The 72,089-nt window shown below is 44.1% G+C and overlaps 1 protein-coding gene across 1 annotated transcript; it reads right to left on the bottom strand.

Moving 5' to 3' along the window:
* Window positions 1-39,123: 39,123 nt before the first annotated feature.
* LOC144599352 (NACHT, LRR and PYD domains-containing protein 12-like) lies at window positions 39,124-70,842 on the bottom strand. Its single transcript, XM_078410144.1, has 10 exons — window positions 70,833-70,842; window positions 66,566-68,327; window positions 64,328-64,414; window positions 62,708-62,878; window positions 60,166-60,336; window positions 56,069-56,185; window positions 52,046-52,216; window positions 48,874-49,044; window positions 42,166-42,333; window positions 39,124-39,229 (listed from the first exon to the last, which is right to left on the bottom strand). Exons 1-10 carry the CDS (start codon window positions 70,840-70,842, stop codon window positions 39,124-39,126), a joined length of 2,934 nt encoding a protein of 977 aa, XP_078266270.1.
* Between the last annotated feature and the right edge of the window lie 1,247 nt (window positions 70,843-72,089).

The raw sequence follows: 72,089 nt of genomic DNA, 5'->3' as shown, positions 1-72,089 counted from the left end.
ACAGTTGAGTGTGTGTTGGGACAAATGGTGGGAACCGGATGAGGGGATTTATATGTGTATGTGAGGTTCGAGGTATCGCTGCCCCACGGGCAACAGCATATTTTTTCAGAGACAGTGGCAGGATGACGGTAAGGGGATGAGGTGGGATGTTAGCTCACGGGCTTGTGGGGTCCCCCTTTCCCCGATCCCGGTAAACGCCACTGAACTCATCACACGGCCACGCATGACACCTCCCACAGTTCCGCTGGCAGTAGCACAGGAGGGTGAGTGCCCAAAAACCACTAAGGGGCCCGGGAATGGCCTGGTACTGATACTGACTGACCAGGTATTGTACCAGGGGGTGCACTACGCGGTAGCCTCAGTGATTTTAAACCTCACCGAGGTGCGGTTGCCGGAGTGGTGCCCCAGGGAAACTGAAAGACTAACCGGGTATATCAGGGAGAATGGAGAGACCGTTACGTGCGGGTGGGCGAGCAGGACCCAGCCGCAAGCTGCTAGGAGGACGGGCCCCCTCCGCACCGAGTGAACTGTGTTTTGTATTATCTTCGAATTTGTATCAAGAGTGATTGTGAAGGAATGTACAAAATGTATCGTTTTGCTGTTGTGTTGTTTTCATGTCCTACATTAAAGCGGACACCAGTAGGAGGATGGCGGAGGCATCGGCCTGGGACAAGGTGTAGGTGTATATGTCTGACATGAAAATGTACATACTTGTAATATAGTTTTGCCCAGGACACGGGCAGTAAAGGTCAGCCTAAGATGGGGACTGTACGTTCGCAATGAAACACTAGTTTAGTTAAAACCTCAGGGGTCTGGATATGGAGAATCGGGAAAACATTGCTCAACCACATTATTTAATTGATTCGATAAGCTGGGGTTATGCAAATCAACAGGAGGGACTGTAAGATTTGAGAAGTTTTCCCTCATTTGGAAAGCAACACCAAACCAAAGAGCTGCAGTTTGGACATTTTAAACGAGAGACTGGGGCTGATAGCGGAGAAAGGCTGCGGTCAGATTAACAAAGGATGTCACAATCTGTGGGTCCTAAAATGGCCGCAGGACCTCGTGACTAGCCACAAAAAGTAAAAACCTTACAACCCAGTCTCTAGGTTTTCTGCAAAGCCACGGCCAGAACAAAGGATGGGTATTGGCCATGCAGAAACCTACGAAACCAGGTCGGAGTCCAGACACTGGGGCGCTGACATCAGCATACTCACAATGCCCCAAGCCGACCTAAACAGTTCATCTCGGTGAGGGGGCACAATAGCCCATAGAAAACTACCTGGTAGGTGATGGGAAACCAGTTAACACCCATCACCTCACAACGAAATACCAATTAACACCGTCTGGCCATCCCCGGTATCCCCGAACATAAGGCAAATCAGAAGAAAACTCATACATATCTTTTTGAACAAAGAGATTCCAAGATCTGGCGGGAGATAGGACGGGTCAGAAATAGTATAACTGGCCACTACTTTTGGGTGAAAAAGTTAAGTCAACTGAAGTCAAGAAGAGAGGCAGAAGGAAGTCAAACGAATGCAGGAGGAAGAAACGACAGGCAAGAAGAACGGATGCAAGAGAGAGGAACAGGCATGCAACTCGAGAAGAAATACTGCAAAACAAACAGCCAGTAACCCCAGTAATAGCCCCATGGTGAGCATGTACTCCAAATCCCACATATCCTGGACATAGTTTAGTGTAGAGGGGAGGGTGGTTGTGAATAAACGTTGGGTGTGTATTAAAATATGTGTTGGTCAATGTTGCGATGCGTCGTACGTTCCCCATCTTACAGTCGTGTATATGTCTTGTAGAACTGTGTTTAAGAATTCATAAGTAAAAGGTATTCGTGTATATGTCTTGTGGAACTGTGTGTTTTAAGAATTCAGCGAAAAGGGTATTCGGGTATATGTCCTGTGGAACTGTGTGTGTTTAATGATTCATAGTTATAAGTATTCGTGTGATTCGGTACGTGTTTAATAGGTATGTCATATAGCAATGTATAAATATTCATGGACAATAGTCCCAAGCGCTGAATAAAAGCCTTTCTGATTTAAACCCTGGTTTTCAAATCTGGTCTGGTGGAATTTTTCTGCACTATAAGAGCTCCTGCATCTAAGTCCAGTGTCTAGAACCGTAAGGGGTGAGTGGGTCGAACCACTCACGGGGAACCAGTGTACACGGCCTGGTCAAGGGATCAGAGCAAGGCACGGGGACCTTAGGTCGGGCGAAAGCTCGGCGCAGAAACCCCTTACACAGGCAAATGGGGTTAGCAGAGGTAGGTATTATGTTCAGTGTGGACAAGGTGTGCCAAAGGGTGTGTTTCTGTGCTGTACAACTATGAATCTACAATGCAGAGATTTGTGTAATGTTTGCTGCAGACATTCTGGTGATTGTTGTCATTGATGATACAGCTATACAGTTGCTTGTGGAGGGTCCATAGGTGCTTCTTGTAGAAGTTGTCTCTGCTGTGCTGTTGTTGAAGTAGATGTAAAACATTAATTGTATGTGTGTAGGCAGTGCAATCACCGTGAGTAATTGAAGTCAATGTGATTACCTGATGTAAAACCTGTAAGTACTGATGCTGACAAGACATGTCACTTTAGCAGTTTGTTCTGCTTATATATATATAATGGGCTTCTTGAATATTCTTTTAATTCTGGCATAATTTACACACTTGGCTGGTCACAGGTAAAAACCTTGTTGGCAAACCTGTTGAACACTCACCAGATGCTGTGGAATTGACAGTCATTGTTGTAGATGTTGTAGTTGTGGTCGTTCCAGGACCTGTTGTTGAAGCTGCAAAAATGACGGGAATATTCAGTCTTAAAATGTTTCCTGACAAATAATCTCCTTATTCATTTTAACAAAAGCAAAACGGGAATAGGACGTAAAGATAGACCGTACACAAGAGGTCTGAAAGGTCCTGGAAGGGATTTTGAGGAATAGGTTTTTTTGTATTTGGAAAGGCAAGGACCAATTTGGGATTATCAGCTTCCCTTTGTTTCTGGGAATCGATAATATTGTGGTAATTGAAGAGATCACCAAGAGGATTGATGAAAGCAGAACTGTGGGCATGGTCCACATGGACCTTAGCATAGTCTTTGACATCTCCCATAAGGTAGGCTGGACCAGACGCTTGGAATATATGGGATCCATGGTGAAAGAGAAAATTTTACAATCACCGTGAGTAATTAAAGTCAATGTGATTACCTAACGTTAAACCTGTAAGTACTGATGCTGCCAAGTGATGTCACTTTAGCAGAGTTTATTGTGCTAATATATATAATGAGCTTCTTGAATATGTTTTAAATTCTGGCGTAATTTACATACTTATCAGGTAAAAATGCTGTTGGTAAAACTGCCCAATACTCACCAGATTCTGATGCTGTGGAATTGACAGCCATTGTGGTAGATGTTGTGGATTCACCTGTCAATGGTTGAGTGGGGATGTCAGTAGGTGGTGGTGTAACAGTGCTTGTGGTTCCTGAAGTGTTTGTGAAGATTGATGATGTAGTTGGCAATAATGCGTCTGTTGTTGATGTCTCAGTGTTAGGATTCGTTCCAGGACCTGTTGTTGTAGCTGCAAAAATGACAGGGATATTCAGTCTTATAATGTGTCCTGACAAATAATCTACTTATTCACTTTAAAACAATTGACAGGCAGGAATATGAAGCATACATGGACCGTACATAAGTGGTCTCAATGTTACTGGAAGGGATTCTGAGGAATAGGATTACTTTGTATTTGCAATGGCAATGAACAACTTGTGATTGTCAGCTTGTCTTTGTTGATGGGAATTGAGATTATTGTGGCAACTGAAGAGATCACCAAGAGGATCGATGAAGGCAGGACTGTGGACATGGTCCACATGGACCTTCGCATAGTCTTTGACATTTCCCATACGTCGGCTGGACCAGAAGCTTGGAATATATGGGATCCAGGGTGAAAGAGCAAATTAGATACAAAATTTAGCTCAGAGCCAAGTAACGTGAAGCATTTAGGGAAGATAAACCAGGACAGGTTGTACACGGTGAATGGAGGAGCCTGGGGAGTAATTTTAAACATCAGGACATTAGGGGACATCTATAGTTCCCTGTGAGAGGCAACGCAGGTAGCAAGAGTTGTGAAGAAAGCACGCGGTGTGCTGGCCTTCATCAGGCAAGCCATTTAGTGTAGTAATTGAGACACCATGACACAATGGTACAACTTGTTGGTTCGGCTACACTTGGACTATTCTGTACAATTCTGGTCACAAACTATTGGAAGGTGTGATTACGCTGAGGAGGATGCAGAAAAGATTCAAAGGAATATTGCCTTCTCGGTAGGGTTTATGTGATGAGTTATTGGATAGGCTGGGCCCTTCTCACCCTGGTCCAATCTTGCTGAGGATTGACTTTATTGAGATGTGTCACGTCATGTGAAGCAGCAGTATCCTCGTGTACTGGGGTCTCCAACTAGAAGGCAAAGGTTTATAGTGAGAGGGAATGATTTAAAGAGGATCTGAAGGGTTGGGTTTTCACACAGAGCATGATGGGTTTATGGAATGGGTTGCTAAAGGAGGTGGTGGAGGTGGATGTCAGTACAAAGATTAAAACATATTTGAACAGTTACATGGATCGGCAAGTTTCAGAGGGATATGAGGCATTGGCAGGCAAATGGGGTTAGCAGAGGTAGGTATTATGTTCAGTGTGGACAAGGTGTGGCATACGGCCTGTTTCTGTGCTGTACAACTATGAATCTGCAATGCACAGATTTGTGTAATGTTTGCTGCAGACATTCTGGTGATTGTTAATATCTTTATTAATTTTATATCCTGATACTTTCCCATATTTCTTCCAATCTGAAATATAATTTTCTTAAGGATTCCAATGGTCTAGTAAGACAAATTAAGACATCATCTGCAAATAAAGTAATTTTGTGATCTTCCTGATTAACTTTAAATCCTTTAATGTCTAAATCTGATCTTATTAGCTCTGCTACAGTCATTGTCGTAGATGTTGTAGTTGTGGTCGTTCCAGGACCTATTGTTGAAGCTGCAAAAATGACGGGAATATTCAGTCTTAAAATGTGTCCTGACAAATAATCTCCTTATTCATTTTAACAAAATCCAAACAGGAATAGGACGTAAAGATAGACCGTACACAAGAGGTCTGAAAGGTACTGGAAGGGATTTTGAGGAATAGTTTTTTTGTATTTGGAAAGGCAAGGACCAATTTGGGATTGTCAGCTTGCCTTTGTTTCTGGGAATTATAATATTGTGGTAATTGAAGAGATCACCAAGAGGATTGATGAAAGCAGAACTGTGGGCATGGTCCACATGGCCCTTAGCATAGTCTTTGACATTTCCCATAAGGTAGGCTGGACCAGACGCTTGGAATATATGGGATCCAGGGTGAAAGAGCAAACTTTGCAAACACCGTGAGTAATTAAAGTCAAGGCGTTTACCTGATGTAAAACCTGTAAACACTGATGCTGACAAGACATGTCTCTTTAGCAGAATTTATTGGGTTGATATATATAATGAGCTTCTTGAATATTCTTGAATATTTTTTTTAATTCTGGCATAATTTACATACTTGGCAGGTAACAGGTAAAAATGCTGTTGGCAAAACTGTCCAATACTCACCAGATTCTGATGCTGTGGAATTGACAGCCATTGCCGTAGACGTTGTAGATGGTCCAGATATTTGGAATGCAGGTTGAGACAGTGAATTAAATATAGAATTTAACTCAAATGCATGTAACGGGATACCTTTTGGAAAGTTAAACCAGGCCACAATGTACATGATGAATGTTTGTACCTTGGGGAGCTTTACTGAGCATCAGGGCATTTGGGTTTGTCCATAGTTCCCTCGGATTGGCAACAGAGGTAGAAAGAGTTGTGAAGAAGACTTGTGGTGTGCTGGACTTCATCGGGCAAGTGATTGAGTGTAGTAGTTGAGACACCATGGTACAATCATACAAAATGTTTGTTAAGCTACATTTGGCGTATCTGTGCAATTCTGGTCACCAAACTAGTGGAAGGCTGTGATTAAGCTGGAGAGGATGCATAAAAGATTCATAAGAATATTGCCTTCTCTGCAGGGTTTATGTGATGACATATTATTGGTTAGGTTGGGCCCTTCTTTCCCTGGTCCAGTCAGGCTGTGGATTGACATTATAGAGGTTTATCATGTCATGAGAGGCATCGATAAAGTGCATGGCCATGGTCTTTACCCTCATGTACTGGAGTCTCGAACTAGAAGGCCATGGTTTAAAATGACTGGGAATGATTTAAAGGGGATATGAGGGACCTGTTCTTCACAGGTCGTGTAGGTAGGCATTGCAGTTAGGTAGAGCAGGTAGGTAGTGCAGTTAGGTAGAGCAGGTTGGTAGAGCAGGTAGATAAAGCAGGTAGGTAGTGCAGGTAGGTAGAGCAGGTAGGAAGAGCAGGTCGGTAGTGCAGGTAGGTAGAGCAGGCCGGTAGTGCAGGTAGGTAGTGCAGGTAGGTAGTGCAGGTAGGTAGTGCAGGTAGGTAGTGCAGGTAGGTAGTGCAGGTAGGTAGAGCAGGCCGGTAGTGCAGGTAGATAAAGCAGTTAGGTAGTGCAGGTAGGTAGAGCAGGTAGGTAGAGCAGGTAGGTAGAGCAGGTAGGTAGAACAGGTAGGTAGAGCAGGTAGGTAGTGCAGGCAGGTAGAGCAGGTAGGTAGTGCAGGCAGGTAGAGCAGGTAGGCAGAGCTGGTAGGCAGTGCAGGTGGGTAGTGCAGTTGGGTAGTGCAGGTTGGTAGTCCAGGTAGGTAGAGCAGGTAGGTATTGCTGGTAGTTAGTGCAGGTAGGTATTACAGGTAGGTAGAGCAGGTGGGTAGAGCAGGTGGGTAGAGCAAGTGGGTGGAGCAGGTAGGTAGAGCAGGTGGGTGGAGCAGGTGGATAGAGCAGGTGGGTAGAGCAGGTGGGTAGAGCAGGTGGGTAGAGCAGGTGGGTAGAGCAGGAGTCCTCTGTAACCTTACTCCTCTCGGGCTGATTTGCCAGCTTGGACGCAGTGACTCTTCAACAATTTGCCCAGCCTCATTTCTCAATAGGAGGTCGTATTGCTCCTCTCTATTACGGACATCTCCATATTGTTTGAGAAAACTTATCTGGACACATTTTACTCATAATTTTTTATTTGCCCTTTTTATTTCAATAAGTGTTTACGTTGTTGAACAGGCCTAGTTAGTATTAGACTGATAAAACCATATCTGATCTTTGAGATCAAGCTCTTAAGGACATAACTCGGGAGAATGGGAAGCAGAGAAAGAGTTAACATATAAATTGAATCGTAACAAGGAAGCAAATCTGGAGTATCGGTTTCAATGTGCTGACAAACTGATTGCATCGTATTTCATGTAAATCACATGGAGGTTGCACAAGAGAATTCAGCAAGTAATGGCAGAGAATTGTCAGAACATCTCCCAGGAGGAGTTGAACAATTGATGACACAATGGCATCAGTTTACAGAATTCAGCCTTTTTCACTGTTAAAAGTTTCCACTCTGCTTTGTAAAGTATTCTCCATCATATCTCTCCTCAGACCAACTTGTTTACGCATGCACCCATTTTATTTTTCCTTTTCACTTCCTTCCAGCTATCATTGCCGCCACTCCACATTGCTGACGGAGTTTCATCACCTGAAGCATCAGATTCAACAGATAACCTCATAACATACATTCAATACTGGTTTATTGTTCCTCTCTGCAGTAGTCAGACCTCCCCTGACTTGTTTGTGTGCTGTGTAGAGCTCTTTGCTGAATCCATCAGGAAGGAAGTGAGCAGAAGAGGATTGACATTGTCAGGCAATGGGGGCACTTAAATCAAAGCTTCCTTATACAATGACGATGTCGGCTTCTGCTCTGATCCATGGTCCATCCGCAGATTAGTTTAGTTTAGAGATACAGCACGGAAACAGGCCCTTTGGCCCACCGTGTCCGCACCGACCAGCGATCCGTGTACATTAACACTATCCTACACACACTAGGGACAATTTACACATACACCAAGCCAATTAACCTACATACCTGCACGTCTTTGGAGTGTGGGAGGAAACCGAAGATATCGGAGAAAACCTACACGGTCATGGGGAAAACGTACAAACTCCGTACAGACAGCGCCCATAGTTAGGGTCGAACACGGGTCTCCGGCGCTGCAAGTGCTGTAAGGCAGCAACTCTACCGCTGCACCACCGTGGCCACCCACCAACATCAAGCTGATTGATCAGCATCTGCGACCAGTTTGATTGTCATCAGGAGCCACAAGCGAGGCCATACTCTTCGGCAACTCGCCCAACCGATCTTCCATCCCCTTCACTCTCAGGTCAGGCTACCTGAAGGTGTTGGGGATCTGGTTCAGAGTGGCTGAGGCATGCCATCAAAAATGTTCAGAATTTGTCATGTCATAGGAGCAGAATTGGGCCATTCGGCCCATCAAGTCTACTCCGCCAATCAATCATGGTTGATCTATCTTTCCCTCTCAACCCCATTCTCCTGCCTTCTCCCCATAACTTTTGATACTATTACTAATCAAGAACCTGTCAAGCTCTGCCTTAAACATACCCAAATACTTGGCGTCCATAGCTGTCTGTGGCAATGAATTCCACAGATTTGCCACTCTCTGATGAAATAAATTCCTCTTCATCTCCTTTCTAACGGTATGTCCTTTTATTCTGAGGCCGAGGCCTCTGGTCCTAGATTTTCCCAGAGAGCAAACATCCTCTCCACATCCACTCTATCCAGGCCTTTCATAATTCGGTAAGTTTCAATGAGGTTCCCCCCTCACCCTTCGATACCTCAGGGAGTACAGACCCATCAAACGCTCATCATTCGTTAACCCAATCATCCCCAGGATCATACTCATAAACCTCCTCTGGGCCCTTTCCAACGCCTGCACATCCTTCCTCAGGTACGAAGCCCAGAACTGCTCACAATACTCCAAAAGCACTCGAATACTTCAAATGCTTTACAAAGCCTCAACAATACAACCCTGTTTTTGTATTCTAGTCCTCTCAAAATGAATGCTAGCATTGCATTTGCTCTCCTTATTACCGATTCAACTTGCAAATTAACATTTTGGGAATCCTGCACCAGCACTCCCAGATTCCTTTGCAACTCCAATTTCTGAATTCTCTCCCCATTTAGACAAGTCTACACCTTTATTCCTATTGCCAAAATGCATGACTCCACACATTGCTACGCTGTATTCCATCTGTTCCTTTTTTGCCCACTATCCCAACCTGTCTAAGTCCTTCTGCAGACTCCCGGCTTTCTCTACACTACCTGGCCCCTCCACCTATCTTCCGCAAACTTGAATTAATATACAAGTTTGTATATTAATTCAAGTTTGAATTAATACCAAAGAGAGATGATGGAAATCAAGTGGAATCAAGGGATATGGGGAGAAGTTGGGCATAGGTTACTGATTGTGGAGGATCAGCCATGATCACAATGAATGGTGGTGCTGGCTCGAAGGGCTAAATGGCCTACTCATGCATCTATTTTCTATGTTTCTATGATTCTTTGTTAAAAACAAATACATTTGGAGGAAGAAGAGGGCAGAGAGATGGATACTATCAAATCTATGCCAAGTTGATGAATGTTACCAGGATGTAAAGGAAGGAAGGATGAACAAAACAAAGCATTTATGTTCAGTGTCCTTGGACGTGTTTAGAAATCATAGAAACATAGAAAATAGGTGCAGGAGTAGGCCATTCGGCCATTCGGCCCTTCAAGCCAGCACCGCCATTCAACATGATCATGGCTGATCATCCAAAACCAGTACCCCGTTCCTGCTTTCTCCCCATATCCCTTGATTACGTTAGCCCTAAGAGCTATATTCAACTCTCCCTTAAATACATCTAGTGAATTGGCCTCCACTGCCTTCTGTGGCAGAGAATTCCACAGATTCACAACTCTCTGGTGAAATTTTTTTCCTCATCTCAGTCCTAAATGACCTACCCCTTATTCTTAACCTGTGACCCCTGGCTCTGGACTCCCCCAACATCGGGAGCATTTTTCCTGCATCTAACCTATGCAATCCCTTAAGAATTGTATATGTTTCTATAAGATCCCCTCTTATCCTTCTAAATTCCAGTGAATATAAGCCCAGTCGATCCATCCTTTCATCATATGTTAGTCCCACCATCCAGGGAATTAACCTGGTGAACCTACGCTGCACTCCCTCAATAGCAAGAATAATTTATTACACTCAGATCCTGCCTGGAATCTGACATGAGGCAGTCAATGTAAAGTGATTCATAAAACCTCCAAGATAGCATCGCATAGCTACTCAGCAAAAAAAATGTGAACAAACCTTTCCCAACAACAATGAACTCCAAGTGTTTAATGTAGTGGTTGTCTGAGTTTGCTTCAGCCACAGAGAGGCAATATGTTCTTATCTGTGCTGGGAGGACATTACGAGATGCCCACAGCGCGTAGGCTTGGAATTACATGATAAACGTGCAGAACAAGTTTAAGATTATAATGCTGAATAGTACACGATAATTGCTGACAGAATGTCAACATATTTAAACAAAACAAAATCACCTGTGAACAACTTAGAAGTGGCAGGAAGTGAAACACAACCTGACAAATCCCTTAAAAGAAATAAGAAGGCTCTCCTTTGATTTATTTAAAAATATCTGACACAAAAGGATCAAAACAAGATTGAAAAGAAGGATAATATTGCTAAGCATATTAAGCACACTAGTTTGAAAGGATTATTTCCACAAGTGGCAGATACTTCATGACATTTAAGAAGCACTCAGGCAAGTACTTGAATCTCCAAAACACACAAGGCTTTGGACCCAAATGAAGGGTGAAAAGGATTAGTGTAGATGGGTGTAAGGGATAGCAAGGACAGGTTGGGTTGAAGGGCCTATTTCAGTGTTGCATTTCAGTATGACTTTAAGTGAGTCCACAGAACGTTGGTGAGAGCTACAAAATATATTGAATTGAATTGAATTGCTTTATTTGTCATTCAAAAACAGGTTTGAACAAAATTTAGTTACCATGCAGCCACAAGTATGGTAACTAAAAACACACAACTCCATAATTCAACACAAACATCCATCACAGTGACTCTCCTCCAGGCACCTCCTCACTATGATGGAAGGTAAGAAGAAAGTCTTATCTCTTTCTTGCTTCTTCACCCGTGGTCAGGCAGTCAAAACGGCTGCGTCGAGACGATCAAGGCTCCTGACTCCGAAGTCCCCGCCAGGCGATGGAAGATCCTGCGGCCGATTTTAAGCCGCGCCGCACGATGAAAGGTCCTGCTATATATCAATATATAACAGAGCTCAAAGCAAAGAGTGAGCACAAAGGCAAAAATAGTCTACTGAGAGTCATACAGCGTGGAAACAGGCCCTTCGGCCCAACTTGCCCACACCGGCCAACATGTCCCAGCCACACTCGTCCCACTGCATTTGGCCCATATCCCTCCAAACCTGTCCTATCCATGTACTTGTCTAGCTGTGTCTTAAACATAGAAACATAGAAACATAGAAAATAGGTGCAGCAGTAGGCCATTCGGCCCTTCGAGCCTGCACCGCCATTCAATATGATCATGGCTGATCATCCAACTCAGTATCCCGTACCTGCCTTCTCTCCATACCCCCTGATCCCTTTAGCCACAAGGGCCATATCTAACTCCCTCTTAAATATAGCCAATGAACTGGCCTCAACTACCTTCTGTGGCAGAGAATTCCACAGATTCACCACTCTCTGTGTGAAAAAAAACTTTCTCATCTCAGCCCTAAAAGACTTCCCCCTTATCCTTAAACTGTGACCCCTTGTTCTGGACTTCCCCAACATCGGGAACAATCTTCCTGCATCCAGCCTGTCCAACCCCTTAAGAATTTTGTAAATTTCTATAAGATCCCCCCTCAATCTTCTAAATTCCAAACGTTGGGATAGTCCCAGCCTCTGGCAGCTTGTTCCATACACCCACCACCTTTTGTGTAGAAAAACTGAAACCAAATAAATGCAAAGGGTTCAATGGCTATCATCTGTGTGCAGTTTGCAAATTCTTCCTGAGATCTTTGGCAGGTTCCTCCCACATTTGAAATGATGCTGGCAGATAAATTGTCAGGGAATTAACAAATAAACAGGAGGAATGGGACTGATGGGGTCATTCTTAGAGCTCGTGTAGATTTCATGGACCAAATGGCCTCTTTCTGTGTTACAAAACATGAATGTGAAGCACAGAGTATTGGAACGCTAGGGAGGAGATTTGGAAATTTCAAACAATTATTATTCGGGAGTGCTGCATCAGGATGATATGTAATTCCCTTTGTCTCAGTCTGATGTGTCACACTGTAATTAGGCTGTATCCTCCCAATGTTCCAGTAAAACCATTGAGCTATCATCCTGATTTCCAGATAAATGCCCACAGACTTTTTTAAAACTTTTTTTTCTGTGCATTTCCTGCCAAAGGTACAATGACCTGGAAACAATGGGCTGTGTGAGGCCTCCGTTTTTTAGGATACAGCAGGGAAACAGGCCCTTCAGCCCACAGTCCGTGCCGACCAACATTCATACCGGACTCGAGCCCACATACTGTAGGGACAAATCTTCTTACAACTTACCAAAGCCAATTAAGCTACAAACCTGTATATCTTTGGAGTGTGGGAGCACCTGGAGCACCTGGAGAAAACCCACGCGGTCACAGGGAGAACGTACAAACCCCCGTACAGACAGCACCCGTAGTCAGAATCGAACCAGGGTCTCTGGCGCTGTAAGGCAGCAACTCTACCTCTACATGACAATAAACTATACTAACTATTGTTAACTAAGAGCAATAAACACCAAAGTGCAATTTGCCTTCCTCACTTGTTACTGTATCAACCCAGGATCACAAATAAGACCAGGAGAACATTGGACCTATGTTTCCATTATCTGCAGTGAATTTACAAACTTCTGGATCAAAGACAAAAGGCTTTCCTAATTTTATAACAGAATCCCCAGTGCTGCTGCATATTATTTGGCCGCGGTGGATCCTAACTGTAAATTACACAGAATTTATGATGACTGCAAGGGCCAAGATGGAAAGCATCTGTTTAAATTGATCCAACATTAATCCCATTTTATTATCCCTACATTACCGGCAACTCTCCCAAATTCCACCACTCAACGATATATGAGAGACGATTTACAGTGGCCAATTAATCTACCAACCTGCAAATCTCTGAGCCATGGGATGAAACTACAGGGGGAAAATGGGGGAGCTCTGGGGAAAACTGACATTGTCATGCCATGGGTCAAGATCAAAAGCGGTTGATGGAGCAGTGAGGCAACAGCTCTCCATGCTGGGCTACCGTGTGGCTTCATTTGCAGCGTTGGGATTTGCAGTGCAGAGCTTTCAGCCTTGCTAGCTAACCGAGCACGTTCACTTCAGTTTAGTTTATTGTCACGTGTACCGAGGTACAGTGAAAAGCTTTTGTCGCGTGCTAACTAGTCAGCAGAAAGACAATACATGATTACATTCTAGCCATTTACAGCGTTATAGATACATGATAAGGGAATAACGTTTAGTGCAAGGTAAAGCCAGCAAAGTCCAATTAAGGATAGCCCAAGGGTCACCAATGAGGTAGATAGTCGTTCAGCACGGCTCTCTGGTTGTGGTCGGGTGATTCAGTTGCTGGGAAGAAACTGTCCCTGAATCTGCAGGTGTATGTTTTCACACTTCAATACCTTTTGCCTGAAGGGAGAGGGGAGAAGAAGGAATGGCCAGGCTGCGACTCGTCCTTGATTATGCTGCTGGCCTTGCCGAGGCAGCGCGAGTGTAAATGGTCAATGGTCGCGTTCCTCTCCAGTTGGTTTTTCCAGCTCACCCACTTACACACATTCAGTACGTTTTTGGGTTACCTTGTGCTTCCATTCGCTGAAGTTCCTTACGCTTATCATTGTATGGGAACCTTTGTTCTTGGCTCCTTTCCTGGCTTTTTGCTGTCAGTCTCCATGCCTGCCCTGACAGAAGCAAGCATCACCTGACATGGTGCACCACCTCTCCCTGCCTGCTCTCCTGGTGCAAGTATCTGCATGCTTGATGGTACAATTAGCAGGTGACATGATCTGTCTCAGGGTCGTTGCAAAGAATGTTGACAGCCATCTGATCATGATGAAGCCGTACATCATTTTGGAAGGCAGCCAGTTCCAGGGAGCAGCTCACAAAGTGAGAGAGGCAGAGAACCAGGCAATGGCTCAATAAGTTCCACTGGACAACTTGTCCCCTTTCTTAAAGTCAGGAGCAATATTTACATTTCTCAAGTCCGTTGAAATGTCCTCAATATCAGATTGAAAGAGTGGGTGGCTTTTCTGTTCCAGTCCTTTACCTGGTCGGGTAGATGTTTGCTGGTGTGCTGTCTCTCTGCACGGTGTGGTTCATTATGTGCATTTAATCCACCTACTTCCTCTGGGATGGTGTGAGGTACTGATCACAGAAATCCCTGAAATATCTTTGAAAGCTCTTTGAAAGAGAGAAAGCCTCGAGGGATTGTTCAACAAAAGCAAGCTCTCGCAGTTCAGGAGGATCTGATGTATTGAGTGCACCTGGTGTTGATGGCTTTGCTCTCTGTAAGAAGTGCCAACATGTCCTTGTGCTGTGGAAGCTATGAAAAGGGTCCTGTCATGTTGGTCAGCACAAAGCTTGATCTTGGTAGAAGCAAGGTTTCAAGGTCAGTTCATCACAAAATGCTGGAGTAACTCAGCAGGTCAGGCAGCATCAAGGAGAGAGGGAATGGGTGACGTTTCGGTCGAGACCCTGCTTCAGACTGAAGGTCAGTTTATTGTCACTTGTACCAATTAAGGCACAGTGAAATTTGAGTTACGATACAGCCATACGAAGTGAAAAGCACCAAGACACACAGCCACATAAAATAAAAGTTAACATAAACATCCACCACAGCGGCTCCCCACATTCCTCACTGTGATGGAAGGTGATAAAGTCCAATCTTCTCCCTCTTTATACTTACACGGTCGGGGCTGTTGAACCATCCGCAGTCGGGGCGATCAAAGTTCCCGCAGCTGGCGATCCGAAGCTCTTGCGTCAGGGCGATCGAAACTCCCGCGTCAGGACGTTTGAAACTCTCCACGGCTTGGAGTTCCCGAATCGGTCTCTAACCAGGGACTGCGGGCTCCACGGTGTTAAAGTCCACAGGTTCGCGGTTGGAGTTCTCCACAGTCAATCCCCGGCAAAAGGATCGCAAGCTCCACGATGGTAAGTCCGCGCCGCGCCCGCGGTTGAAGTGCCGGGTCGGTCTCCAGGAATGGCCGCGCCACTCCACGATGTTGGGCCGCAGTGGGGACGGAGATACGACACGGAAAAACATTGCATCTCCGTCGAGGTAAGAGATTGAAAAGAGTTTCCCCCAGCCCTCCCCCCCCCTCCCCCCCCACACATAAAACAAACCAAGGAACACTAAAACATACTCTTTAACACATACTTAAAATAACCAAAACAGAAGGAAGGGCAGACAGACTGTTGGTGAGGCAGCCACTAGCTGGCGCCACCCAGTCTAACAAAGAACTGCAGATGTTAGTTTATACCAAAGATAGACACAAAGTGCTGGAGTAACTCAGCGGGTCCGGCGGCATCTCTGAAATAAAAGCATGGATGACGTTCCCATTCGGGACACTTCATCAGTTTGATTATCTTGGCCTTTTCTCGCCAACATAATGGTACAAATCTTTCTTTTGAGTCTTAGCTTTGAGTTAATGAAATCACGGCATCTTCTTTTGGCATGAGAATGTGTTGAATCCCTCCCAATGGGCTCTCCTTGCCCAGATGGTGGGTGATCTGGCCAGTCCACTCAGCACATGCTCAGAGAAGTGTCATCTTTAAATGCTTCCAGAAAGTTTCATTATCCTCAGCTATGACAGAAAACTTCTCGAGGCACTTGTCTCAAGATGATTTGGTTCTGAATTATTTTCTCGTTGATTTTCCCTGTTTACTCGGGCTAAAGTGCATTTGAACAGTCATGCTGGATGTAATGGGTCATTGATCTGTCCAACTCTCATTGACTTTATGCTGGAGATGTATCATTTTCTCTTCTCACACTCAAAAAGGTGACAGTGCTTGGAGCAAAGAGGTCTCTGGGCTATCTTACTCTGACTCTATTTACAGAAGACCATCACAATAACCAGGCCACATACTACACATTTCTCAGAATTAGCATGCTGTTGGAGTTGGCCTACTCCATCTTTCTTTCCCATTTTTGCAATTCCACAAATCACGTTCATTCCAGCTCTAGCATTAAAAGTCTCCAGGAAGATTGATCAAATCTTTCTCGAAGATGTTGGTCAAGATATGGCCAAACTCTGAGCAAAATTGTTCTTTTCATCCACATCAGCTTCAAGCATTCAGGCTAGTGTGCTGATGATATCTGCAGACTGGTTATGGCTGACATCAAAATGAAGAGTCATAGAGTTACACAAAGAACTACAGATGCTGGAAACTTAAGCAAACCACAAAGTGCTGAATGAACTCAATGGGTCAGACAACATCAATGGAAGGATTGGACTGGCAACCTTTTCAGATCAGGGCTCTTCTTCAGTCTGAAGAAGGTCCCAACTAATACATTTTCTGTCCATTCCCTGCACAGATCCTGCCTGACCTGCTGAGTCTTCCAGCACTTTGTATAATAGTCAGAAAGGGTTCATTTAGAACTACATAAAGCTCCATAAGTTGAGTGACAAACATGTCCTTAATTGCAAAGCTGACACCATGTCCTTTTCTGTACATTATGGGTTTTGGGTTCTAAAGAAAGCTGTAGCCATGGGGTTGTTGCTTGGAAGGTATGATCAGTGGTTTGGGAGTGATGGTCAGCACCACAATCAGGGGATAGGGTTAGGTCAGAAAAGGGATCTGTTGGAGATTCCAGGTTATGCTAAGGATGGGTTCTGGCTGGCTTCCTGCCGTTTACCTGGGATCGGTTCAGACTGACACCTTTTAAGATGTGCTGAAGCAGAACTCTGAGGCATCACATAAGTGGAAATAACATGCCATTCAAAGGTAACATGCAAATGTGTGATCCACAGCAATAGCCACCACATCTACGACCCAGGTCACCAGTGTAATAATGCATCAAGTAACAGAGGGCCCTGAATGAAAATTGCAGACTCCGGTTAATTTGCCTGGAGTCCCTGATTTTCAGTGTCATTTCAATAGACAATAGACAATAGACAATAGGTGCAGGAGTAGGCCATTCAGCCCTTCGAGCCAGCACCACCATTCAATGTGATCATGGCTGATCACTCTCAATCAGTACCCCGTTCCTGCCTTCTCCCCATACCCCCTCCGCTATCCTTAAGAGCTCTATCCAGCTCTCTCTTGAAAGCATCCAACGAACTGGCCTCCAGTGCCTTCTGAGGCAGAGAATTCCACACCTTCACCACTCTCTGACTGAAAAAGTTCTTCCTCAACTCCGTTCTAAATGGCCTACCCCTTATTCTTAAACTGTGTCCTTGTTCTGGACTCCCCCAACATCGGGAAAATGTTTCCTGCCTCTAATGTGTCCAATCCCCTAATTATCTTATATGTTTCAATAAGATCCCCCCTCATCCTTCCAATTTCATTTGTCATTGAGATTGGATTGTGCCAAAAAGTGGCACATTTGGATTCAATCACCAAGTAAAAATCTCATGCTGCACAAATGTATCTGCCCCACGAATCCTCAAGACCCAGACAATCTATTTTCACACAGATTTCTGATTAACAAAACCCTCTATGGTCATTAAGTTGAATTCTATGTTACTTTTAGTTTTCTTAGTTTAGAGACAGCGCGGAAACAGGCCCTTCGGCCCACCAAGTCCACACTGACCAGCGATCCCCACACACTAACACCATCCTACACACACTAGGGACAATTTACATTTATACCAAGCCAATTAACCTACAAACTTGAACGTCTTTGGAGTGCAGGTGGAAGCCGAAGATCTCCCCTCACGGGGAGAACATATAAATTCCGTACAGACAAGTGTACCCACAGTCAGGATCAAACCCGGGTCTCTGGTGCTGTAAGGCAGTAGCTCTACCGCTACACCACCCACTCTATTCTGGTTGTATGTCTGATTTCTTGACCTTACAAACTTTGCAGGTAAAATGTCATCAGTATCACATCCACCTGCTGCTGTGGGATCTTTTGATCGGATGGGATCACTAAATTGTTGCCGTGAACAATTAGTTACTATACATATCACAAAGAACAACATTACCGAAGTTATCTTTCTTTGGTCAGCTCACGAGATCCCAATCCAATCATTATAAAATACACTTTAAAAAAAAATGTGTCTGACATTTAATACATTGCCTCTCATCGAAGCTGGCTGCACTTAGCAGCGTCTGGGATTGTTGGGTGCAGCCAAAGTTTAGAGATCCCTAAATGACCTGAGACTTAATCAATAAAAATCGCACTTTGCACTAAAAATGATGTGTAAAATTATATCAGACGCAATTCTGATTTATCTCCATTTAATCAGCAGGAAATTAGTTGGCTTAATATTATAGTTACAGAAGTAATTCTCGTATTTAATAACCCTGATGATTATAGACAATAATGGTTGCAGCTTTGTTTACCTGGTGAAGTCTGTCCATGAAGTAAGTCACTCAGAAGCAACAAGAGAAAGCAGTAAATCCACAGAGCTGTATTCGCCATGTCTTTGTATCCTTCCTTGCGCTTTGAATGCCAAACGAACTTGCAGGCTGAGAAAACTGTCCTGAGGTGTAAGATTCGATTTCTAACCAGTTTCAGCCTTGGTTGTTATCCACATTCCACCGCTCTTAGGAATTTTTATGTGCTAACTTCCGGGGCAGTTAAACAAACATTTCATTGGTGAATTTAATTATAGGTCTGACTTCCCACTGAATTTTATTATGTAGCTCCAGTTCTGATGATTTGTTAAAGTTCGATTTGTTAAATTTGGGAGAGCTACAACTAGTATGCTTGCACACTGGCAGTCACTCGAGGACCCCACTCACCTACAGAGTGTTTCAGCAGCACATTAAACATCAAATACAATAGGTTTTACAAGTGATCACAAGAACCAGGTATCCCACAAAAGGGTGCTCTTGCAAGAGGATAGTTCAATTAATCATTACCCACTACACCTGACCATGTCCAAGGTTATTAGTTCAGTCTACTAACATAAACACATCTTCCTGGTGCTCAACTTTATGGGGGTTGTAAAGGGGTTCATTCTACTCTGTGCTCTTCCTTAGTATCGTTCCCTATCCTTTATAATTTTACAACACCCCCTTTTTAATCACAAGCTGGCAGCTACACAGAGATAGCCTGAGGTATGCAATCTAATTTAGTGACAGTTCATCTTCATGTAGCATCTGGTCACGTACACCTTAACCCTTAAATCCCCTTCCTCCTTTACAGATACATTATGAAAAATGATGGTGCATGTTTAGTAATAGAACTTCTCAATATTCATTTTTCTTTCAATTATAGAAAATTAATTTAGATTTTAGATTTAGAGATACAGCGCGGAAACAGGCCCTTCGGCCCACCGAGTCCGCGCCGCCCAGCGATCCCCGCACATTAACACTATCCTACACACACTAGGGACAATTTTTACATTTACCCAGTCAATTAACCTACATACCTGTACGTCTTTGGAGTGTGGGAGGAAACCGAAGATCTCGGAGAAAACCCACGCAGGTCACGGGGAGAACGTACAAACTCCGTACAGATGGCGCCCTTAGTCAGGATCGAACCTGAGTCTCCGGCGCTGCATTCGCTGTAAGGCAGCAACTCTACCGCTGCGCCACCGTTAAAAAATATTCTTCTGTGGAGGAAGCGTTGAATTTAAATCCTCAGTGCCTTGGGTTAGTATAAAAACAAACTCTCATTTAAAAATCTCCAAAATTCTTTAACGACCAATTAAGGGGGCGTGGCTGCGTTCTGCAGCTGCGGCTCACCGGCAGTCTCTCTGTTTTTGTCTTTGTTATCGTTTAAATGTTTCTTTTGATTTATTTTTAACTCTGTATATGTGGGGGGTGGGGGGTGGGGGAAACCTTTTTTTCCAATCTCCTCCTCAACGGAGATGCGACCTTTACCGTGTTGTGTCTCCGTTCGCGCTACGGCCTAACACCGTGGAGTCGGCGGCCTCCAGCTGGGATCGACCTTGAAGACTCCGGTCGCAGGGCCTGGACTCACCATCTCGGAGGCTTCGACCGTGGGCCCTGCAGACCGCAACATCTGGAGTTCGCAGGTCCCTGGCTGGCAACCGGCTTTCGGGAGCTCCAGCCGTAGCAGCTTCGACCGCCCCGAAGCGCGAGGTTTGATTGATCCGCTCGCAGGCCCATCATCGCCCTGCGTGGCTCGGCCACGGCACTTTCCATCGCCCGGTGGGGGTTCAGGACCTTCATCGGCCTGCTCGGCTTGGCCCTGGGACTTTCCATCGCCCGGCGGGGGCTTCAAAAGTCGGGAGCCTCGATCGCCTCGTGGCACCACGGGAGAAGAATGAGGAGGAGATAAGACTTTTCTTTGCCTTCCATCACAGTGAGGGTGTGCCTGGAGTAATCACTGTGATGGCTGTTTGTGTTAAAATTTGTAATTGTGTGTCTTGTGTTCTTTATTGTCTACTGCCGGACCCTGACGTGAGAGGACGCTGGCGCTGTTTGTTCGCCGCTTCTCCGTCAGGACAGTTCGTTTGTTTGTTTTTATGTCTTGACTGTTTTTGTAAAGCGTCTTTGAGCATTTGGAAAAGCGCTATAAAAAATAAATATTTATTATTATTATTATTATTATTATTATTAATGATTACATAAAGTGTACTTAATCTGTGCATGAGTGGGTTCTGCAAAAGTGTGGGAGGTCGGAACTGTCAGGCATTGAAGACAATAATTTTATCTAACTTCCATCAGGTGAAAAAACACCAAAGCCTGAAAGCAAAGCAACTCCAATCCCAGTGGATGTGCAAAAGACCAATATTATACGAACTACTGAAACTTGAGATTAACTGACCCAGAGAATGGCAAAGTCGTACGTTCATAAGTTCTAGGAGCAGAAGTAGGCCATTCAGCCCATCAGGTCTACTCCAACATACATTCATGGCTAATCTATCTTTCCCTCTCAACCCCATTATCCTGCCTTTGCCCCATAACCCTTGACACTTACTAATCAAGAATCTGTCAATCTCCACCTTAAAAATATCCATTGACTTTGCCTCCACAACTTTCTGTGGCAATGGATTCCACAGATTCACCACCCTCTGACTAAAGAAATTCCTCCTCATGTCCTTTCCCTGGTGGAAGATGTCAGTGACAGCGGGTGAGAAGGAGGAGGAGGTAGACACAAAAAGCTGGAGTAACTCAGTGGGACAGGCAGCATCTCTGGTGAAAAGGAATGGGTGACGTTTCGGGTCAAGACCCTTCTTCAGATGAGGCGATAGTGGAGGGTATATCACAAACAGCAGAAGTCCCAGCAAGATTCCTGCGGAACTCCATTGTCCCTGACCTCCAGCCAGAATATCGTCCTTCCACCATAATCTTCTGTCTTCTGTGAATAAGTCAGTTCTGAATCCATATGACCAAGTCATCGGGAATCTCATACATCTTAATCTTCTAGGCCAGCCTACCAAGAGGCACCTTATCAAAATCTTTACTAAATTCCATGTATACAACATCCACTGCCAACCTTCATCGATCTCCTTCCTCACCTCCTTAAGACACTCAATCAAGATGGTAAGAAAGGACCCGGCGTGTGAAAAAGCCACTCTGGCTATCTGTAATTAGCCCACTCTCTGCCAAATGGGAGTGAATCCAGTTGGTATCCATCCTTCTGCAGATGATGGAATGGCTTTGAGGTTGTCCTGCTTGGAGAGGGGAATGTTTCATCTGTGGTTATATTCCCTGCTGTCGCTGACTAGGCCTATCCTTGTTCGGCAGACGCTCCCAGCTGTCACAGGTGGAGTTGTCTCTGCCCGTTGGATGGTGGAGTGTGTTGCTGCTGCCGTTGACCACTTCGTGGTGTTGGTGCCCGGCTTCCAAGGTCTTGAACCGCAGGTTGTGGTGACGCTTCATACCCGCCTGGAGGTCCTTTCCCCAGCACCCCCGGTCCACAGCAGCCACTTCCCAGTTGCCAGTGCCAATGCTGAAATCTGTCCTATCTTTTAATTGTATTAATGCAGCGAAGCTTTGGTCTCCCTCTTGGCCTCCGTGCATTAGCAACCTCCTTGCATGGCACATCTTTGGGGATGAGTCCATTTTCCATCCTGTGTACATGTCCAAGCCAGCGGAGATGCCTCTGACTGAGGATCACAGGGATGCCAGGCATGTTGGTCTGGGAGAGGACAGATTCATTGGAGATTTTGTGCTGTCATGAAAATCCCAGGACGTGGCAAAGACAGCGGAAATGAAAATTATTCAGTTTCCGTTGTTGATGTAGGTAAGTTGGCCAAGCTTCACTGCTGTACAGTAACGTGCTCGAGACACACACTTGGTAGACAGTTACCTTGGTCTGGACTGGGAGTTCCCTGTTCTTCCATGCCTGCTTGGTTGGCCTCCCAAAGGTGGGGGCTGGTCTTTCCCATCCGTGAATTGATTTCCACATTCAGAAAGAGGCTATCAGTCACCGTAGATCCGAGGTAGGTGAACTTGGTGACAGTTTCCAGCAGGTATTTAGGGTGATTACAGGGATGAGTGGGGTGCCCTGCCCCATGACAACAGTCTTCTTAATGCTGATTGTCAGTCGGTATTCCTTGCAAGCATGAGATAGTCCGTCCATCACCCCCTGAAGTTCTTCCGTTGGGGTGATGAGGGCAGTATCATCAGAGTACCGGAGTTCTCTTATAAGTACACTTTCCACCTTCATCTTGGCTTTCAACCTTGCTGGATGGAAGAGCTTCCCAACTTCCCGTGTGAAGATACACTCCTTCCATGTCTGTTGGGAGTCAAAGGACAGAAGGGCAGATAGGAAGATGCTGAACAGAGTGCGACCTAGGCTACAGCCTTCGACATCCAACCTCCTCCAGTACCTGGTCAAGGCCACGTCTGCTGACAGAATTGAACGGGTTGGTAAAATTCACAAAGGTGATGTATAATGGGGCTTGCTGCTCTCTGCCTTGTGTGCTTCTCACAAATAGTACCCATCTTTGTTTCATCAATAAACTTGGCCACATCTTTTCTCCTTTATCCAAGTCATTAAATAGTTAAGGACCCAGCATTAATCCCTGTGAAAACCCAGTTGTCAATGGGGGTTGATTGCTGGTCAATTAGCACACAGTCATTTCTTAAACTTTAAATTTATATCTAATCCAGTTAGATGTGACCTAGCTCTCTCTCATTGCCAAATGCCCCAACTCTGTTCCTTGGATTTGACGCAGGGAGAAGATCATGCCTATTGTGGAAGTACCTCCGTGGAAACCGCATTGTGCCTCAGGGTGTATCGTGTCAGCATGTTTGGGAAGATGTTGACACACTACTGTACCACTCAGAAGTGAGATGCCCCTATGTTTGCTGCAGTCGCTATGACCTCCCTTGTTCTTATACAAGGTGACGATGTTGGCGTTACGCAGATTTTGATGGACACCACCCTCTCTCCAGCAGAGCAGAAGGGTGTGCAGGCATGGCAAGAGTTGACTGTTTACACACTTGAGGAGGTCAGACATGCCATCCTGCCTTGAAGCCTTCCTGGCTGCCAGGCGATCGATGACTTAATCCAGTTCACGCAAGGGTGGTTCATCATCGAGCTCACTCAACACTAGCACTGATGGAGAGGGTCAAGAGCTATAGTGGAGATGGCAACCTCACATGAATATCGCTCAGAGTAGCGTTCCACTCAATCACCCATCTGCTTCTTTTTGTCAGTGATGATGTTGCCACCTGAGAATTCAAAGGAGCAATCTTGGAGATGGTTGGACCTATTGCTCAGTTTATGCATTAATGAGAAGAAATTCCTCCTCAACAATTACTTAAATGAGCAATCCTTTATTCTGAAAATATCTCCATAGTTCTTGATGGCTTCTCTTTGGGGAACATCTTCTTAGTATCCATCCTGTCAATAACCCTCAAAATCTTATTTATTTCAAAACTATGTCCTCTCACTCTTCTAAATTCTATTCTGCCTTGGCCCAACCTGCTCAAAGCTTCATCATCCACCATCTGCTTCAGGGATCAACCAAGCAAATCTTTTCTGCATTGTTTCCAATTATGATGAACCACCTGCTCTGTTGTGTTTCATGCACAAGTCACCCAGATCTCACATTGGCACTTGATGGACTCACTCCATTTAAATGATACTTTGCCCTTTCATTCTCCTTTCAATAGCTTACCTCACCTTTGCACATTGTAGTACACCTGTCAACTTTTGCCCCCTAATTTCTGCCCCTCTTTGCAGACTTCTTGTGTCCTTCTCACAAATAGTACCCATCTTTGTTTCATCAATAAATTTGGCCATCGTACATCTTTTATTTCTCCTTTATCCAAGTCATAAAATAGTTAAGGACCCAGCATTGATCCCTGTGAAAACCCAGTTGTCAATGGGGTTGATTGCTAGTCAATTAACACTTAATCATTTCTTAAACTTTAAAATGTAATCTAATCCAGTTAGATGTGACCTAGCTCTCTCTCATTGCCAAATGACCCAACTCTGTTCGTCATATAGTACTGCACATCATAAGCGTTCCTATCTTGTTTGCACTTCAACAAATGCCATCTCAAAGTAAAATAGACGACATCAGCAACCCTTATATCGACTCTGTTAAGTGCTCAAATAACTATTGAAAAGTTCTCAAATATAATTATCCTTCATAAAACTATTTGTTTGTCATGAATTTTAAATATCTTGCTACTACATCTAAGGATAAGAGCAAAGGCAACAGGCCTGCTGTCTAATGCTCTCTCTCTTTCTTGCTCATTTCTTGAATAGTTGCTTTACAAATGCAGTTTCCCAATCGTGACTTCCTCACGGTGAGACAGCGCCCCCTGCCTTGGATGCCACTCTGATCCCGATCACTGGCTGACAGCATCATGGGGAACAGCTGGGTCCAATTAGGGAGGGAGAAAAAAGAGAAAGGGAGAGAAAGGGAGAGAAAGGGAGAGAAAGGGGGAGAAAGGGGAAGAAAGGGAAAGAAAAGGAAAGACGGGGAAAGAAAGGAAAAAAGAAAAAGGAAAAAAGAAAAAAGAAAGGAAAAAAGAAAAAAGAAAGGGGAAAAAAAAGAAAGTGAAAAAGAAAAAAGAAAATAGAAAGGAAAAAAGAAAAAAGAAAGGAAAAAGAAAAAAAAGGAAAAAAGAGAAAAGAAAAAAAGAAACGAAAAAAGAAAAAAAGAAAGGAAAAAAGAATAAAAGAAAGGCGAAAAGAAAGAAGATAGAAAAAAGGCTCCTTCCCTCTCTCCCTCGCTGCTAGCTGTGTTCCCTTGTCGTAGGTTCAAAGAAGACTGAGCCGCTGGGACAAAGTCGAGGCCTCCAGCGCCACCGTGTGGTCAGGATTGGGCTACTTGGGCTACGAGTTTCCACTGAGGCCAAGTCGGTGTGGCCAGGGCAGGCCTGAGACGCCAATGCCTCTTCCTGCCAATGGACGACGATGGTCTACACACACACACGCATACACACACACATTCACACACACACACATTCACACACACACACCCACACACACCCACACATTCACACACACACACACACACACACACACACACACACACACACACATTCTATAAACAAAGTCCAGCATGATGTAGTCGGGTTTCTGCAATGTGTGCAAAAAATTACAACTACTGTCATCAGTGCAATAACCAAATGATGAATGAATGAAAAATAAATGCATGGAGCACCTGGCAATACAATAGGCTTTGCTTGTATTGTAAATGTGCAATATCTGTAAATCTTTGCGGGAACCGTGATCACAACCAAGCTTTCATTATTTAATTCTTTCAAGCCGAGTCCCCTCTCAGTACTTGCTCAAAAGTTGTCAGGTGACCGTGCAGGTCTGAGACGCAACCTTTATGAAAATTCACCTTTTAATTCCATAGACCTTTCACCTAACAAATCACATTTATAGTATCCCAATATCCTGGCACATAAACCAAGTATTCTAGAGGTTTCATTTGATCTTTAAAAGGTTAAAGAGAAACCTGAAAGGCCTTTCTTTAATTCCTGCGAATGATTCTGTGGATTCTGATGCAGTTTTCCTGAAGTTTATCAGTAAAAGTCACAATCGAGGAGAAGGTTGCTAAATTCCGGAAACAAAGTTCACCACTCACTGAGATGATGATTCTAAGCAATTTGTGCTGACAATCAAACAAATCAATTTTTATTTTTATTTATTTTTTTTTTTTTTTTTGAAAAGCATATGTACAAATAGAAATAAAAAAACACATTTGTTACAAAGTTCTTACATAGCTTCAATTTTTAAATTTTTGAAGAGAGAAAGTAAAAATAAATTTTTTTTTAAACTATAAACTTGGGGAGAGAGAATAAGAGGGTTAAAAAATTTTTAAAAAAAGGATCTAACAATAAAAATTAAAGGGAGTAGATCCGGGAGACAATAACTACAGTTGTACATCCAACCCCTAACTCAAGTTTCAACTTTTAATTTAAATTTTTATTTTAGTCCTGTGCCAAACCCATTTACTTTTCTAAAAATTCAATAAATGGAGACCATATTTTTAAAAATAACTCAGGTTTGTCGATTAAGGCAAACCTTATTTTTTCCAAATGCAGGGTCTCTGTCATTTCCGTAGTCCACATTTTAATTGTGGGGGTTATTGATTTTTTCCAAAATTTAAGTATTAATTTTTTCGCAGTTATTAGACTGTAATCAAGAAAATGTACCTGACTTACTGTAAAATTTGTAGTATGTTCTGATAATCCTAATATAATTAATTTTGGATCCATATCTAATTTTTTATTAATAACTTTAGAAACTATTTTAAAAATCTCCAACCAGAAGTTTTGCATTTTTATACAAGTTACGAAAATATGAGTTAAATTAGCTTCTTGAAATTGACATTTATCACAAATAGGAGAGATACTAGGAAAAATCCTATTTAATTTCGTCTTCGAATAATGTAATCTATGTATTATTTTAAATTGTATTAAGGAATGTCTAGTATTCAATGAACATTGATGTATATGTTGTAAACTTTCATCCCATATATCTTGCATTATAAATTGATTCAATTCGTCCTCCCATGCTCGTCTATAAGATTCTGATGACGGAATGTCAGTGTCAAGGAGAGTATTGTAAATAAAGGATATTAATTTATTTGAATTATAATGTCGATTCAGGCATACATCAAGTGTTTCTGGACCTCTAAACTTATATTCTTGCATGTGTGATTTTACATAATCTCTAAGTTGTAAATATCTAAAATAATTATTAACATGTAATCCGTACTTCTGCTGTAAATCCTGAAAAGAAAGAAAGGTTCCCTTATGATAAAGATCTCCCACCCTTTTAATTCCATAACTTTTCCATTGAGCAAAGCCTCTATCTAAGACAGACGGTTTAAAAGAAGGATTATTCGCAAGAGGAAGGAAAACAGATAATTTACTCAATTTTAACGTAAGCTTTAATTGTTTCCAGGTACGGATAACACTGTGTATAATGGGATTACCTCCATATGTTTTTTTATTTAAATTTATTGGAGCTAAGAGGATCGCACCAATATCGAATGGTAAACAATCCTCTTTCTCCATCTTTAACCAATCCGGTTGTTGATCAGAATCATCCAACCAGCAGGTTATATTTTTAATATTAACCGCCCAATAATAAAATAAAAAGTTAGGTAAAGCAATTCCTCCATTAATTTTAGAGTTACATAGATGTCTTTTATTTATTCTATGAGTCTTGTAATCCCAAATAAAATTAGTAACAATTGAATCAATTTAAAAAAAAAACTTTTTTGGAAGATAGATCGGAATTGCTTGAAATAAGTATAGTAGCTGTGGAAGAAAGATCATCTTTATAGCATTACTACGACCAACTAATGATATAGGGAGTGTTTTCCAAAATTGGATATTTCTGTGTAATTTAGTGAGTAAAGGAGGAAAATTTAATTTAAATAAAGAAGTATATTTCCTAGTCACGTAAATTCCAAGATATTTAAACTTTTCATAGGCAATTTTAAAAGGAAATTGTTGAAGTATGGCCGGATTATGCTCCATTATTGGCATAATTTCACTTTTATACCAGTTAATTCTATAACCTGAAAATGAACCAAATTGAGTTATGAGATTTAATAAATTCGGAATGCTAATTTCGGGCTTTGTAATATATATTAATACATCATCCGCATATAAAGAAATTTTATTGGTTGTATGTTTAGTGTTATAGCCATGAATATCTGAATTTGATCTAATACTCTCAGCAAGTGGATCTATAATAAGGGCAAATAGAAGCGGTGATAGTGGACATCCTTGTCTACAACCCCTAGATAAATGAAATTTAGATGACAGCATTTGATTAGTTAATATTCTAGCTGTTGGGGATGTATATAAAAGTTTCACCCATGAACAAAAATTTTCACCTAGTTGAAATTTTTCCATCACTGAGAAAAGATAGGGCCATTCTACTTGATCAAATGCCTTTTCAGCATCTAGCGAGATGATTGCTAAATCTTCATTTAATAGTCTATTTGAATAAATTATATTGAACAAGCGTCTCAAGTTGAAAAATGAATATCGTTTGGCTATAAAGCCTGATTGATCGGGGTGTATCAATTTATCTATAACTAGACTTAATCTCTGAGCTAAGATTTTCGCTAATATCTTCTGATCAGTATTTAAAAGAGCTATCGCCCTATACGAACCAGGGTCTTCAGAATCCTTATCTTTTTTAGGAATGAGGATTATTGTTGATTCAGTCAGAGTTTGTGGTAATCTCTGTTGTTTAAAGGCGTGACTATATACAGTTTGCAAACGTGGAGAGATCAAATCACTGAATTTTATATAAAATTCATTATTTAAGCCATCAGGGCCAGGAGTCTTCCCATTTTTCATGGATTTAATGGTCTCTTCAACGTCTTTCATAGTTATTTCTGCGCCCAGTAAATTTCTATCACTCACATTCAAACCAGGAAGGTTACATTCCTGCAAAAAGTTTTGCATCTGCGCAGAAGTATCTGTTATTTTTGATGAATATAATGACTGATAAAATTGCAAAAATCTCTGATTAATATCCTTAGGTAATTTAAGCAAATCTCCATTTTCTGATCTAATTTTATGAATTGTAGAATCATCTTCTAATTTACGGAGTTGACGTGCTAGCAATTTCTGTGGTTTATCTCCAAATTCAAAATGTTTTTGTTTAGTATATTGAAAAAGCCTTAAAATATGAGCTGAGAGAATATAATTTAACTTATATTTGAGAGCTGCAATTTTATTATGTATTTCAATAGAGGGAGCGATGGCATTTGTTATGTCTAACTGTTTTATCTGACTTTCTAGGTCATGTTGTTCAGCTCGCTTCTTCTTATTTTGAGACGCTTGAAAAGCAATAATACATCCTCTCACAAACGCTTTAAATGTTTCCCAAAGCAGGGACGCAGGTGTTTCAGGAAGGTCATTTGCGTTAAAAAAAAGTCTCAAATTGCGATTTAAGATAGTCATAACATGCTTTTTCATTTAAGATTTGCGGATTAAATCTCCAATTAGTCTGTTTCCCCGTTACTCCTTGGAGTTTTACCCTAAATGTTAAAGGGGCATGATCGGATATAATAATATTATGATATTTTGAATTATACGTATAAGGAATAAGTTTGGAGTCCACCAAGAAATAGTCAATTCTTGAATAAGTTTTATGCACAGGTGAATAAAATGAATACTCTCGGCCTGAAGGATTATCAATCCTCCAAGCATCTTTTATATTTGCACTATTTATATAAGAGTTTAATAATTCACACGACTTGGATTTTGTTTTCCTTTGAGTTGAAGATCTATCCAAATAAGGATCTAATGTACAATTTAAATCTCCTCCAATTATCAAGTTATATTGTCCAAATTCCGGAATGGTATTAAATATATATTTTTTAAATAACGGATTATCAAAATTTGGTGCATAGACATTCACCAATATCAATTTTGTAGAATATAGTTCTCCCACTAATATAACATATCTACTTTCAGTGTCGACTATAGAGGAAGTATGTATAAATGGTATACCCTTACGAATTAAAATAGCAACACCTCTTGATTTAAAGGGAAACGATGAGTGAAATACTTTATCAATCCATTTGCCTTTCAGTCTATTATGTGCTACATTTTTTAGATGAGTTTCCTGAAGGAACATTATGTCTGCATCAATAGATTTTAAATGTGAAAGTACTTTACCTCTTTTAATTGGTTCATTAACACCCTTGACATTCCAACTACAAAATGTAATACCTTTACCCCCTGTTTTCCTAATAGAATCTTGCATCTTAACCGATAGTCTATAATAAAGCAAATGGTCTGGCACCCGGACTACAACATTTTTCTTGAATGAAGGGTGGATGATCTTTTGTACTACGTAGAGTGTTTCCCGGAAATATCTCCCAAAAGTATATAAATTCTGAAAAATGACATAATAATAAAAGTTAAATCTAAAAAAAAAATCAATATATAAAAGGTTAAAAGAGTGCAGGAAAGAAGAAGAGACAACTAAAACTACAACTACAATTAGTGCAGTTAGTGTTAGCCACCCTAAGGTGGCAAAAAATCTAAGGACTTCCGTGAGATGTAAAAAAAAAATTAATACTAGCTCTGTTTTTTAACAAAGTTATTGTTTGTTTTTTTTTAAAAAAGAGAGATAAACGGGGCAGGCCCGAAACTAATTAGTCTATAATAAATTGATTTTTCTGTCTAAGGTGTATTAATTAAGTATTCAAAGTAAAGTTTACATAAATCAAATATTACTTATACTTCTTATTAGTAATGATTAATAAAAATATATATGTTTTTTAATTAATAGTAATTAGTTACGGTTAATATTCGTATAGTATATACACTAAACTTAAATCTTTAAGTTTTAATATTTTTAAAGTCCAATCAGATGTCTGCCAATTAAGATAGCCGTGAAATCATAATCAAGCCTTCAGCGACCTTTCGATCTCCCGAGCAAATTCCAGTGCTTTATTATGGTCAGTAAAAAAGGATTCATTTTGATTGTAGGTCACTCGAAGTTTTGCTGGATACAACATACCAAATCTGAGCGCTGGGATCTTCCTGAGAATAGATCTTGTCTCATTAAACAGTGCTCTTTTCTTAACCACCTCAAAGGGGTAATCTCTGAAGATGCGAATCTCATCGCCTTGAAATAATAAAGCTCTGTTACTAGCAATTCTTGACAGCATATCTTCTAAAACGTGAGCATTATGCACCCTCAGAATCAAATGCCTTGGAGGCGCGTTAGCACCTGGCCGTGCTCTCAGTGCTCTATGGGCTCGATCCAACAAGGGCTTTGAATCCATTTTCAAAACTTCTTGTAACAACTCAGCAGTAAAATCACAAAGGTTTTTATCTTTTTCTTTGCCTTCTTTAACTCCAAGGATTCTTAGATTTTGTCGTTTTGAATGACCCTCTAGGTCAGTACATTTTTCGGTTAATCTCATCAATAAATCACAATCAGTAAAAGTCACAATCGAGGAGAAAGTTGCTAAATTCCGGAAACAAAGTTCACCACTCACTGAGATGATGATTCTAAGCAATTGGTGCTGACAATCAAACAAATCAATTTTTGAATGTCCAAGACACCACACATTTATCAAAACTCTAACTCTGCCATTTACTACAGATTACTGCTAAAGCTTATGTTGTTAGAATGTAATGATCTTGTAGTGGCCTGGCGGAGGCCAGAGAAAGGCAAGACGCCAGGCAGTGTTTTGTGAGATTCTTTATTAGGCTGTGAGCTCCTGCCCACAGCGTAGTTCTCCTAGGGAATAGCTACGCCTTCCCTTGGTCTGGCTTTTAACCCCTCTCCCTGTCCGTCACGTAACGAGGGGGCTGACCCAAGGAGTGGCCCGATCCGCCACAGGACCCCCCCCAAGAACCGGAGGTACAAAACGGACAGGAGGGCGCACGAGGCGACCAGCCCGGGTGCGCACCATGACCGGCGCAGGGACCGGCGGCTGACCGACAGGTGGAGGGGTCGAAACAGAGACCGTAGGGGGTAGCTTGGATGGGGGGCGACCGCGCGGGCGGGGCTGCGCAACCAGCACCGGCCGATCAATGTCCACGTGTGCCGGCTTCAGCCGTGCGACCGAAACAGTCTCTCTGCGGCCCCCCATGTCTAGAACGAATGTGGCCGAGCCGTGTTGCAGGACCCGGAAGGGGCCCTCGTACGGCCGCTGGAGAGGTGATCGGTGTGCGTCCCTGCGCAGGAATACAAACTGGCAGTCCTCCAGAGCGGCAGGGACGTGTGGCTGGAATGTCCCATGACGTGACGTGGGCACAGGTGCCAGCCTGCCCACCGTCTGCCGAAGACGTTGCAGGGCGTCAGACGGCTGCTCCACTCGACCCTGGGCTGGTGGGATGAACTCCCCGGGAACCGTCAAGGGGGCCCCGTACACCAACTCGGCGGAGGAGGAGGCCAAGTCCTCCTTGGGTGCGGTGCGGATCCCCAGCAACACCCACGGCAGGGCGTCCACCCAGTCTGGGCCCGTGAGCCGAGCCTTCAGGGCAGCTTTCAGCTGGCGGTGAAAGCGTTCCACCAACCCGTTCGACTGTGGATGGTACGCCGTAGTGTGGTGTAGGCTGACACCCAAGAGTCTTGCCATGGCCGACCACAGTTCCGAAGTGAACTGTGGCCCCCGGTCGGATGTAATGTCCAGTGGCACCCCGAACCGGGCGATCCAGTGCGCCGCCAAGGCCCGCGCGCAGGTAGCCGTCGAGGTGTCTGCCAGCGGAATGGCCTCCGGCCACCGCGTGAAGCGATCTACCACCGTGAAGAGGTGGGTCATGCCCCGGGACGGCGGCAGGGGCCCCACGATGTCCACATGAATGTGGTCGAAGCGCTGCCGAGGGACACGAAACTCTTGCAGAGGCGCACGCACGTGTCGCTGGATTTTTGAAGTTTGGCACGGGATGCAGGTGCGTGCCCAGTGTGCGACCTGCTTACGCAGCCCGTGCCACATGAAACGGGAGGATACAAGGGCCACCGTCGCCCGAATGGAGGGGTGAGACAGCCCGTGGAGCACCTCGAATACCCTGCGACGCCAGACGACAGGGACGATGGGCCGCGGCAGGCCAGTGGAGGTGTCGCACAACAGTGTTGTATCCCCTGGGCCACAGACAATGTCCTCCAGCTGCAGGCCGGACACGGCTGTACGATAGGCGGCCATCTCCTCGTCCCCCAGCTGTGCGGCTGCTAGGGCGGAATAGTCGATCCCCCCGGCCATTTGTAGGACGGCGTGGATCGCGGGTCTAGACAGGGCGTCGGCCACCCTGTTGTTTTTTCCTTCCACGAACCGAATCGAGGTGGTGTATTCCGACACATAAGCCAATTGTCTCTGTTGCCGCGCAGACCACGGATCGGAAACCTTTGCGAACGCAAAGGTGAGTGGCTTATGGTCGGTGAACGCGGTGAAGGGTCTCCCCTCTAGGAAGTACCGAAAGTGGCGTACCGCGAGGTAGAGGGCGAGGAGCTCCCGGTCGAACGCGCTGTAATGCCGTTGGGCCCCGCTGAGGTGCCTGCTAAAGAAAGCGAGTGGCCGCCAACACCCGTCGATGTGCTGCTCTAGCACCGCACCAACCGCCACCTCAGAAGCGTCCACGGTCAGGGCGGTTGGGGCATCCTCCTTAGGATGGACGAGCATCGTGGCCCTGGCTAGGGCCTCCTTAGCCTGCTCAAAGGCCGCTCCTGCTTCGTCGTCCCACTCGAGCTCCTTGCGGCGACCAGCCATGAGGTGGAAGAGTGGGCGCATAGTTCTGGCCACCGACGGCAGGAAACGGTGATAGAACGAGACCATCCCAACGAATTCCTGCAGGCCCTTGACAGTGGTCGGTCGGGGGAAACGGCGGACAGCTTCGACCCTGTCCGGAAGAGGTACCACCCCTTGTGGGGTCACCCGATGGCCGAGGAAATCGATGGACGTCACCCCAAAACGGCACTTGGAAGTGTTGATGGACAAACCGTACTCGCTGAGGCGTTTACACAGCTGGCGGAGGTGGGTGCAGTGCTCCTGCTTCGAGCGGCTGGCCACGAGTACGTCGTCCAAATACACAAAGACGAATTCCAGGCCACGGCACACACAGTCCATAAGCCGTTGGAAGGCCTGTGCGGCGTTCTTCAACCCGAACGGCATCCGTAGGAACTCGAATAGGCCGAACGGGGTGATGATGGCAGTCTTGGGGATGTCATCGGGGTGGACCGGGATTTGATTATATCCACGCACAAGATCCACCTTGGAGAACACGGAAGCTCCGGCCAGGTGGGCATTAAAGTCCTGGATGTGCGGAACCGGGTACCTGTCGGGAACGGTCGCGTCATTTAAGCGCCTATAGTCCCCGCACGGTCGCCAACCCCCGTCCGCCTTGGGGACCAAGTGGAGTGGTGACGCCCACGGGCTATCGGAGGGGCGCACGATGCCCATTGACTCCATTTGACGAAACTCCTCTCGAGCTAGACGGAGCTTGTCTGGAGCGAGACGCCGCGCTCGGGCGTGCACGGGTGGGCCGGTGGTGGGGATGTGATGTTGCACCCCGTGCTTGGGAGCGGAGGAGGAGAAGTGGGTTTCCACAATGTCCGGGAAGTCCGCCAGGATGCGCGCGTACGTCGCATCCACGGACGACAGGTGTCCAACGTTGGGGGAGACCGGCCTCATCGTGCTGGAGTGCACCAGGCGCTGCCGCCTGACATCCACGAGCATGGAATGCGCCCGCAGGAAGTCGGCGCCCAGCAGCGGCTGGGAAACATCGGCGATGATGAACCGCCACGTGAACCAGCTGTCGCCGAAGTTAAGGGCGAGCTGGCAGACCCCGTAAGTGTTGATGGGGCTACCGTTCGCCGCAGTGAGGAGGGGGCCGCTTTTGCCCGTATTGATATCGGCGGTGGAAGGAGGTAGGACGCTCACCTCTGCTCCAGTGTCGACGAGGAACCGACCCCCGGTGCGGCGATCCCGGGCGAACACACGATGGATCTGGCCGGCCGCCGAAGGGATCACTGACGGCCGGCCCTTGCGTTTCCCGGAAAGGCACAGGGTAGGCGACATTGCTTTGCGTTTGGTCCCCAACGACGGTGATAATAGCACCAGCCACTTTTGCTGGTGTCCGGTGGTGGTGCAGACTGGGATGTCCACCAGCGACCTCCGGTGGTCTCCAGCGGTATTGGAGGTGGTGCTGCTTGGGCCGACCACCAGCGACCTCTGGTGGCGTCTGGCTGAATTGTCGGCGGGCCGTGCGAGAAGGACGTGCCGGCACCGGGGTGCCCGATGGCGGCCGGATTTCGCCGCGGGGGTCGCCCTGAAACGGGGTCGACGGCGGCCCCAGCTTGCTGTTGGCCTTCCGACGCCGCGGAAAAGACGGCTTGGGCTTCCAGGTCCTCCCGACGGGACATCCAGATTTGGTCAGCGCGCTCTCCCAGCCGCTGCGTGTCGGTGAAGGGATCCTCAGCGAGCTGAGAACGGAGGTCGACCGGGAGCTGCCGCAGGTAGGCCTGCTTAAATAAGAAACAGGGCGGGTGGTTGCCCATGAAGGCGAGCATGTCCTCCAGAAGGGCCGACGGCCGTCGGTCCCCGAGCCCCCCCTGGCTCATAACGCGAGTTGCCCTCTCGGCGTCGCTGAGGCCGAACCTCCTGATAAGGAGTTCCTTAAGGCCCTTATATTTGTCATCCGCGGGGGGGTCATTTAGATAAGGCTTTACTCGCCTTGCTGTCGCCTGGTCCAGGGCGCCGACGACATAGAAGTACTTCGTCAAGTCGACGGTTACCCCTCGCACAGCAAATTGTGCCTCTGCCTGCTGGAACCAGACCTCAGGCTCTTCGGTCCACAGGGTCGGGAGTTTGAGGGCGACGGCCTCGAGGTCGGCAAGACCGAGGGCGGCAGGAACGGGTTGCGCGAGGGCGGCAGGACCGGGTTGTCCATTATTGTTTGACATCACGACGTGTGATGTCCGTCGAGGTCACCAATGTAGTGGCCTGGCGGAGGCCAGAGAAAGGCAAGACGCCAGGCAGTGTTTTGTGAGATTCTTTATTAGGCTGTGAGCTCCTGCCCACAGCGTAGTTCTCCTAGGGAATAGCTACGCCTTCCCTTGGTCTGGCTTTTAACCCCTCTCCCTGTCCGTCACGTAACGAGGGGGCTGACCCAAGGAGTGGCCCGATCCGCCACAATCTACTAGATAATGCACAGAAAAGACAACAAGCAGAATTTAATAATTTAATAACATTTATCCCAAATTACAAGATTGTCGTTATTAACTATATTATAACAACATAGAAATGTGGTTGACCAACAGAAACCATACAACAATTATATATTTCATGGTTGTTACCATTGTAAACACAATCACCAAGAATAATATTTGCAACTTATTGATTATTTTAAAAAAGCCTTTCACAAATTGAAGAATCCGCAATTTTACACATTAATAAATCAATATCACCAAATCATTAGATGAATCATTATCAACTTTCCGCATTGAAAATGGTGCTGCAAAAATGTGATCATATTGTCGAATCAAGGAACTGCAGATGCTGGTTTACACAAAAGGACACCAAACGCTGGAGTAACTCAGCAGGTCAGGAAACATCTGTGGAGAACATGGATAAGGCTGGGACTGAAGAAGGGTCCTGACCCAAAATGTCACCTATCCATGTTCTCCAGAGTTGCTGCCTGACTTGCTGAGTTACTCCAGAACTTTGTGGCCTTTTGATCATATTGTGTTTGTTTCTCGGGCACAAAACAGCCATGGCATGATTATGATAAATTCAAGTTGAAATAATTATGAAGAACACGACAAGGGCAGTGACAAACGGACTTGCTCATTCTTTCATTCTACCTAACAACTTCTCACTTTTTTTTAGGGAAAATGCATTTAAACAACTAAATAATGAGTTCTGAAAAAGATTTTGGCAGGTAGAAAGGGAAAATATATGTTTGATCAGGTAGAAAAACAAAATGGATGTGAAAGGACAGCAGAGTGGAGCTGCTGCCTCACAACACCAGGAGCTCGGAATTGATCTTAACCTTGGGTGCTATCTTGTGGAGTTTGCACGTTCTCCCTATGACCACCATGGGTTTCCTCCGGGTGCTCCAGTTTTCCCTCACATCCTAAAAACGTGCAGGTCAGGGGGTTAAGTGGACTTTGTAAATTGCCCCTGGTGTTTACGGAGTGCATGCAAATGTACAGATGGATGTTCAATGGTGGGCATGGACTCAGTGGGTCAAACAGCCTGTTTTCATGCTGAATCTTTCAATCAATTTTAATCAATCACACGTCATACATCAGGTAAAACCTAGAGTGCTTCAACCTAATTCAGAAGGAACGTCAGTGATACCGACACCTCTCCAGGAGCCCAAACAAAGGCTTTGACTACACTGCATGGAGGTCACAAATCTCCAAGTCAAAGGATAAATACAAAGTACAACAGGTAACAATAGTGGTTCCTCGTGGTTCACTGTTCACTGCTGCCTCTCTACTTAAGGAGAATTAACTCAAAATCCTTGCCAGATAGGCAAAACATAGCAGAACCATAAAATCCTGACTTTTGCCTTCATTGTCGGTCGGCCAATGTTATGAGGTTGTCAGAATGCACTCACTACCCTTTGTGGTCCCCATCAGCAAAATGGCATCTTTTTGTGAAAGAAAAATGATACCGATCTCTCAACTTCCAACTATTTTTGATCGCAAGCACAGTGAATGACACAGGCACTGTCCCAGATTTATTTCCTGGTCAAAGGTTGCTGCTTGTCAGGAGCCATTACCCTCAAAATATGGCCGTTTGTATTCTTGTTTCATAAAACATCCTAACATTAAACTTTTCCCAATTTTCATGACTCTGAACCAAACAATTCATGCCCCTTTGTCACTCCTGAATGGCTGCCAGAATAAATTTCAAGGTTCATTTGCTTTCATTAACATCAAGATACGTTTATATTTTAACTATAAATAAAATTCCAATGAATTATATTATAGAAAATCTAGCAAATGATGAACAAAATAATAAAATGAGGTGACACCAGTATGCAACACAACATAAAATCACAGAGATATCAGCTTAATTCTCCTACCTAATACTATACAAGGCATGAGTGTAAAACAAATTGCTGGAGGAACTCAGCAGTTCAGGCAACATCTACGGAGGGAAATGGATGGATGACATTTTGGTCAGAACCCTTCGTGGGTCTCTGGAAGGGTCCTCAACCGAAACGTCATCTCTCCATTTCCCTCCACAGATGCCGCCTGACCTGCCGAGTTCCTCCAGCAATTTGTTTGTTGATGAAGATGTCAGCATCTGCAGTCTCTTGTCTCTCCAGCATATGCTGTGGCACAGCGGTAGAGTTGCTGCCTTACAGTGAATGCAGCACCGGAGACCCGGGTTCGATCCTGACTATGGGTGCTGTCTGTGCGGAGTTTGTACGTGGGTTTTCTCCGAGATCTTCGGTTTCTTCCCACACTCCGAAGACGTACAGGTATGTAGGTTAATTGGCTTGATAAATGTAAAAAATAATTGTCCCAAGTGGGTATAGGTTAGTGTTAATGTGTGGGGATCGCTGATCGGCGCGGACGCGGTGTGACGAAAGGGCCTGTTTCTGCACTGTATCTCTAAGCTAAACTAAACAATTATACATTCAAGATGGGAGAGGAATTATCTCCAGCTGCTAATGCCAAAGTGTAAAATAGTATTATATTATAAAAAAGTATTATATTATGAATTATATTGTAGAAGACGCAGGTGGAATGGTAGTGCAACCGTGGAGTTGCTGCCTTACAGCGCCAGAGACCCGGGTTCGATCCTGACTTCAGGTGCTTGTCTGCACGGAGTTTGTACGTTCTCCCCGTGACCTGCTTGGGGTTTCTCCTAGATCTTCGGTTTCCTCCCATACTCCAAAGATAAACAGGTTTGTAGGTTTATTGGCTTGGTATAAATGTAAAATTGTCCCTAGTGTGTGTCGGGTAGTGTTATCATGTTCTAATGAGTAAAGGAAATATTCAATCAATTTCAAAGGATACCAAAAGATCATAACTGAGAAAATGTTACTCAACAGTTTTTTACTCTTTCTAGAACAATCTTAACATTCGGTTTCTCCAAGTTCAGCTGCTTTATCATCTTCCGTCCATTTGTTGTGAAGTGGTTTTGCTCCAGCCTATGCCAAAGAGAAACAGTGTGAGATACTGAAGAGCTGCACATTCTGGAAGAACGTAGCTGACTGCATCTACACTTTGTTTGCTACGTTCTTCATAATGTTCCACATCTACAGCATAGAAGTTGTGGTCATTAGCTATTAATATCATTGTGGATGGCCTCAAAGCTGTTTGTGAAATCTCAATAAAGATCACAGCCGTCAATAGTACATTTTCAGAGAAGCGTTGTCATGTTTCCCCGTCGGGTCAGTTCGGGGTGCCTGATTCTTCCACCGATCGATTGCAGGTTCTCGGCTTCTCGCCTCATGACTCCTCAGCAGTCTCCCCTTCAAGGGTCTTGGCAAATTAAGGCAGCACTCGGCCAGCCACAAAGAGGGTAGCCATTTAATAAATAGATGTTGCATGACAGGAGGAGGATGGGAGATAATTCCCAGAGGTCAGAAACATCTGGCCAGGTTGATAAAGAACAGTGCCTACAGCAGGGACATAGAGACCACCCGAGCTGCAGCAAGGCATTTCGCCAGGTGGACTAGCGGTGCAGTCTGGACAACCTCCAACAAACACAAATCCCTGTGCCTTCTCTCCTTGCTCCCACAGTGGGATGAAAGGGAGTTAAATTGTCCTCTGTGTGTGTATGGAGTTGGTTAACCTCCCAGAAGCTGGAGGGATCGGTGGCAGCTGCCCAGAATGATCCTGGCCTCAGAAGTTAAGATTAAACAATACCATGGCCTCTGTAGATATAACAGCCCAGTTATGTGTGTGAATCGGTGGTTGAAGTCACAAGAGATCACAGTTTGTGTATAAATCCTTTAAATTGCACATTTTCAGGGGAAACAGCCTGGGAGAAGTTAATGGTGAGTAAATAATAACTATCAGTTTTCAAATCAGTGGGAATGAAAATAAAAGTAACTCAGCGGGTCAGGCAGCACCTCTGGAGAAAAGCAATAGGTGACGTTTCGGGTCAAGACCCTTCATCTGTGTCTATCTTTGGCATAAACCAGCGTCAGCCGTTTCTTCTTACACAGAATGAAAACAAGCCTGTTTACGGTGCTATTGTCCACGTCACTGGGACAGTGAAAGGTGCGAGTCCACACAAAAGTATCACCAAAAACTCTGCAGTCAGCTTTCCCTATGGGTGCCAAAACCCCAAAATGGGCATAACATTTGGATTAAGCCGAGCAGATTTACAGCTGCACCTCACTGCTTTCTGTGGAGCCCTGCGAAGGAATTTCGAGATCTTTAACTCTGAAAATACTTCAATGTGGAATATCTTTAATCAATTTAAGCGTGTGTCACGGCTGAAATATATTAATCACAAGGCTTCTTTCAGTTTAATCTACTTTGCTGCCAGGAATGGAAGCATTTACTAATTATATTTTAATCTTAATAGTTTTTATGTTCTCTTCATGACAGGTGAAAAGGTCCATCCCTCCACATCCCTTGTATATTAATGATTTGGATGAGTGCTGGTGCAGGATTCCCAAAGAGTAAATCTGCAATTCGAATTGGTAGTAAAGAAGGCAATTGCAATTATTTCAAGAGGGCTAGAACATAAAAACTGGGATGTAATGCTGAGGCTCTATAAGGCGCTGGTCAGGCCGTATTTGGAGTATCGCGAGCAATGTTGGGTGCCATATCTGAGGAAGGATGTGCTGGCTATGGAAAGGGTCCAGAGGAGGTTTACAAGAATGATTCCAGGAATGAATGGGTTAACTTATGATGACCGTTTGTTGGCACTGGGCCTGTACTCGCTGGAGTTTAGAAGAATGAGGGGGGGACCTCATTGAAACATACCTAATAGTGAAAGGCTTGGATAGAGTGGATGTGGAGAGGATGTTTCCACTAGTAGGAGAGACATTCCTTTGGGAAGTGGATGAGAAGGAATTTATTTAGTTAGAGGGTGGTGAATCTGTGGAATTCTTCCACAGAAGGCTGCGGAGGCCAAGTCAATGGGTATTTTTAGAGCAAAGATAAATAGATTCTTGATTCGTGTGGGTGTCAGGGCTTATGGGGAGAAGGCAGGAGAATGGGGTTGGGAGGGAGAGATAGGTCAGCCATGATTGAATGGTGGAGTAGACTTGATGGCCTAATTCTGCTCCTATCACTTATGACATGATCTTATGAAAAGATCTGACACGCTGCATTTGAAATTCTGGGTTTGATAATTAGAATTATTATTTTTTAATTTTCTTTTTAAAAAAAAGTAAAATTGCATTTTACAAAAATACAACTAATGCTTAAACCCCCTTCCTACAGCACAGTAGCACAGCTGGTAGAGATGCTGCTTCATAGTGCCAGAGACCCAGGTTCCGTCTTCACCTCTCGCCATCATGATTTTGCATTTTTCCCCTGTGACTGTGTTTCATCCGGGTGCTCCGGTTTGCACCCACATCCCAAAAACATGCGGGTTTGTAGGATAATTGGCTGCTTTAAAATGACCGCTAGTGTGTAGAGAGCGGATGAGAAGGCGGGATAACGTAGAAATCGTGGGAATGGGTGATCAATAGTCAGCTGCCCTTCACTACATTTTGCTCTTCGTTAATTGTGCTCTTCGGCGGCACGGTGGCGCAACGGTAGAGTTGCTGCCTTACAGCGAATGCAGCGCCGGAGACTCAGGTTCGATCCTGACTACGGGTGCTGTACTGTACGGAGTTTGTACATTCTCCCCGAGACCTGCGTGGGTTTTCTCCGAGATCTTCGGTTTCCTCCCACACTCCAAAGACATACAGGTTTGTAGGTTAATTGGCTGGGCAAATGTAAAAATTGTCCCTAGTGGGTGTAGGATAGTGTTAGTGTGCGGGGATCGCTGGGCGGCGCGGACCCGGTGGGCTGAAGGGCCTGTTTCTGCGCTGTGTCTCTAAATCTAAATCTAAAAAAAATAAACGGCTTGGCCAGCAGTACAATGCACAGGTGTATCATTCATAGATTTTAAACTCACCTGAGAACCACCAAGTTGCCACAGGTAAGAATCAAGCTGCTGATACTCCTTATGGAACAATCTGTAAATGAGTTTTCACTTAAATCAAGGTGAGCTATTGTCTGGGTTGTGCTAAGTGCTGCCATAAGCTTGTAGCAGCATCCATTAGTAAGAGACGTTTGCTGTAACCTAAAGGGATCAAGAACCGAAAGAAAATGTGATTAAATTATATATTAGGATACATGTAAAGGCAAGAAAGTACTTGCGGATGTGATTTGTTATGAGTGACTATAATGAAGCCTATGGTTGGGCATTGATCATGGATTGGTTCAGCAGCTGGAATGCCGAGGAATGAAGGAAATTACAGAGAATGGTCCCTTGAATGAATGAATGAATGAATGAATGAATGAATGAATGAATGAATGAATGAATGAATGAAAAGATTCGTTTATTGTCACGTGTGACGAGTCACAGTGAAATTCTTTGTTTTGCATACCCGCACCAGGTCCACCTTTGTTCTCCCCCCACCCCTCCCTCCCTCCCGGTGGTCTCCCCCCCTCCCCCCCCCGCCAGGCCCTCCTTTGTTCACCCCCTCACACCGGTCCCCCCCCTCACAACAGTTCCCCCCCCTCGCCAGGCCCTCCGTTGTTCATCCCCCCCTCCCTGCCAGGCCCTCCTTTGTTCACCCCCCCCCCTCACACCGGTCGTCCCCCCCCCGCCATGTCCTCCTTTGTTCAACCCCCCCACATCGCCCCCCCCATGCGCCAGGCCCTCCTTTGTTCACCCCCCCCACATCCCCCCCCCCCCCCCCCCCCATGCGCCAGGCCCTCCTTTCTTCATCCCCCTCCCATTACACCGGTCCCCCCACCATCCTTGCCATCGAAGGTGAGGCCTCAGTAAGTCAGCTAATATTATCAAAGACCCACACAACCCTGGTCACACTCTCATTTTGCTCCTGCCAGCAGGAATAAGATACAGGAGCTTGAAATCCGTGAGCACCAGGTTAAAGAATAGCTTCTTCCCAGAATCATCAGGCTCTTAGGTTTACACAACACTAGCCTCAGCAACTTGGACCTTCTGTGGATTGTGTCTTTGGTTGCAATACAGACTTCAGTTTATGCAATATTATAACTACATAGTATTATGGTTATTAATTTATTGCATCTTTATTTGCTCAATATATTTTATTTGTGACGCTTGTGTTTACCAGCTTGTTGAGCTGCAGCAAGTTAGAATGTCATTGTTCCATTGTCAAAAAATATGACAATTAAATACTCTTGACTCTATGGATTTCTCTCTCTGGTTTTGCCATATTTCTTAATTTCATCACCTCATGCCACTCTGAAAATGTACCAAACTCAGACTGTGAACAATGCAGCTTCTCTAATAATAACCAAACACCATAACACAATCTAACTTCCTTAACATAATCATTACACAACCGAATTGCCACACTTTCACAAAGTTTATTTTGCTATGAATGGGGCTATGAATTTTTTTCCAGCTGAATAAAATTGATCTTTTCTTTATGAAGAGGTGATCTTTTCTTTGTGTAAGGCTGATACTCTGCACGGCAGGTTCCTTTCAACGAGAGCCCCATTTCTGCTGATGTTATCCTCCACAGTCTTTTGATCCTGCACTCCTGGTAAAATGGGTTGACACGAACTGATAAGGCCTCACAGAATGCAATGGTGCATTCAAGATATGGCTTCCTGAAGGTCATCCATAAAATTCATTTTTAGGGATTCATTTATCAAAACATGACTATACAACTTGAGATTTTTTTCTTTTTAACTTTATAGTCATTTGAATTGAGGAAGAGAATGTTTCTTTCCATATTGTGACAGGCGACTCATTTATGCTATCTGAATTTATAAGCCGAGGAAGGAGTGCTCAATCTAACAAAAATGGCACTTGGTTCTAATAATTTCACGGTGCGGTGATTCAAGTATATTTATTAAGATCTGGTCCATCTCATATGAGTGTGCTGGGGACCTAAATTAAGGCTGCAGAGAAAATTATAGGCATCTGGTAGTAATTTTATTGCACAACTATCCTATTCACACTGAGATAAAAGCCAGAGAGATCTTTGCCATGTTATCTGTTTAGTTCATGAAAGCAACCTACTGTTCCTACTACTTCCTACCGTTCTGCCCCTAAGAACACTTGTACATTCTTGGAAATAAGGTGGTCATCTTACGGGAAAAGAGGGGCCAAAGCCACTATTCTGAAAGGATGTCGCAAGTACACACAGTACTATAATTCTGTAATAACATTCATCGAATGTCTACTCTTTCATTGGAAACATTAACTCATTTATTTTAAATTGAATAGCCTCTTTCATTCAAAGGTCATTTCATACAAGTGTATGAAGTGCAATAAACGATGTCATTTCAAAGCTCATCTAATATATGTCTCTGGCGCCCTCATCTGGTCTATTTAACAGTTGTCTGTTTAACAGGAGATGCTTTCTGTTTCTGATCTCTAACTTGGTAAAAAGGAACAGGGGATTGTGTAAGAAGGAACTGCAGATGTTAGTTTACTTCGAAGATAGACACAAAATGCTAGAGTGACTCAGCGGGATAGGCAGCATCTCTGTAGAGAAGGAATGGGTCATTTTCACATCTTACCCTCCCATATCTCTCGTCTCCCTCTCCCCTGACTCTCAGTCAGAAGAGGGGGCTCGTCCCGAAACATCACCCATTCCTTCTCTGCAGAGATGCTGCTTGTCCTGCCGAGTTACTCCAGCATTTTGTGTCTATCTTTGGCATAAGGGACGTTTTTGCTCAAGCCCAAGTATATAACGGCAAAACAGAGATGTTAGATCTTTGTAGGTGATGGACCTTAGCTTGATCACTGATCAACACGTTAAAGGGAACAAGTGGCTGCACTGGTAAAAACAGAAGAGATTTACAAAGAAGGATGTTGCAGAGACTGGAAAATTGTAGTTCCGAGGAAAAATTAGAGAAGCTAAGGTTGTTTTCTTTGGAACAGAGGATCCTGAAGGAAGACTTAATTGTGGTGCATAATATTAAGAGGGGCATAGTTGGGATAAATATTTCCCTTAGCGAGGAAATCAAAAACCAGAGGGCATTGTTTTAAACTAATTGTTTGAAAAATTAAAATGAAATATCAAACAATGTTTTAACCCAGAGGATGAAAGAAGTCTGTAACTCACCTAACTGAAGGAGCAGGAGGGGGGAGAACTCTACATTACATAGAAACATAGAAACATAGAAAATAGGTGCAGGAGGAGGCCATTTGGCCCTTCGAGCTAGCACCGCAATTCATTGTGATCATGGCTGATCATCCACAATCAGTAACTCGTGCCTGCCTTCTCCCCATATCCCTTGATTCCACTAGCCCTAGAGCGCTATCTAACTCTCTTTTAAATTCATCCAGTGAATCGGCCTCCACTGCCCTCTGTGGCAGAGAATTCCACAAATTCACAACTCTCTGGGTGAAAAGGTTTTTTCTCAGTTTTAAATGGCCACCCCTTAATTCTTAGCGTTTTTAAACATTTTTAAATGTTTAGGTTTGAATTAGAATAGCCAAGACCACCAAGGGTACAGACATCACGTTGGAGTTTGGGCTGAGGCTGGGTGGCTTAGTTCTTTAACTCAGGATGAATAACGTCCTCCTGCTTTGTAAGTTTTCTATGATTTTATGCTTTTGTGAATCATATATTTGAAGGCAAATATTTTACTTGACTAGGAAAGGATGGGATCTGGGCATTTGTCATAATGGGTGAACAAAACACTGGGAGTGCAGGCTTATTTTACAAGGATAATGAGGTAAAGGATGGAGCTGAGAGGAAAGGCAGTGACATGGGCTTCTAACAGATCTTTTTGCAAAGTTGGAACATGTGGCACAGAGGCAGCATGGATATAAATTTGGAGAAGTAACAGGCAACAGAGTAATTATATTTCAGAGCAGAGGAAGGTGGATGGAAGCATTCCCCAGAGAAGGTGTTAAGCCCATTGCTTTTCTTGATTCATTTTAATGATTTAGACATGGTGATACTATCAGCTGGAGGAGATACTATCATACCATAGGTCTTGCCTGAGAAATTTGTTGGAATTATTTGAAGTAAATAGCAGGATAGACAAAGGAGAGGCAGTAGATGATGTTTACCTAAATGTTCAGAAAGCCTTTTATAAGAACAGGAAGGCTTTGCCCAGGACAGGAAGGCTCTGCGGAGAGTAGTGTGCTCGGCTGAACGCACCGTGGGAACTACACTTGTCCCCCTGCAGGACCTATACATCAGGAGGTGCAGATCCAGAACCAGCAACATTATGGGGGACCCCTACCACCCCAGCAACGGACTCTTCCAGCTGCTACGGTCAGGCAAACGCCTCCGCTGTCACGCTGTGAATACAGAGAGGATGAGATGGAGTTTCTTCCCACAGGCCATCAGGACTGTTAACTCTCATATCACCAGGAACTAATTTAATTTACTGTATTAATTTATTTTTTGTGTTAAAAAAAATAAATTCTATTCTGTTTTGTAGTTTAGCACAATCCGCAGGCGTTGCCACTTTCATTTCACTGCACATCTTGTATATGTATGTGACAAATAACCTTGAGTTGACTTGATAAGGTGCCACACGGGAGGCTGCTAAGGAAGATGAGAGCAAAGGGAAGATATTAGCATGGATATCAGGGTGGCTGGATGGCAGAAGGCAAAAAGTGTCTTCTAATGGTTGCGTTAGGCCTGTCTGTTGCTGACCCAGAATAACTTATTGAAGCCTGGGGTTAATAAGCTGATAGAAAGAAGAGTAAGTATTCCTTAATGAAATCAAACCCCGATCCAAGACAACACTAGTTTGAAAAAACAGATTACCTTTGAACACTGTTTTACAATTGGGTGGCTTGAGGCAGAAGCAAAATGTAGATTTTACCCAATTTGGTGCACCAAATATTTGCCGTGTTCAGTTATAATAATAATAATAATAATACATTTTATTTATATAGCGCTTTTCATATACTCAAAGACGCTTTACAGAGATTTTGAGAACATAGTTATAACATAGTTAGAACTGTCTCAGAGCCACGATGTTGCTGAAATTTATTTTTATAAAACTGTTCGTGTGGTTTTCCCCCATTTTTCTAAATTTAAAAGAGAGATGTCCCTGACTCCTAAGAACACCGGCTACATCTTCACTGCTGGAGATGATGGGAAATGGATCTTAACCCCGAATTGCTCCTCGTGACAAGCACAGCAAACTTACAGGATCCTGCCGGCAAAGGAAGGGGAAACGCGAGGGCGGGGGGTGGTCACATGACTGTGATGCATCTGGCCACAGTCCAGTGGCTTGTCACAATCTTAGCCAGCCTCCATTCACATCTCTAAGTAGCTCCAAGTCACTGCAAGGTACGTGATCACAATGCGGGCAAAGATCCACCAATTTCAATTAATGAGGAGATAAGTGTCACGTATATTAATGATATTATTACATACATGTATGGGGTAAGTCAATCGTGCTGAGAAATGTCCATTATCCTATTTGCAGAACTACATCCAGAGATAGTAACGTACTGTATGCCCAAACATATGCTAATCATTTTTATATCCATTTTATGGAGTGCAGCAGGTTCAATTTCTAGGTGGCCTCAGCATAAATAGTCTAGCTTCAGTTTAGTTTATTGTCACGTGTACCGGGGTACAGTGAAAAGCTTTTGTTGCGTGCTATCTAGTCAACGGAATGGCAATACAATCGAGCCATTTACAGTGTATAGGTACATGATAAGGGAATAACATTTAGTGCAAGGGAAAGCCAGTAAAGTCCGATCAAGGATAGTCCGAGGGTCACCAATGAGGTAGATAATAACTCAGGACTGCTCTCTGGTTGCGGTAGGATGATTCAGCTGGGAAGAAACTGTCCCTGAATCTGGAGGTGTGCGTTTTCAAACTTCTATACCTTTTGCCTGATGGGAGAAGGGAAAAGGGGGAGTGGCCAGGGTGCGATTCGTCCTTGATTATGCTGCTGGCCTTGCCAAGGCAAGGTGAGGTATAAACGCAGTCAATGGAAGGGAAGTTGGTTTGTCTGATGGTCTGGGCTGTGTCCACAGCCAGGTGTGTAAGTATCTGATATGTGCTTCTACTAGTAATAACCTTTGCCGACTTTAACAGTTGTGGTGGCCTTCCAACAACCCTGAACCTATGCTATTGGCAAATATCACTGTCGTTAGAGGGGAAGAATAAAGATCATACCATCGAACTAGCTTTTGCAAATGAATGTGATTTTGAATTAGTGGAAGTATAACTGGGTAAGGTGGAGGCAGCTGGGAGCTTGGATGGAGCACTAAAACCCATCTCGAAGGTGTTTATTCAGAAAATGCTGGAGTAACTCAGCAGGTCAGGCAGCATCTCAGGAGAGAAGGAATGGGTGACATTTTGGGTCGAGACCCTTCTTCAGACTGATGTAAGGGGGGCGGGACAAAGGAAGGATATAGGTGGAGACAGGAAGATAGATGGAGATCTGGGAAGGGGGAGGGGAAGAGAGGGACAGAGGAACTATCTAAAGTTGGAGAAGTCGATGTTCATACCGCTGGGCTGCAAGCTGCCCAGGCAAAATATGAGGTGCTCGTATACTGAAACCCATCTGGTCAAGCAGACAGTAGGCCACAGCTACAAAGCTAACAAGGCATTTTATTCCCAGGTATATATTTGGCTTCTGTTGATGATTGCAACTGTAGAAGTAAAGAATTATCTTGATCGGTACATACCTTAGAGTTTCCAGTTGGCAACGTGGGTTTTTCAAGGCGATAGACAGTGCCTGGATGCCTGAATCCCCCAGTATATTCATGCTTAGATCCAGCTCCCGCAGTGTCTGGTTTGTGACTAACACATTGGCAAGCTTCTCACAACAAGTAGGTGTCAGTTTTGTATCACTTAATCTACAAGAAATAAATGTCAGAAGTATATCCCAATATTGAACAAACTTTATACGTGTAATATTACTAATACATTATAACCAATTTAAATTGAAAGATTTGAAAATCTATATATTTAAAATAGATAAATATAGATCAAATATTAATCTATGTTAAATATAAAATTAATTTAATTCTATTTTATTTAAATTAAATAAACAGATATTTTATTTTAGTATATCTAAAATAACTAAATCTCTATTTTAGTTAAGAGACTAAAGGCATCTTCTATGATTGCTCCCATCTCTTTTCCTGCACCTCATTTTGACCAGTCATTCAGTCAGAACCTGACCATGCAGAACTGTGATACTAATGTCAATTGGAAACATGTTTCAAACAGGTACCCTATCCATCACCATGGCCATTGTATGGCAATGCTCTATCCAATGCTGAACACATAAGTTCATAAGTTCATAAGGGCTACGAGCAGAATTAGACCATTCAGCCCATCAAGTCACGTACAGGTATGTAGGTTAATTGGCTGGGTAAATGTAAAAAATTGTCCCTAGTGGGTGTAGGATAGTGTTAATGTACGGGGATCACTGGGCGGCACGGACTTGGAGGGCCGAAAAGGCCTGTTTCCGGCTGTATATATATGATATGATATGATGATAAGTCTACTCCGCCATTCAATCATGGCTGATCTATCTTTCCCTCTCAACCCCATTCTCCTGCCTTCTCCCCATAACGCCTGACACCCTTACTAATCAAGAATCTGTCAATCTGTGCCTTAAAATAGTCATTGACTTGGCCTCCACCACCGTCTGTGGCAATGAATTCCACAGATTCACCACCCTCCAACTAAAGAAATTCTTCCTCGTCTCTTTCCAAAAGGAACTGAGGCTATGGCCTCTGGTCCTGGAATCTTCCACTAGGGGAAACAATCTCTCCTCATCCACTCTATCCAGATCTTTCACTATTCGGTAAGTTTCAATGAGGTCCCCCCTCATCCTTCATTATCACTACACCACTCCCCATCTCGACACCCTGCACATCTATTTCTATGCATCTGATCCTATCGTCCATCTATCATTATACATTCTATTCCTACTGCTTAATCCAAAACATTTACACTCTGCCTATGCTTTATGCTTCACAAAATCCAGTGATGTGCATCTTTCCCTGTGACCTATCCCAGCACCATTCTAAACCATATCCATCAGCCGAGACTGTACCCAATCCATTGCTGTATACCCTGTTTCTTCATCCCATTCATCATCATACAATCTACTTTTGTACATTCTGTCCATTGCTGCACACGCTACCCACCACAGTGCACCCTATCTATTGGCAAGCAGCTTATCAATACACTCTATCACTATACAATCCTAATATTGCTGTTCATCCCATTCCTACATCCTATCTATTGCCACATTCAATGCAGTGTTGCTTATCCCCGAAACCATTTTCACAATTTTATTGCTATTATACTTAATGTTGTACAGGGCCCTAGTGAGACCGCACCTGGAGTACTGTGTGCAGTTTTGGTCTCCAAATTTGAGGAAGGATATTCTTGCTATTGAGGGCGTGCAGCATAGGTTCACTAGGTTAATTCCCGGAATGGCGGGGCTATCGTATGTTGAAAGCCTGGAGCGACTAGGCTTGTATACACTGGAATTTAGAAGGATGAGAGGGGATCTTATCGAAACGTATAAGATTATTAAGGGGTTGGACACGTTAGAGGCAGGAAACATGTTCGCAATGTGGGGGAGTCCAGAACAAGGGGCCACAGTTTAAGAATAAGGGGTAGGCCATTTAGAATGGAGATGAGGAAAAACCTTTTCAGTCAGAGAGTTGTGAATCTGTGGAATTCTCTGCCTCAGAAGGCAGAGGAGGCAGTGGAGGCCAATTCTCTAAATGCACTCAAGAGAGAGCTAGATAGAGCTCTTAAAGATAGCAGAGTCAGGGGGTATGGGGAGAAGGCAGGAACGGGGTACTGATTGAGAATGATCAGCCATGATCACATTGAAATGGCGGTGCTGGCTCAAAGGGCCGAATGGCCTACTCCTGCACCTATTGTCTATTGTCTATTGTCTATAATTATTCCCATGCATTTCTTGCTGGCCTTTCTACTCATAATCTCTAACTTGTCCATAATATACACACCAGTATACTATCCTACACTAACTTGTGATCATTCCCAATATCTATCTGTTTGCAACTTGGTAAATGTGAGTTTGCCTTCTCATTTCAAATTCCTGCTAAGTTTGCTCACTTTAATTTTGAAATTCCCTCCAGCCTTAAGTTATCATCTTGCTCTGAGGAGAAAACAACTTTCACCTAGTTTTAAGTGAGGTCAGGCAGCTCGATGTTCTGGTGTGTGTACACAATTTCACAGGTATTGATCAAGCACAGAGGCACCAGAGAAATGGTTTCTCCGAGAGGTTTCCCAATCTATTCTGTGCTTGACACCAGTTCCCAGTCAGCCATTTTGGGCTTGACTTTACTATTTTGTCTGCCACCTCGCCCCTTATTGTAACAATACCAGTATTTCCCTCAGTTACCCCATCACCACCTCAAAAAAATCCTTTTCTTCTCAAATCACTTGGCCTCTGCACTTTTGCTCCATTAAGACTGAACCCTCAATCTCTCCAGCTGTGGCTCATTGATGTTCTACCTCATTGTGAAGCATGAGACCTCTAGAATTCCACAGTATAATTGTATCAATTTTTCTTATGAACACTTAATCATTTAGCCCCATCCCCTGGATCTGCAGTCAACAAAATGCCCCATTACTCAACACTAACGTATCAATATATAGAATAGATGCACAATGCTGGAGTAACTCAGCGGGACAGTCAGCATCTCTGGAGAGAAGGAATAGGGGACGTTTCGGGTCGAGACCCTGCTTCAGACTGATTTACAGGACTGTGCTGTCACACAAACTGCATCAAAATCCCTTCAAGCACTATAAGTAATAACCATAATCACACTGGTTGTTAATGCCTTGTAAATCTTTACTTACTGCAATGATTGTAGTGAACAGCTTGGGTCCATCAGTGCCATTGACAATGCATTCAAGCCTGTATCTTGAATAACGTTTGAACTGAGATCCAGACGGGTCAGTGTGCGATTGACTCTGAGGGCAGAAGTCAGCTCTTTGTAGTTTTTCTGTGTCAAGTTATTGCTGGCCAACCTTTAGATTAGAAAGAAAAATCATTCTACAAGCAAGAGAAGTAAAGTCCAAACTGAAAATTAGCAATGGTTGAAATAATCCTGGTAACAAGCTATTTTGATCCACAATATTTACTTGTGCATATATAGCTGATCAAATGATAATGTTACTTAGTAATAGCATGCTGCCAGCATTCATGTTGAAACCTCCAACACATTTATGGAAACAATAGAATCAAGTTTCAAAGCAGCCAACAAAGCCCTTGATCACGGGACGATAAACAAAACCATCAATTCATTCTTCCTGAAAAGAATCGTTGCCTGAAATCCAGATAGAAAAATGCATTCAGACAGAAACCAAGATTCCACAGAAAGCTGTGGATAGGGTTTAGAAGGATGAGGGGGGATCTTATTGAAACATATAAGATAATTAGGGGATTGGACACATTAGAGGCAGGAAACATGTTCCCAATGTTGGGGGAGTCCAGAACAAGGGGCCACAGGTTAAGAATAAGGGGTAGGCCATTTAGAACGGAGATGAGGAAGAACTTTTTCAGTCAGAGAGTGGTGAAGGTGTGGAATTCTCTGCCTCAGAAGGCAGTGGAGGCCAGTTCATTGGATGCTTTCAAGAGAGAGCTGGATAGAGCTCTTAAGGATAGCGGAGTGATGGGGTATGGGGAGAAGGCAGGAACGGGGTACTGATTGAGAGTGATCAGCCATGATCGCATTGAATGGCGGTGCTGGCTCGAAGGGCTGAATGGCCTACTCCTGCACCTATTGTCTATTGTCTATTGTCTATAGGGTTGCAACTGTTCTGTATTAGCCGGGACATCCTGTATTTTGGGCTAAATTGGTTTGTCCCGTACGGGATCACCCTTGTCCCATATTAGGCCCGGGGAGTCGCTGTAGGACCGGACGCTGTAGGCCCCGACACTATAGGCTCCGACGCTGAAGGTCCCGACAGGTTAGGTCCAGAAACTCTAGATTTCCGACATTTTAGCCCCGGACAGATTAGGTCCGTAGGCCCGGGCACCGCCTAACAGAGGTTGCGTAGCAGCCTCCACTCCCAGCCCGGGTGGCCGCCATTGGTGGAGCGGGAGCAAATGGCCGCTGGCTGGGTGAGGTCATGTGGGGCGTGGGGCACCTTGTCCCGTATTTGGGAGTGAGATAGTTGGCACCCCTAGCTGTGGAGGCCAAGTCAATGGATATTTCTAACGTGGAGATTGGCAGATTTTTGATTAGTACGGGTGTCAGGGGTTATGAGGAAAAGGCAGGAGAATGGGGTTGAGAGGAAAATATAAATTAGCCATGATTTAATAGCGGAGTAGACTCGATGGGCCAAAAGACATTATTCTGCTCCTAGAACTTATAAAGATGTGCTATGTTTAACTATTTTGCCCGCTAATCAAACAAATTTCATACCCGTTTAATAAGACAAGACATTTTATAGTTTTGTTTGCTGGGAGAAGATGGATCAGAATCTGCGCGCTGCACCATTGCAATTTCCAGATCATGTTCCCCATGGATTGAAGAACGTGTAGGAGATCCATTAACATTTTGTTCAATTTAAGTAGTTGCCAAGAAACACAAGGATATAAATTGCTGGAGTAACTCAGCAGGTCATGCAGCATCTCTGGAGAACACGGATCGGTGATGTTTTGGGTCGAGACCCTTCTAAAGATTAATTGTGGGGGAGAGGGCAAGATGAAAGCTGGAAAAGGGGAGAGGCAGGAGAGAGTGTAGCAAGTAATAGGTGGGCACAGGTGAGGCAGATGGTTGGAACAAAGGCAAGAGATAAGAACAGAAGGTGGGAGAGGGGTAGAAGGAGGGGGGGGGCATGTGGAGGGGAGAAATAGATGGGAAGGTGGGCCGCAAGGGAGGAAAGGGGGGAGGGAAGAGAGGATGGGAGGTGCAGGGGAGAAAAGGGGTAGGAGGAGGTTTGTGGGGAAGGGGGTCTCTTAAAATTGGAGAATTCAGAATTACCATTAGGAAACTTCATTTCAGACATGGGATGGAATCCCAGACCACCTCGACGATTTCCTATTTCAATCAGCTAGATCTTTACTGCCTCCTTCTCTGCTCTTCTGTCACCTGATTTTGGAATCTCAAACGTAAGCCCAGTTAATGGCCATATTTTTAGCAATTACGTCGGCACAGTGGCACAGGAGTGGAGTTGCTGCCTCACAGCACCAGAGGCCCAGTTTCGATCATGGCTTTGGGTGCTGTCTGCGCGGAGTTTGCAAGTTCTCCCCGTGACTGTGTCTCCGGGTGCTGCGGTTTCTTCTCACATCCCAAAGACGTGCAAATTTGCAGTTAATTGCGTTCGGTAAATTGCCCCTAGAGTGTCGCACGCAAAAGTGACATGACATAGAACTGGTGTGAACAGGTGATCGCTGGTCAGCATGAACCAGTTCACGCTGGGACCTGTTTCCATGCTGTATCTCTAAACTACATCTCGAATCTAAATGAAGACGGACAGGTTTGTAGGTTAATTGGCTTGGTAAAATGTTGTTTTTTTTTAAAATTGTCCCTCGTGTGTCTAGGGTAGTGTTAATGTGTGGGGATCGCTGGTCGGCGCGGACCCGGTGGGCCAAAAGGGCCTGTTTCCGCGCTGTACCTCTAAACTAAAAGAACATTATGTTTCTATACAATATTCATACCCCGTACAAACTAATTCTTCAAAGTATCACACAGATTTACACTTGCCGAAGTATCGTAGTATTGATTCACGTTGACACTAAAGCACACAGTCAGAGTTTTGAATATTGGAAGTGAAACATCATTGAAATAACACTGATGAAATCATTGAGTCACGGAGCCCAGAAACCAGTCCTTCCATCCACCAAGCCTGCACCAACACGTGAGCACCCATTCATTCATCTCAGGTAGACATAAAAAGCTGGAGTAACTCAGCGGGTCAGGCAGCATCTCTGGAGAGAAGGAACGCCCAGCGTTTCGAGGGTCTTGGGGAAAGGGAAATGAGAGATATAGACGATGATGTGGAGAGATCTATTCTCATGTCCTCTTGCTCTCTCTCCACTTTCCCATCAACTTTCCCCAGAGTTTCCTACTCTCTTGCACGCACACCTGAAGACAATTTGCAATGGCTAGCTAATCCATCAACCCGGTTCATTGGGAGGCAGCACATCTGGTTAGGGAGGAACTGCAGATGCTGGTTCATGGCCAGAAACGTCACCTTTTCCTTTTCCCCAGAGATGCTGCCTGACCTGTTGAGTTACTCCAGCATTTTGTGTCTATCTTCAGCAGATCTGTTTGCTGTGTTACTGTGCCCATTGCCCACTCACAGTTTCTGGGTAGTTTTAAGAAGTGATAATTTCACTCACGTACTGATACTTAGTTTATAAAAGCAATTTGTTTTGAACAGCATCTGCATTTGTTTCATGTGGTTACCAGAGAAACTTCTGATGGACACAGAATGCAATTGTCCACTGTTCCACTGTGCGGCAACAAACTGTAACATTTGCCATTTGCTTGAACTGCAAGACATATGAAACAACAATTTCTAGTCCTAACTATCTTACTGCAGAGATTTTTGACAATTTGACACCTGAAGGGAAAATTGAGTTAATTGAAATTACGTTAAGCAGGTTCCACAGTATGCACAAATATTAATATTTGCCCCAAATTCTACAAACCTTCAGACAATAATGGAAATCCTTCCATGAAATTACAAATAATTTAACACATGCTGTTGTTCATTCAAGCTTCAATGTGAAATTGTTCAAAGATACTTATGGACAATCACATGGTCATAAACTTGATGTCTGAGCAACAGGCCTCCCATTGAAACACTTTTTGGTGGCAATTAGTAAGTTGAAGTTGTGTCAACAAATTATCTATATTTCCCACTTACTCCAAACACGTCAAGGTGCAGTTGGGACTTCTGAGCACATCACAAAGCACTTCCACTCCAGTTTCCTCCGAGTAAGAGCCCATCATTCCAAAATCAAACGTCGACGTATTATTCAGCCTAAGCACGCAAATGCAGCAGGGAACAAATATTAATTGCTGACATTCTTTTAATGCTTTCAAATAGTTAATGTACTCTGTCACACTAAGATGGAAGTACAATAATACTAAGCAAACTATACCTTGAAATTCTGATCTGCCCAAATTCTGGTAACTTGGCTCTACTAGGTCCTGCCCTCGTGTGACCTCCCAAAACGCGCCACCTCGCTCCTATTTGCTTTAAACTCCATTAGCCATTCCTCAGCCCACTTGCCCAGTTGATCAAGAGCCTTCTGTAAATTTAAAATTTTTAAGTGATTTAGACAGCAGCAACCCAACGAAACGAAACAGTTGTAACAGTTTTGGACAGGGTAAAGTGCAAGTTGATCTATGCGTTGTGGCCATCCGGCTCAGCAGGACCGGTTCATAGCAGCTATGGCCCTGGGGATGAAGCTGTTCCTGAGTCTGGAGGTGCGGGCGTAGAAGGCCTTGTATCGTCTGCCCGATGGAAGGAGTTCGAACAGACTGTTGCAGGGGTGTGAAGAGTCTTTGTGGATGCTGGTGGCTTTTCTGAGGCATCGTGTGTTGTAGATGCCCTCTAAGTCTGGTAGCTGTGTTCCGATGGCCCTCTGAGCTCTATGGACTACCCGCTGTAGAGCTTTCCTTTCTGCCTCCGTGCAGCACAGGGATGCTATGCGTTAGGATGCTCTCTATGCTGCAGCGGTAGAAGGTCGTCAGCAGCTGTTGGGGTAGACCAGACTTTTTCAGTGTTCTTAAGTAGAACAGTCTTTGTTGTGCCTTCTTGACCAGCGCAGCAGTGTTATTGGACCATGTTAGGTCCTCCGAAATGTGAGTGCCCAGAAACTTGAAGCTGGACACTCTCTCCACACTGTCCCCGTTGATAGAGATCGGGGCGTATTCCCCGTTATGTGACCTACGGAAGTTGATGATCAGCTCCTTGGTCTTGGTGGTATTTAGGGACAGGTTGTTATCCGAGCACCAGTCCGCCAGGTTCTGCACATCCGCTCTATAGTTTGTTTCATCCCCGTTGGTGATCAGCCCGATCACCGTTGTGTCATCTGCAAACTTGACAATGGTGTTGGTGTCGAATGCAGGAACACAGTCGTGTGTGAAGAGGGAGTAGAGCATGGGGCTCAGATCACAGCCCTGTGGTGTGCCGGTACTCAGGGTGATAGTGGAGGACAGGTGCGGGCCCATTCTCACTGCCTGCGGTCGTTCCAGCAGGAAGTCCAGGATCCAGTCACATAATGACGAGCTGAGGCCTAGCTGGTGGAGTTTGGTGATGAGCTTGGTGGGGATGACCGTGTTGAAGGCAGAGCTATAGTCTATGAATAGCATCCTCACGTACGTGCCCTGTCTCTCTAGGTGAGTCAGGACAGTGTGAAGAGCCAAATGTGTAAGATTCAATCACCAGTGTACAAAAACATGCTGTCACAATTTAGCCCCTGTCTATCCAAATGCATATATATTTCATTCACAAGAGAGAAGGGAAGTTTCAGTAATAGCCTAGCGAGGTGTTTCAGCCATGTGAAAGTCAAGTTAGAAAAGTATTGCTGGTGAGTGCAATGGTTGTAAATGAGAGGAGAATAGTCATGAATAGTACAGAAGCTGTACAGAGGCTGTACAAATAGCCTTACAGAAGTGGCCTCAAGCTGTAGTGCAGTGCGCTACAGGGATACAGTATGTTTCCTCACGTTTGTCTTAGTCACTAACTGTTTTGCCTGAGTCTATGGTTTCGTAGAAACTTCTATTCCAGAGATTTGAGCACAAAAGCCTAGTTTCACTTTTTAACACAACATTGAGGGAATGGAAATGCAAATGTTCATTCTGCCTCTTGTGGAACATAAACAAAGTATCTCGCGATGAAGAGTAGGGAAGTTTTGCACTGGCTAATATTTATCATTCATGCAACATTGCTGAAAACAGATTGGCTGGTCATAATTGCACCGCTGTTTGTCGGAACTTGCTTGCTTGTTCCCGGCACGACAATATTCTTTGCCTGCCTTGTGGGGTTCCTTCTCATTTTAAGAGAGTAATATATCGTTAAGAAGCATCAGGAATTCCCGATATCCATGCCAGAGTCTGCACTGGAGTATTCATATACACAATGTAGCTGGGACATGGGCGAAGGGCCTGTTTCCACACTGTATCACTCTGTGACTCTGTGACTCTATGACAATGTGGCTTCAAGTACAGGTTGAAGGCTCACAATCCTCTGGTGAATGGCTCACCTCCTATCTCTCCAATCCTGTCTACCATCTCCAAGGCTCAGGAGTGTGATGAAGTACTCTCCACTTGCCTGAATGAGTGCAGCTTCAACAATACTCAGCAAGCTCAGCAGCATGTAGACCACATCAGCTCGTTTCATGGGCACCCCCCTGCACAACCATTCATTCACTCCATCACCGATACAAACTGAGTGACAGCAGTTTGTACTACCTGCTCCAACTCACCAGCACCTTCCAATCTACAACTCTACCAACTAGGAGGACAAGAGCAGCAACAAAGGGGTACAAAGGTAGAGTTGCTGGCTTGCAATGCTAACAGCGACAGACACCAGGGTTCGGTCCCGACTACGGGCGCTGTCTGTACAGAGTTTGTACGTTCTCCCCTTGACCGCGTGGGTTTTCTCCGAGATCTTCGATGTCCTCCCACACTCCAAAGGTGTACAGGAGTGTAGGTTAATTGGCTTGGTATGAACATAAATTGTCCCTTGTGTATAGGATGGCGTTAATATGCTGGTAGGCGCGGAGTCGGTGGGCCAAATTACTTGTTTTTGCACTGTATCTAAACTAAATTAAACTAAAGTAAAAGTATGGAGACATCACCTGGAAGTTGCCCTTCTAGTCACGCACCGCCCTGGCCTGGAAATATATTGCTGTTCCTTCACTGTCACTGGGTCAAAATCCAGGTGCTCTCTCCTTAAAATTATTGCCGATGAACTTACACCTCAAGGACTGCAGTGGTTGAAGCAGGCAGCCCCCCACCATCACTTCTCTGGGGTATTTAGGGATGGATAACTACATTCTGGCTCAGCCTCAGAAGCACACATCTTTTCAATTAATAAAAAAATGTCCTTCTGAGGTTAGCAATCAATTGATAGTGGGGCCAGCGGGGATAGTGGGGATAGATGGCCCCATCTAATTATATTAGACAATAGACAATAGGTGCTGGAGTAGGCCATTCGGCCCTTCGAGCCAGCACCACCATTCAATGTGATCATGGCTGATCATTCTCAATCAGTACCCCGTTCCTCCTTCTCCCCATACCCCCTGACTCCGCTATCCTTAAGAGCTCTATCTAGCTCTCTCTTGAATTTGCTAATGGTACTTTTCATCCCTTCATCCAAGTCATTAATGTATATTGTAAATAGCTGCGGTCCCAGCACCGAGCCTTGCGGTACCCCACTAGTTACTGCCTGCCATTCTGAAAGGGACCCGTTTATCCCCACTCTTTGCTTTCTGTCTGTCAACCAATTTTCTATCCATGTCAGTACCCTACCTCCAATACCATGTGCTCTAATTTTGCCCACTAATCTCCTATGTGGGTCCTTGTCGAAGGCTTTCTGAAAGTCGAGGTACATCACATCCACTGGCTCTCCCCAGTCAATTTTCCTAGTTATATCCTCAAAAAATTCCAGAAAATTAGTCAAGCATGATTTCCCTTTCGTAAATCCATGCTGACTCGGAACGATCCTGTTACTGCTATCCAAATGCTCCGCAATTTTGTCTTTTATAATTGACTCCAGCATCTTCCCCACCACTGATGTCAGACTAACTGGTCTATAATTTCCCGTTTTCTCTCGCCCTCCTTTCTTAAAAAGTGGGATAACATTATTCTTAGTCTTTCTCCAATTTGTCTTTCTCATTGTACTCATGTGATTGAGCACATGGCATCTGCACATGGTAGATTCAGATCGTAAAGTTGCCATAGAGTAATAATTGAATATTTATGATGTTCTCTCATATAATAAGGACGTACCCCAGTTTTTGTAACCTGCATCGTGAATCTTTCAGTGCCACGGACAGTATTCGCAAGCCTGCTTCACCCATTCTGTTGCTGCTCACGTTCAGCTCTTGCAACGTTCGGTTTGCCACGAGTACAGAAGCCAGCTCCTCCCAACTTCCAGTTGAGAGGTCATTGTTGCTCAAACTAAAGAGGACAAAATAAGTCAGCTTCTTTAAACTCAAAATTAAACTAACTATTCAGCATTCAGCGTCAAATCACATGACATTGACAAATATATTAAATAGAACTTTAAAATAAATTAAAATCCGATTCTCCATTGGATTTTGTCGCCAATGGCAAATGGCACTAGATGTTGCCCATATGCAATTAAAAGATATAAAACAAAAGAAAGAAAGCTTATGTAAAGCTTATGTAAAGAGGAAAAAAATAGTCAAGGCAAATGTGGGTCCCTTGAAGACAGAAGCAGAGGAATTTATTATGGGGAACAAGGAAATGGCAGACGAGTTGAACCGGTACTTTGGATCTGTCTTCACTAAGGAAGATACAAGCAATCTCCCAGATGTTCTAGTGGCCAGAGATCCTAGGGTGACGGAGGAACTGAAGGAAATCCACATTAGGCAGGAAATGGTGTTGGGTAGACTGATGGGACTGAAGGCTCATAAATCCCCAGGGCCTGATGGTCTGCATCCCAGAGTACTTAAGGAGGTGGTGCTAGAAATTGTGGATGCATTGGTGATCATTTTCCAATGTTCTATAGATTCAGGATCTGTTCCTGTGGATTGGAGGGTAGCTAATGTTGTCCCACTTTTTAAGAAAGGAGGGAGAGAGAAAACGAGAAATTATAGGCCAGTTAGTCTTGCATCAGTGGTGGGGAAGATGCTGGAGTCAATTATAAAAGACGAAATTGCGGAGCATTTGTATAGTAGTAACAGGATAATTCCGAGTCAGCATGGATTTTCGAAGGGGAAATCATGCTCGACTAATCTTCTGGAATTCTTTGAGGATGTAACTAGGAAAATTGACAGGGGAGAGCCGGTGGATGTGGTGTATCTCGACTTTCAGAAAGCCTTCGACAAGGTTCCACATAGGAGATTAGTGGGCAAAATTAGAGCACATGGTATTGGAGGTAGGGTACTGACATGGATAGAAAATTGGTTGACAGACAGAAAGCAAAAAGTGGGGATAAATGGGTCCCTTTCAGAATGGCAGGCAGTAACTAGTGGGGTACCGCAAGGCTCGGTGCTGGGACCACAGCTATTTACAATATACATTAATGACTTGGATGAAGGGATTAAAAGTACCATTAGCAAATTTGCAGATGATACAAAGCTGGGTGGTAGTGTGAACTGTGAGGAAGATGCTATGAGGTTGCAGGGTGACTTGGACAGGTTGTGTGAGTGGGCGGATGCATGGCAGATGCAGTTTAATGTGGATAAGTGTGAGGTTATCCACTTTGGTGGTAAGAATAGGAAGGCAGAGTATTATCTGAATGGTGTCAAGTTAGGAAAAGGGGGCGTTCAACGAGATCTGGGTGTCCTAGTGCATCCATCACTGAAAGGGAGCATGCAGGTTCAGCAGGCAGTGAAGAAAGCCAATGGAATGTTGGCCTTCATAACAAGAGGAATTGAGTATAGGAGCAAAGAGGTCCTTCTGCAGTTGTACAGGGCCCTAGTGAGACCGCACCTGGAGTACTGTGTGCAGTTTTGGTCTCCAAAATTTGAGGAAGGATATTCTTGCTATTGAGGGCGTGCAGTGTAGGTTTACTAGGTTAATTCCCGGAATGGCGGGACTGTCATATGTTGAAAAACTGGAGCGACTAGGCTTGTATACACTGGAATTTAGAAGGATGAGAGGGGATCTTATCGAAACGTATAAGATTATTAAGGGGTTGAACACGTTAGAGGCAGGAAACATGTTCCCAATTTTGGGGGAGTCCAGAACAAAGGGCCACAGTTTAAGAATAAGGGGTAGGCCATTTAGAACGGAGATAAGGAAAAACTTTTTCAGTCAAAGAGTTGTGAATCTGTGGAATTCTCTGCCTCAGAAGGCAGTGGAGGCCAATTCTCTGAATGCATTCAAGAGAGAGCTAGATAGAGCTCTTAAGGATAGCGGAGTCAGGGGGTATGGGGAGAAGGCAGGAACGGGGTACTGATTGAGAATGATCAGCCATGATCACATTGAATGGCGGTGCTGGCTCGAAGGGCTGAATGGCCTCCTCCTGCACCTATTGTCTATTGTCTATAGTGCACAACGAGAAAGGGGGTCCAATTGTTGCAAAGTTGTACATTCCAAATCTTCAGGGGACACCGTGAGATGAAGGTGCTCCTTGGAGTGGATGCTGAATGGGCTCAGAATTTTGAGTTAAGAATAACGGGATTTAATTAAATGGTAATTGGCTTAACAGGGGCAGATAGGTTTAGGCAATGCGCATGAAAACTGTAAGGAGGAATGTCTGCTCGAGACTTGTATAGAAGGAAGTTACCTTCAAAATTTGGCGTGTAATTTGCTGTGTTTGGAAACATTTGAAATCATACATGCAGTCTCTTTTACATACTTCAGACTCTGCATTCTGCATTCTGTATTCTTCAGTGCTGTAGACAATAAGCATATCCCTTTATCTCCCAGATGGTTATCGCAAAGGTTCACATTTCTCAGCATCCTATTACTGCTCACAATGATGGCCAGGGCCTCACAACATCTATGCGTGAGATCATTTCTTTCCAACCTGTGCAACAGGGAAAGGATAAACATTTTGCATCCCGAACAACTCATTCCAATTTCTGCAGCTCAGTAATACATTTTGATGCAGCATTTATAGGTCAAGTAGGGAGAAAGTCAATTGGCTTGCAACTTCCACTGTGCTCATTTTTTTGCTACGAATGTGTATGGCTTTCTGTGACATCTGTGGGCGTGGCTGCGTTCTGCAGCAGCGGCTCACCGGCAGTCTCTCTGTGTTTTTTGTTTTTTTTGTCTATTGTCATCGTTTAAATGTACGTTTTGATCTATTTTTAACTCTGTTTATGCGGGGGGTGGTGGGGGGTGGGGGAAACCTTTTTTTTCCAATCTCCTCCTCAACGGAGATGCGACCTTTATCGTGTCGTATCTCCGTTTGCGCTACGGCCTAACCCCGTGGAGTCGGCGGCCTCCAGCTGGAATCGACCTTGAAGACTCCGGTCGCAGGGCCTGGACTTACCATCTCGGAGGCTTCAGCCGTGGGCCCTGCAGACCGCAACATCGGGAGTTCGCAGGTCCCTGGCTGGCGACCGGCTTTCGGGAGCTCCAGCCGTAGCAGCTTCGACCGCCCCGGAATGCGAGGTTTGATTGACCCGCTCGCAGGCCCTTCATCGCTCTATGTGGCCTGGCCGCGGCACTTTCCATCGCCCGGTGGGGGTTCAGGACCTTCATCGGCCTGCTCGGCTCGGCTCTGGGATTTTCCATCGCCCGGTGGGGGCTTCAAAAGTCGGGAGCCTCGATCGCCTCGTGGCACCACGGGAGAAGAATGAGGAGGAGATAAGACTTTTCTTTGCCTTCCATCACAGTGAGGGTGTGCCTGGAGCAATCACTGTGATGGCTGTTTGTGTTAAAATTGTAATTGTGTGTCTTGTGTTCTTTATTGTTTACTGCCGGACCCTGACGTGAGAGGACGCTGGCGCTATTTGTTCGCCGCTTCTCCGTCAGGATAGTTCGTCTGTTTGTTTTTATGTCTTGACTGTTTTTGTAAAGCGTCTTTGAGCACTTGGAAAAGCGCTATAAAAAAATAAATGTTTATTATTATTATTATTATTTGTACATTCAACTAACCAACGACTCATTTTTGTTTTATAGCTATGGATGCCTGGGTAACATTGGTTAGGACCATTACTTGATGACTGAACATAAAAAATAATTAATTGATATTTTCTTTTATTATGGAACTCTGAAAATTTAGAAACAGGTTGATTATTACAATCGTCTCAATATAATACGTTCTGACTAACCAATGCTTTTCGTCCATAGGCCTGCAAATATAAGCATTTTTCAGTCATTTGTATTTTTAATTCATATCTCAAATACATCGAGTTCAGTGGCCAGAATCCAAAATATACTTTAATCCAGATACAGGACTGATTCAATACACCGGTATAAGTTGTATAAGGGACAAATTGGATGATGCATTTAGGTTTTCATTACTTACTCCAAATTTAGCAGTTTACAACCTGGACTCTTGATCACTTCAGATAATACTTTGACTCCAGAATCTCCTAAATTTGATCCATTCATCCTAAATGGAAACAAAGTACCAACAAGTTTGTAATCAAATTGCAATAGATTGCAAATTGAGATATAAGCTCCAAGTATTAATAAATACAGTTAGTTCCTCTGTTAAAAACAATTATTATTTTATGTACTGATCTACAGTCTCAAGAATCTAATTTTCATAAATTCATAAATGTTAGGAGCAGAATTATGCCAGTAAGCCCATCAAGTCTACTCCACCATTCAAACATGGCTGATCTCTCTTTTCCTCTCAACCCCATTCTCCTGCCTTCTCCCCATAACCCCTGACACCCGTACCAATCAAGAATCTGTCTATCTCTGCCTCAACAATGTCCATTGACTTGGACTCCACAGCCTTCTGAGGCAAAGAATTCCACAGATTCACCACCCTCTGACTAAAGAAATTCCTCCTCATCTCCTTCCTAAAGGAACGTCCTCTAATTCTGAGGCAATGACCTGGTCCTAGACTCTCCCACTAGTGGAAACATCCTCTTCACATCCACTCTATCCAGACCTTTATGACATTCCTTTGAAAAAATGTGGTGAGGATCTACAAGGTACATTTAACAACTAGGTATTAGTTGACGTAAAAACTAGGAAGATTTGTGTTGTATGTTATCAAGCACAGTAAACATTACAAGTGTAGCATTAATGTAATGTTACTGTTCTCTGTTATGAACACAAGTCATATTTTACAATTTAATGAAACTTAAAGTAATACAAATTAAATGCAAATGCTGACCTCAAATACCAATACAAAATCTATGACGAGATGTGTTAATAAAAACAGGAAATGCTGAAAACACTCAGGCAGCATCCATGGAGAGAGAAAAAGAGTTAATGTTTCAGGCCACTGAAGTTTTGTCAGAACTCAATTTGTCTTGTACATCAAGTGAGAATATATGTAACTACTAAATTATTGATAGAACAGTTAAAATGAATGCAGAAACGAAGGTAGCAAGAAATAATAAGTAAATGATCAGCTCTTGTTAGAGGCATGGGAATAAATAAAATAATAAAATATCAATGAACAACAGTGTGCAGGTTAGTGCCAATCAGAACAGGCAGCGTGAGGGTTTGAATGGAATTACACAAACATTTCAGATCACTTCAGATATTTTCATTCGTATTAGGATCACAATATCCTGTACATACTGGCATCTCTAAAAAGTTAATCATCACTCTTTCGTTTTCCATCTATGTGACATATGTGTTTATTATTCATGCATAATGTTCCTCCGGAGAGGATCCGGCAGCGTTAGTGGAGAGGGCGGTGCGGCGGTCGATGGTGGTGCCGACCGACAGACAAGGAAGGACCATGTGGAGTGAGGATGCTGCTGCCGGGGGAAGGAACAAAGGGGGACCCGGCATGGGGGGACTGCCGTGAGGGAGGGGGGGAAGAACAAAGGGGGACCTGGTGTGGGGGGACTGCCGTGAGGGAGGGGGGGAAGAACAAAGGGGGACCTGGTGTGGGGGGACTGCCATGAGGGAGGGGGGAAGAACAAAGGGGGGACCCAGCATGGGGGGACTGCCGTGAGGGAGGGGGGGGAAGAACAAAGGGGGACCCAGCATGGGGGGACTGCCGTGAGGGAGTGGGGGGTAAGAACAAAGGGGGACCCAGCGTGGGGGGATTTATAACTTTGTAAGTGCCCTTTATGGGCAACTATTTGCATACCTTGGGTATGCAAGCAAAGAATTTCACTGTGTCTTGTAATTCAAGTATTCAATTCAATACCAGCACCTTTTTGTGAACAAGAAAAGCACTCATAAAAAAATGATTTACAGAGTGAGGGCAGCAAGGAAGGAGTCTATACCAGTACTATGGAGGAGCAATCCAGCCAACCCCTCTCTACAACCCGCTCCCCAAAGCCCTGCAATGTCTTTCAGGAGAGGATTTCAGTGAAATGGAAGTGAACGACGGCATGAAAACTAACAGTGATGATACAACTAAATCTGAGCTTGACCAAATCTCAAAGTAAACATGTAGTATTGACATCAGGTCACATAAATCAACAGTTGAACTGTTGTAAGTTCACCCCGCCCTCTCCCCCCCCCCCCCCCCCCACAACTTCCACCACCACCACCGTATTATTACTATACAAAAATCACATGTGGCTTATTGAATGAAGCTTTTTTTAAGGGAACCATGTCTTACGTTAAACTTGTAAAAGAAGGCAGAACTGGAGCCAATCTGCGAAGACCGATGGAAGTTATTTTGCATTCAGATAAATTAAATGTCTCACTTTTCTGATCTGACATTTGCAAAACGAGGGCCAGTGCTGAACAATCATGGGGTGACAGAGTCTGATACGGAGCAGTCCCAGTGGCCAGCATCCTGCTAAACTGCACCACTAATGAATTATCATCTAATTCAATTAAACAAAGCAGAAGAGTGAGGCATTTTTCTGGAGGAATATCTTTCTGTAATTTTTGCTTCAAAAATTGAATGATCCTCGTTACCTCATCGTGCTGAATTTCACAACTTGTCATCAGCCCATTTAGACTTTGCTGGGTTGTTTTCGTCCCTAATCCACAAAGGAATCTGAGAAATAAGTCTAAGTGACCACTGGAACTTTTGATGGCTTCTTTACAGGCCCGTTTAAGTACATGGAAATAGCTGGGCTTCTCATGTCGATGTAGCACCTTTGCTTTGGTTGATGTCGTGAAAGGATTATATTTGGTGTTGTTAAAAGAAAGAAATACATGCAATGCAGCAAAGTATTCCTGTAGTGCTGCATGAACGAAAGAGAAGATTTTCTCTGCGTTATTTCCATTTTCCTTTCCAAACTCTCTGCAAAATCCACTCTCAACCATGGAGACATCAACGTTGTATGTTTTTAAAACATTCTCACCGAATTTATATGTTTGGCCTCTCAGCAAGTCAAATGACAATTTCCCCAGAGCCATGATGTGGCTTTGCTTTGACTTCATCATTCCAGCCAAGGTTTGCTTTGCACCTCTTAAATATGCCTGTCGACATTGCTGATGGGAAAGGGCGTGTGCCAGGAATTTGTTGAAGACAGGCGTGATTGCAATGGGCATGTAACCACTGGGCTCATGATGTGGAAATGACTTAAGTGCATCCTCCAGATAGCTTGAGATGACAGAACAGAACGCGGGCAGGTGGCATAGAAGGGATAAACTGCTTTCGTTCTTCACGACGGAAATCATTTTCTCTGCCAGGTGCCCATTTTCGTATTTCTTGCGAAAATACTCGACCTCCTCGTGTTCACGGAATCCTTGTATTTCAGTCAGTCTGTCAATAAAACAGGGAGGTATCTGACCCACGGCTGCTGGCCGGGTAGTTATCCAAACTGAAGAGGAAGGATGGATGTTGCCTCGGATTAGGTTCGAGAGCAAGGATTTGAGTGACCTCGGTTCACATTCGTCATAGCAAGCCAACTGGTTTTCAAAATCCAGAGTTTGTCTACTTTCATCCAGTCCATCGAAAATATATAAGCATTTGATTGACGTGCTTGAAAACATCTCTTTGCAAGACTGCATATGTGGATAGCAAAACTGGATCAGTTGCACCAGGCTTAGTGCCTTGTGTGGCAGCATATTGAGCTTATTGAATGGGAACATAAATATGAAATCAAATTCTGAGAGAATAGAACCTGCAGCCCAATCGTAAATTAATTTTTCGACACATGCAGTTTTGCCAATTCCTGCTATTCCTTTTGTAATGGTGGTTCTCAGAAGTCTATCCCCTCGGTTTGCTGGTTTTAAAATCTCTGAGCAGCTGAGAGGATGGACTGGCATGGGGTGTTCCCAGCCTTCCTGCTGCCAAGGTGGAGAATTGCCGTCAACAATCCATAGGTCTATAAACTTGTTCAATGCCACCTCTCCTCTGAGACACACACACATTTCCTTCAAGGCCTTGATGTGTGTTTCTTTGAGTTCCAGAAGAGCATCTCCTAAAATGGGAATCAGAGTCAGAAGGAAGAAATTACTGTAAAAATGGTTTGAAGCGCAGCTCATTAAAAATCTAGAAAAAGCCTGATGGTTCCTCTGAGATGCAATTCGCACCTCAAAAAATCCACCTTCTTTTCAAAGCAGCTAAACATTTAAACAGATAATCTAGAAATATAACGAAAGAAACAATATTTAATGAAGGGCATGATTATAAGCTTATAAGATGTATTATAAGTCCTTTGACTAAGATGTGAAACTTCAGATGCACTATCTAACCTAGAAAATAAGAACACTAATCAATGACATTGTTGTCAATATACTTTCCTCTCTCCCTCAAAAACTATATTCAAGAATATAGTATCCAATCCATATTCCTTTTCACTCCTCTCTGTTACTTTGCCCATATTGCCATTCAAATTAAAGTTGTTATCTGGAAAGTCATTAATAGTATCTTCAGGATACATTGCTTTGATCTTTATTAGATGGCATGAAATGCTGAATTTCATCATTTTAACTATGAAACTAAGTATCAAATGGTGAAAGAAACTTTCTGATTAACCCCCTCCGTAACTCCCTGGTCCACTCATCCCTTCCTACCCAAACCACCCCATCCCCGGGCACTTTCCCCTGCAACCGCACGAGATGCAACACCTGTCCCTTTACCTCCCCCCTCAACTCCATCCAAGGACCCAAACAGTCTTTCCAGGTGAGACTAAAGGTTCACCTGCACCTCCTCCAACCTCATCTATTGCATCCGCTGCTCTAGATGTCAACTTATTTACATCGGCGAAACCAAGCGCAGGCTCAGCGATCGCTTCGATCAACACCTGCGCTCGGTCCGCATTAACCAAACTGATCTCCCAGTGGCCGAGCACTTCAACTCCCCCTCCCATTCCCAGTCTGACCTTTCTGTCATGGGCCTCCTCCAGTGCCATAGTGAGGCTCACCGGAAATTGGAGGAACAGCACCTCATATTTCGCCTGGGCAGCTTGCAGCCCAGTGGTATGAACATCGACTTCTCCAACTTTAGGTAGTTCCTCTGTCCCTCTCTTCCCCTCCTCCTTCCCAGATCTCCCTCTATCTTCCTGTCTCCACCTATATCCTACCTTTGTCCTGCCCCCCTGACATCAGTCTGAAGAAGGGTCTCGACCCGAAACGTCACCCATTCCTTCTCTCCCGAGATGCTGCCTGACCTGCTGAGTTACTCTAGCATTTTGTGAATAAATACCTTCTGATTAATGGGACCAAATCAATCAAGGGCAATGTAAAATCCTGCAGATGTGAGATATCTGAAATAGAAACAACGTTTGCTGGATGGACCATGGGGCGAGAGAGGAGAGGGTGGATCTTTTGTGATGAGGACCTTTCAGAGATCATTCATCTAAAAGATATTGCCTGGAAAACTAAGTTTGTCTGTTTTTAATCCAATCAATAAATTGATGTTATTTTTGAATGATACAGGCAACAATTATCTATCATGTACCTCATGGTCCTATGTTCCTGGCAAGTAACGGGCAGTTTTTACCTCACAGAAACTTTCCTCAATCTCACTCCTAATCTATCTTCCTAATGACAGTTCTGAACATGGTGGCAGCATTGTTGTTATCCTCCCAGGTGTGACTTTTGAACCAGGGTGGGGGTGAATGTCAAGCATTGTCAAGTTGCTCTTGTTAGAACCATGTGGATATCTATGCCTAGAATTACTGGATTTTAAGTGAACTGAATATTTCATTGAACATGGAATCATAAGGCACAGATGTAACACTCCAGATGTCCCATTAAAACTATAGGCTGCTGCTTGGCAGTATCATAGAACATAGAAGATAGAAAGAGTACATCACAGAAACATGCCCTTCAGCCCACAGTGTCCCTGCCGAACCTGATGCTAAGTTAAACTGACCTCCACTGCACGCATGCAATCCATATCCCTCCATTCCATGCATGTCCATGCGCCTATCTAAATGCCTGTTATTAGGCACTGTCGACCTGCCTTCATTGCCACCCCTGGCAGTGTGTCACAGGCACCCACCATTCCAGTATCTGCAGTTCCTTGTGCCTACATTTACATCCAAGTTGTTTATGTATGTCACAAACAACTCAGCCGCGTCTTTATCAAAACGTCACTGCCTTCTGCACATGGAGTTGAGGACTCCCACACACCTGACTGTAGTACAGCTCCTTCACAGCTCCTGAGCTGGTTCTATGGAGGTGACTGCCATTGCCCTAGTCCCTGCAGCACCAGGCCACCATCTTAAGGTGGCATTCTGTTCGTGGGCATTTATTTCAGGCTAAATTCCAATACTACATGAAATTCTCCCTTGAATTCAAAATGTAGTGTGTAGAACCTTTAGAAGCCAAATCTCACTGTATGTTTTAATGAAACCCCTTCAGAAGCATTGTAGGCAGCAATGAAGGTACTAATTATCTCATAGATACACCAGATTAGATATCCTTACTTTTCTATCTAAGCTTAATCTTTTTAATGTAGTGGAGCATTTTAAACTTACCTTCCTCCATTATGTTGGGAAATCAGTTCTGCAGACAGGTACCAAATGTTCACTTTAAAAATAATCTTTTACAGAGTTATCCTTGGAGTCTAGAAAATAGGAAACTCATGGGCTCATTCTCCAAATATCTTCTATTGGTGGGTTAGTTGTGCCTGCTGCTTTTCAATGGACCTGTGACATTCAGATACGCACTGTTAGCAGATGAAGTTCCTGAACATTTGGCAATTTATAATATAATTGTCATCACAAATCACAACAAATGGTTAAAGATAACAAGAACCATAAAGCTAGCAGGATGAGATTGGCCATCAACGTGTCCAAAGTTCCTTGGCCTTTTCTTCAGTCAGAACATTCTTACAGGCCATCTTTATTCAGTCCATGCGGACTCTAAAGTTCCTGTTATTGCCCTATCCGTTTTTTATTTGCACTGGTTACTGTATTTGCACTAGTGAAGCTCCCTATACAATTAACCAATAAAACCATTCATTATAGTTGATTATTCTTTATGCCAAACTCTTTGGCACATACTGAGGTATGATGCAATCCTTAATTTATTATCTCTGCGAAATGAGCCTAGACCTGGACTAACACTCATTTGTTTAAAAAATACAGAGATTGAAAATTACTGCGATAGTTTTCTTCGTTGCAGGTAACTTGTCTGAACTGTTGGAAATTTGTCATCTGGAAGCCAATGATCGATCATCTGAGATCACATCTTCAATGGGACTGTTGCCACTGAACTCGAGATATTCAACGATGACATCTTGAGACAAGGTGTAAAAGAAAATGGTTGAAGAGTGAGTGATAAATAAGTTAAAGATTATCATGGAGCGTGAGGGGAGGCATGGTTTGACTTCAGGACTTGCTGGAGCTCAGGTTGCCTCGGGTTTGTGGTGACCGAGGCCAACATGTGCACTTGCAGGAGAATAGATTCACACTTAAAGCAAAAGTTACAGCAATGCAAAGATTCTGCGTGTCTGAGAATCCCACAGCTTCCAAACAGTCACAGACTCATGGCTGTCCCATTCTGAGGCACTGCCACCGCCAGGGAATCGATGCCTCTGCTGTTAGGCCTCTGCCGCTAGGCCTCTGCCGTTAGGCCTCTGCCGCAACTGGTGGTTGATCCTGAAGACCCGAGTAATCAGCCTGAAAGTTCACAAATGATAGAAAATAATACATGATAGCAAAGCTATGGTTATTTGCTTTGGAATCGAAGGTTAAGGGGAGACTTGAATGAGATGTATAAAATTATGGTGG

Source organism: Rhinoraja longicauda, chromosome 13 (assembly GCF_053455715.1).
Source record: "Rhinoraja longicauda isolate Sanriku21f chromosome 13, sRhiLon1.1, whole genome shotgun sequence".
Classification (NCBI taxonomy): Eukaryota; Metazoa; Chordata; class Chondrichthyes; order Rajiformes; family Arhynchobatidae; genus Rhinoraja; species Rhinoraja longicauda.
Note: the sequence above shows the minus strand (reverse complement) of the source record. Positions and strands in the feature narration are given on the sequence as shown.

What these genes read in the sequence shown, in the direction of transcription:
- LOC144599352 (XM_078410144.1), bottom strand. An exon ending in CCTTCTTTTACAAGTTTAAC is followed by an intron (nt 64,415 to 66,565) that starts GTAAGACATGGT and finishes GTTTCCATTTAG; the next exon opens with GATGAATGGATCAAATTTAG. An exon ending in TGTTCACTACAATCATTGCA is followed by an intron (nt 49,045 to 52,045) that starts GTAAGTAAAGAT and finishes TATTTCTTGTAG; the next exon opens with ATTAAGTGATACAAAACTGA.